Raw genomic sequence first — 67,146 nt, 5'->3', positions numbered from 1 at the left:
TCACTGTAGCCTTGAATTCCTGGGCTCAAGAGATTCTCCTGCCTCAGCCTCCCAAATAGTTGGGACTAGTAGCTGGGACTACAGGTATGTGCCATCATGCCCGGCTAATTTTTCAAAAATTTTTTGAAAAAATGTTTGCAGAGACAGGCTCTCCCTATGTTGCCCAGACTGGTTTCAAACTCCTGGGCTCAAGCAATCTCCCACCTCAGCCTCCCAAAGTGCTGGGACTGCAGGCATGAACCACCATGCCCAGTAGAATTTTTTTTAAAGGCAATATCATGTGTTGGCAAAGATACAGAGCAACTGGAACACTCATACATTGATGGTGGGAATGCAAAATGGTATAGCTACTTTGGCAATTTCTTAAGCACACACCGTACAACAGCAATCCTACTCCTAGTTATTTAACCAGGTGAAATTAAAATTCATATCCACATATAAACTTGTAATGTGAATGTTCATAAAAGTTTTACTTGTAATTGTCAAAAACTGGAAACAACCCAAAGTCAGTGTCTGGTGAGGGCCCACATTCTGTTTGTGCATGGCTGTCTTTTGCTGTACCCCCACATGGTGGAAGGAGAGAGGGAATCTCTCTGGGGTTTCTTTTAATTTATTTATTTTTTATTTTTATTTATGTATTTTTTGAGACAAAGTCTTACTCCGTAGCCCCAGCTAGAGTGCCGTGGCGTCAGCCTAGCTCACAGCAACCTCAAACTCCTGGGCTCAAGCAATCCTGTGCCTCAGCCTCCCGAGTAGCTGGGACTACAGGAACACGCCACTATGCCCGGCTAGTTTTTTCTATTTTTGGTAGAGACTGGGTCTTGCTCTTGCTCAGGCTGGTCTCGAATTCCTGAGCTCAAACAATCCATCTACTTCGTCCTCCCAGAGTGCTAGGATTACAGGCGTGAGCCACCACACCCGGCCAAAAATTAGGTTCTTAATATAGCCTACCTACATTATGCAGCCTCTGATTATCTCAGTAACTTCATCCCTGGAATATACCATGTTGCTTCCCACCTTAGGACCTTGGCATGGTTCTCCTATCCCTGCCTCCCTTTTATCTGGTTAATTTATACTGATTTTTTATACATGATTTACATTAAGTATTTATTTGGTTTTTTGTTTGTTTTTTTGAGTCAGAGTCTCACTTTGTTGCCCAGGCTAGAGTGGTGCTGTGGCGTCAGCCTAGCTCACAGCAACCTCAATCTCTTGGGCTCAAGTGATCCTGCCTCAGCCTCCCAAGTAGCTGGGACTACAGGCATGTGCCACCATATCCGGCTAATTTTTTGTATATATATTTTTAGTTAGTTGATTAATTTCTTTCTATTTTTGGTAGAGACGTGTCTTGCTCAGGCTGGTTTCGAACTCCTGACCTCAAGCCATTCACCCGCCTGGGCCTCCCAGAGTGCTAGGATTACAGGCGTGAGCGACCACGCCCGTCCTACATTAAGTATTTGTTAAACAAATGGAGCTCTCACTCTGTTTTAGTTGCCACCTCATCTAAATTTCTGACATCAAATTTGTTTTCAGACAGATGAGGGCTCCATTAGGTAGCTAGTTCAGAGGTTATGAAAAAGGGAATTGGCATTAACTGATCAACACTTAAGTGCACATATAATGGGGTGTCGGGCAGGTGGGGGGGCATGGTATATTCACACCTAATGGATGAGGTACACACTGTCTGGGGGCTGGACATGCTTGAAGCTCTGACTCAGGCAGGGCAAAGGCAATTTATGTAACTAAACATTTGTACCCCCATAATATGCTGAAATTAAAAAGAAAAGATAAAGGGTATCAGAATCCATGTCATTGCTTTTCCTCATTTCAGCATATGTGCCTGAAAAAGCTGAGGATAAAGGGAAAACCTTCTCATGAAGTATTTCATATTATCTGTACTATAGGTATTTTTAAATTATTTTAATATTATAAATTTTTATTCATATTTTTTCTGAGAAGTATGATTACCAAGGGCTCAGATGTACTATAGGTATTGTATATTTGTCTTACCTCTACCTTCTCCACCTCCAGCACCCCGCTAGATTTCATTTCCTTAAAAGCACAGTCCATATTTCCCACTTACTTCTGTATTGTCTACAGTAACTGCAACCTGTGTCTTGTACATCATAGGTACTTAATAGATATTTGTTTGTGTGAATTAAAATTTCCTCAGGCTTCAAATTCCTGGGAGCAGCAATGTGACATATTACCGTGTTTCCCCAAAAATAAGACCTACCCATAAAATAAGCCCTAGCAGGATTTCTAAGCATTTGCACAATATAAACCCTACCCCCAAAATAAGACCAAGATCTAGTGATGGGCGTGGCTACACAGCGCATCTGCACAACCCATGCATTTCCTCGCGGAGCGGTGAAGAAGATGAGCAGCTCTTCTCATCTGCCCCATCGTGACAGCTACTATTCCAGAGGTGACCGGAAAGGTGCGGGCAGCCCCACCAACAAGGTCAGCTCCCCCTGTGAGGCCCCGGGCATCCTTTGCGTGCTGCAAGCTGAGACTTTGAAGGGAAAATAACACATTCCCTGAAAATAAGCCCTAGGGTGTCTTCTTGAGGAAAAATAAATATAAGACCCTGTCTTATTTTCGGAGAAACACGGTAGATGGAGTTAGACAGATCTGGGTTCATACCCTGGATCTGCATTGACTATCTGTTGAAATCTTAGCCCTGCCATTCCTAGCTATGTGACATTGGGGAAATTTTTCAGCTTTGCCATGCTCAGACCTCTCATCTGCAGAAGAGAGATAATACCTATCTTGAAAGATGAAAAGAACTAGAGGAAATGTATATAAAATGCCAAGTGCATATTGAAATAAAGTCATTATTGTGAAGTAAAATAACCCTGGGGCCAGGCACAACAGCTTATGCCTGTAATGCTCGCACTTTGGGAGGCTGAGGCAGGAGGATCATTTGAGCTCAGGAGTTCAAGACCAGCCTGAGCAACATAGCAAGATCCCGTCTCTACAAAAAATAGAAAAATCAGCCAGGCATGTTGGTGTGCACCTGTAGTCCCAGTTACTCAAAAAGCTGAAGCAATAGGATTGCTTCAGCCAGGAGTTTGAGGTTGCAGTGAGCTAGGATGATGCCACTGCACTCTAGCCTGGGCAACAGAAGAAGACTCTGTCTCAAAAAATAAATAAATAATATAAAGATAAAATAGCTCATCAATAAGTTTTGTTTTTGTTTTTTTGAGACAGAGTCTCTCTTTGTTGCCCAGGCTAGAGTGAGTGCCGTGTCGTCAGCCTAGCTCACACCAACCTCAAACTTCTGGGCTCAAGCAATCCTGCTGCCTCAGCCTCCCTGAGTAGCTGGGATTACAGGCATGTGCCACCATGCCTGGCTAATTTTTTCTATATATATTAGTTGGCCAATTAATTTCTATTTATACTAGAGATGGGGTCTCGCTCTTGCTCAGGCTGGTTTTGAACTCCTGACCTAGAGTAGTCCGCCCACCTTGGCCTCCCAGACTGCTAGGATTACAGGCGTGAGCCACCGCGCCTGGCCATCAATAAGTTTTAATATTGGTTACATGTTGAACCAGCAATATCTGGGACATAATGGGTTAAATAAAATATATTATTCCAATAAAAATATATATTAATGTATCTCCCTGGGTTCCATATAAGGATAGGTCTAGGTCAAATTGCTGAGGTTTCGCATGGTTAAAGTATGGAATCTGGCCAGGCGCTGTGGCTCACGCCTGTAATCCTAGCACTCTGGGAGGCCGAGGTGGGCAGATTGTTTGAGTTCAGGAGTTCAAGACCAGCCTGAGCAAGAGCGAGACCCCGTCTCTACTAAAAATAGAAAGAAATTAACTGGCCAACTAAAAATACATAGAAAAAAAATTAGCCGGGCACAGTGGTGCATGCCTGTGGTCCCAGCTACTCAGGAGGCTGAGGCAGAAGGATTGCTTGAGCCCAAGAGTTTGAGGTTGCTGTGAGCTAGGCTAATGCCACAGCACTCTAGCCCAGGCAACAGAGAGACTCTGTCTCAAAAAAAAAAAAATAGTGGAATCAAAGAGTGGAGTTGTCACAGAGTAGATCTTCCCTACGAGGAAGGAGGAAGAGAATACCTGAGATTGCTCTCGGGGCCCCGGGGCTTATTCTGCTACCACAGGAGTTGCATAAATGATGTTTACTTTACTCTAAACCAACCGTGGAAATCACAATCTCCCTGTATTCCCAGTTTCTGTCCCCCAAAATGCTGAGAATGGTTCCAAACCTCTGGGAACCCATAGACAACCACTGCCCCCCCCCCCCACACACTTTATTTGAATTATAGACCAAAAAGGAGACGGAGATTAGAGCTCAGGAGTAAATAAACCATATTTCCTTGATCAAGTCCTTTTGTCCACCTTTGTTTCACAAAGATGATTGTGCAAGTCTATTCCTTGCCTCACAAGGTAGCATTGTCTGGGCAAGCAACTAAAGACAGTCAAAGAAGGAGTAACATAGGTGCTGTTTTTCTGTTGTCACCTTTGGGCAATAGGAACCCTATGACTGACTCACCCTGCCCCCTTCTCAGGCTGCTGTTTCTTCCTCCCTTTGTGGCTTTCATCTTTAATGGCGTTGCCACAGCAACCATTGTCACCAGAAGAGGGAAGATAGTGTCACCCCTTCTGCTCCAGGCAGCAAGTTAGAACTAACCTTGGAAAGGATAAACTACCTAGATTTCTCCATACTTCTCATCCCACTGGGCTCTTTAAAAGGGGATCCCAGGCTGTTAACAGCAGCAACAAACAGCAACATGGATCCCTTCATCATACCTGGGCCACCTATACCTGCATTTGCATGACATAACTCCGGTGTCGTGCAAATGAAAATACATTATAAACGCATTATAGTACTTATTGCCAGTATCACTTAGTGTGCATGATTAGGCACGAGTATTTAGAATCCTGTCCAGGGCAGGAAAACCTAAAAAGAAACTGAATCCTAAAAATCCTAAATAAGATACTAAAAAAAGCTCTTCTCTTGCCTTTGTATTGACATAAATCCTAGGCTTTATAAGCTCCCTGCTTGCTGTAGAGGTGCAGGAAACGAAGAGGGGGGAGTGAGTGGATCTGCTGAGTGGTGACAAAGAGGCTTTGCTCTCCCACTCCCCAGGGACCCTCCTATCCTTGATGACATATTCTCTCCCCCCGGTGTTAAAAGGAAGGTCACTGCTAAAGGACCTCACAGAGGCCTCTGGGATCCTTTGGTGCTCTTAGAAGCCCCTAGTCTGCTGTTTTTGGAGCACTGTTGGAACTGTTTCAATTCTTCCAGTGCAGCAACCAGCTGCAGTCCTCAAACAGCTTCAGAAAGACTTGCTCAAGGTCACCCTCAAGATAATAACAGAAAAAAGAGCTAGGAATCCTTACTCCAGATTCTACATACACACACTCCTCTCCTAATATATGGAATATTTCCCTGATGCCCTATGTCTCAGAGGTCTCCTAAGACAGGAATAGAACCTAAGCAGCCCTAGCTCCCAAGCCCCCTGGTCTGTCCCTCTTCTCTTAGCCACCCCACCCCTGTTTCCTGGAATAGCAGTACCCCCCACTGGAGTCAGAGGCAGAATTCCTTGGCCATGCCAGCTCATGGTATGCAGTGAGTCAACAGTCCCAGCCCATTCCCCCCAGCATGGGCTGCCACAGTTTAATGAGTGGTTATTTGTGGTACTCTGCACACAGCTTGGAGTTGTGCCTTCACCCCATACTGGGGGTAGGGGGTGGGAGAGAGAGAGTAGTGCCAAAGCATCATTTATTACTATAATCTTCAATGTGCATCCCACCCATGGTGTTAATGTCCCAAAATAAACGTATTAATCCCCCCACAGCCTACAAAGCAAACACTCAGCTGGAGGGCTTTGTGTAGGAGGGAGACAGCACCAAGGACAATAGAACGGTACCTCTTTTCCCTGGATAGGGTGTTGGGAAACCTAGGTGGAAATGCCTTCAGGAGTTAGCCTAGAGGGAAGAAGAAATCAGGCTTCCTCGAGGAGAATGCCACAGGTCTAGGTTTCTAGGTACTTGTTTATAGGCACCTTGCATGGGGATACATATCGCTTGGAAAAAGTGGTTTCAGATCTGCTCTGATTTAGCTTACTCTTGCAGCTAAAATAATTCTAGGGCAAGTCAAGCCAGCTTGAGCAGTAGGTCTAAAATATGGATTTAGAAAATCATGCACTTAGGATCTGGTATTCCAGTAGGCTTTTATCATTTATCTCGCCAGTCTAATACATTCTTCTTTCCCTGTCTTTCTTATCTTTCTCTTCCCAAAGTCTTTGTACTGCTCACTCAGAAGCCAAAAAAGGGATGACTAAATATCCAGAGCCTGTTTGGTCACCAGGTGTACCAATTTTATTTAGACACCTGCTTTCCTGCACTGGGTCCTTCAGGTCAGATAGAGTTAAGAGAACTCTTCTCATACTAGTGTGCTAAATTTTAGAAAGGAATCCTCTCTTTCTGGTCCTTTTTCTTTTTTGAGACAGAGTCTCGCTCTGTCACCTGGGCTGGAGTGCCATGGCAGCAGCCTAGCTCACAGCAACTTCAAACTCCTGGGCTCATGTAATCCTCCTGCCTCAGCCTCCTGAGTAGCTTGGATTATAGGAACGCACCACTATGCCCCGCTAATTTTTCTATTTTTAGTGGAGACAGGGTCTTGCTCTTGCTCAGGCTGGTCTCAAACTCCTGACCTCAAGTGATCCTCCCACCTTGGCCTCCCAGAGCACTAGGATTTATAGGTGTTAGCCACCGTGCACAGCCTCTTTCTGGTCCTTGATGCTCTGTAATTATGGGAATCGATGATGTACGTTGAAACTAAGAACCCATGAAAAGAGGGCCTCCAGGCTTCCCCCTCCCCTCACTCCTCCCAGCTTATCTGCACCACTCCAGCACATTCACCACATCCATTTTTTTTTTTTTTTTTTTTTTTTTTTTTTTTTTTTTGAGACAGAGTCTCCCTTTGTTGCCCAGGCTAGAGTGAGTGCCGTGGCGTCAGCCTAGCTCACAGCAACCTCAAACTCCTGGGCTCGAGTGATCCTTCTGCCTCAGCCTCCCAAGTAGCTGGGACTACAGGCATGTGCCACCATGCCCGGCTAATTTTTTATATATATATATTAGTTGGCCAATTGATTTCTTTCTATTTATGGTAGAGACAGGGTCTCGCTCTTGCTCAGGCTGGTTTTGAACTCCTGACCTTGAGCAATCCGCCCGCCTCGGCCTCCCAAGAGCTAGGATTACAGGCGTGAGCCACAGCGCCCGGCCCACCACATCCATTTTTAAGGTGACTAGGCATCTTGCATAAGGATGGATACTACCTGCCCTACCTAATATTTTACCCAAATGTACCCTGTTGATAAATATTATCCCATGTGAGTCTCTCCTCTCTATATATACTCTTGCTTAGTATTTATTAAATTACACTGCTTTTATTTCTTGCAGAAAGTATCCGTAATATATTCATTAAGAGTCACATACAGATCAAATCATTCTCTACTGGGGCAACATGTTAAAGAAGTCCTACGGAAAGACCTTTTGGGATGAGAAGTCAGCAGTGCCCTAGTCTTGGTTCTAGTACTGTTCAGAAGTTTGAGGTTACAGTGGGCTATGATCATGTCAATTGTGCTCAGGCCTGGGCAAAAGAGCAAGACCTTCTCTCTTAAAAAATAAGAAAAAAGAAAAGAAAAGAAAGAAAAGAAGGAAAGAAAAAGAAAGAATCACCACCTCAAAGAGTTAAGTATTGATCTTTCTTCATCCTCTCCACCCACAATCTTATCTCTATCACTTCCCTCAGTTAAGACCCTCCATAAACAGACAAGATAGATGCATCAGGTTTGCATATCTGGACCCTCAGCCACATTACTTATGTTTGCCTGCCCGTATAGAGACTTGACATTCTGAAAGGTAACTTAGCTGCAGCTTGAAAGAAAGAGTCATCTATATTCCCAGATTACAGGTTGACAAAGTCATCCACTTCTACCAGCCAGAGGCTCCTGCTCAAGCAGCTAAAGCCAACAATCTAAATGGGTCACTAAGAAAGGGATGAGCAAGCTCAGGAACCAAGTTCTGGTTTCCTTTACTTTGGAAAGCAGATATTTCCAGGGTAGAAGACATTGCAATAACAGGTAGCTAGCTCTTCTATTTTGTATGTTCAATATAATCATAGTAATAATGGCACATAATTGAGAGAGAAACTTGGATTTCCTCCAAGTCCCTACCATGTTCCCTAACAACTGGCTCATGGAAGACATAATAGAATGGTATCACTCTGACTGAACTTCCATTATGGGGAAGACTGCAGATGCAGACAGATGTGCACAGGAAAGAGAATGTGATCCCCTAAATGTAATATCCCATTACCATTCGGTAATAAGACAGCAAGCAGAATAATAAAGGGAGCACCAGTTCTAACTGATCACCACTCGGAAATCTCCCTAAATGAGATTTCTAGTTGATGTGTCCCTTGCTCCAGCACCTGCCAGCCAAACACAGATCAGACAACATGAAGATGTAACTCATGACTCCTATTCAGCAGAATGACTGCTGGACCAAGGGATTTCTCCAGCTAAGCTCCTCACCAATGAGGAATGCAACAGGATCATAGAAGAACCTGCAATTCTGATTTAAGCGGTCAGCTACACTATATGAAAAGGATTATAGGAAAGAGCCCTCAGGGACTGAATGTATCTTCCATTCCCATCCTTCACTGAAACTAGGGAAAAGTTATTAAACTAAGGAAACAGACTGTGATCTACAGCAATCAACTCCTGCGTGCAGCTGTGAATGCAGACAAGCTGGAGATGAGTCCCTGCAGCTCCTCTGTGCATGAATGCACACGCACTCACAGGGAATGCTCTGCTGCAGTAATGAGTGACAGCAAAGAGCCACAAAGGCAAAGCAGAGCCACAGATCCTCCCCAGCAACCCCGCCAGAACCTCCACACTGTTGGTTGCTCTAGGTCTGGAGGCTCCTCCCAGTTTTTGTTCTTCAGTTGAAATGGGAATCTCTTAAAGACATTCCAAATCCTCTCATTTCATGCAGTTTCTCTGAAGCAAGAAAATAAGCAGGTGGGGGAGGGGAAACTTACATAAGATTCAGGGTACACAGGGCTTTCCTGGGCTAAGCTCTTCAGCCTGAAAGAGGAGACCCATGGGGCTGGGCTGAGAGAAATGAAGCAGTTTGGAGTCTCCCTAGAGCTCCAGAGCTCTGGGCAACACTTCCACTTTTCATCATAGCTTTTATAAGAGGAAGAAAACAGGTTGAGTCTTGGCCCCTAGGGAAGCAGAGACCCCTTGGTGATCTGCTTCAGAGACAGCTGGTCTCTGTGTACACCCAGGTGGCTGCTTCTGGATTTTATAAATACTCTTCCCTGAAGCCAGGCTCAGCTCCGTATTAGGAGGCAGCTTCGATGGCTAAATTGCTAGTTAGAACCTGTTCTTTCTCACAGCCTAGGAGGCTGGGCAGCCTTGCAAACACTGAAAGTTCTCGTCCAAGGACCCTACCCTTATCCCCTCATCATTCTACTGAGCCCTGCCTGATTAAGGCTAGCCAAGTTCAGCTGCTGAGTCAGGAGGGACCCCAAGACTTGACTTTCCCACCAAACACCAAATTGTTTTCCTTGATGCAAAACAGCATTGTTGCTCTGCCTAATAGCACCCTGAACGCCAGCCTTTGTAGTGTGTCCTACAGAGGGGCCATGCACTTCCCCTCAAAAGCACAGGCTAACCACAAATCTTCATGTTAGCATAGCCTTCAGATCATAAACTCCCAGGGGATGGCTAAGATTACAACTTTCAAATTTAGAAACACTAGGGTGGGAGGAGTGTTTTGAACCCTAGACCTCAGTGAAAAGAGGGCAAAGAAAACCTCTCTTCTCATGTTAGAGCTGAAAGAAGCAAGAGGAGCAAAGGTTGATCCATTTTTTTTTTCTTTCTGAAAGACTACTGTCATGGTCACAGTCACAACCAGCTGAGAGGCTGGAAACCACTTTGGGTCATCTGCAGCCCCCAGACTAGGTGAATTTTCCAGGATAAACTTAGTGGACATGGCAACCAAGACAACAGAGCAGTTGGCACTAATTGGCTCCCTGGGTGACAACTTTTGGTAAGAACCAGCAGGGTTCCTACTAAAGATCTTCATTTTTAGTATCTAAACTGGGACTCAGGCTCCAGGGTCCTATTCCTTCACTAACCTGATGTCTTTGAGAATTCTTATGCTAGGTTTCTGTAATACTCTAAAGGAAAAAAAGAAACAGGGAGATAATAGCTAACACAGATTGAGTGCCTACTCTATGCCAGGTATTGTCTGAAGTACATTGCATATACTATCTCATTTAATCATTAAAACAACCAGTATCATCACCATTTTACAGATAAAAAGCTGAAGCATAGAAAGGTTTTGTAATTTGTCTGAGGCTACAGTGCAGTTAATTAAGTAGCAGAGTTGGGGTCTGGCATATAGCCAAGACGCTGGATTTAACACAAGGACCTGGGTACTAGGAAAGAGGTTGCAGAGGGCAAGCTTGTGATGCCACTGCCCAGACTGACTTCAGCCGGGAAGGGTGATTCTCATATCTGGATATGAGACTGTGCCTACAAATATGGTCAGAACATGAGAGAGGTCTTTCCAAAGTCTCTGCTTTTGCCCCCCACAGTGTTCTCCGAGAAGAGTAAATCAGTTAATGAACTGGGTCTGGCTCCAATGAGCACCACGGAGCCTGCAGGAAGACCTAGGGTGTAACAAGCACTGCAGAGGGAGGTCTACTCTCCAAGGCGACATCTCCCCAGGAGCTGGACATGCCTCTACTACAGGGGCTTCTGAATATTAGAAAGGAGATCCCTTCAACGTTCCTGACTGAATGAATGGGGGCAGGATGCCACCTTCCTAAAAGAGGGAAAGTGGCCATCCTAGGGGCCAGGGACGGAGTTCTCTTTGGATGCTAAATAAGAAGTACAAGAGCAATGGAGCCCTAGGAGAGGGAGGATAGAAGCGAATTGAGGGGGTTAAGGGAAGACAGAATAACCTCAGGGCAGTAAGACAAATGCAGAGGACAGTATCCCCAGGAGACGACTTATCACCTGAGAGCTCAGCGCCTCACCCCGCCCCCGCCACAGCGGATTCCAGTCACCCCCAAAGCACCATCCACGGTAGAGATTCTTAAAACACCCCCTCTTCCAATCGCTTCCCAGTGCCCCGAGGTGGCATCTTCCCCAGAGGGGCAGCAGGGCGCCACTGGAGGGTTCTCCGCTGCTCCCTGGGACCCCGAGCCGCAGCCCCCTCCCCGCCGCAGCCCTGCCCGGAGCGCCGGGGCCAGGCGGCGCGGCTCACCTCGCTCATCGCGGCAGCGGACCGGGCGCGCGGGGCGCGGCACGCGCAGGTGAGGCGAGGAGCCCTCGGGGCTGCGCGGGCGACGGCCGAGAGTTGCCGGGCTCTGAGGCAGGGGCCCCGGCTGACCGCGACAGGAGGGCTAGTGCGGAGAGCAGCTGCTCCGGCGCTCGCAGCCAGCGGTCTCGGCGCCCTGCTCCTGCCAGGGAACCCCTTCCGACCCCGTCCTGTCAGAGCCGCTCAGCGCGCCTCAGCCGGCCCTGCCTTTTATACTCGGCTCGGCACCCGCCTCCAGCCCGACCAATAGGAGCGCCTCCTCCCGCAGAGTGACAGCCCTTCGCACCCAGTGGTGGCAGGCTCAGAGGTCTGCTGCATTTCCAAACTAGGGTAAGACAGATAGCGGGAAGGAGGGGGAGACCGTCCGGGGCTGAGAGGACGGAAAATGAAGTAAGGGGAGCAAAGGAGGAGAGGGAGGAAGGAGCAGTACACGAAGGGAGGAAGGAGAGAGAAGAAAGGAAGGAGTGTGTGAGCTTGAGAAAGAGAAGAAAGAAGAGCTGGAGGGAAATGAAGAGGGTACATGGGAAGCGGCAGTGAACGAGAGGGATAAAACCCAGGAATGTTGCAGATTAAGATTTAGTCATAGGATGGCACCCTGGATAAGAGAACAGCAGAAGACAGGGAGGGAGGAGGAGAGAAACAGAGATGAGAGAAAGAGAGAGACTGCAGCAAACGAACAATGTTTTGTGGTGAAGAACAAGGAAATTGTGAAATGCCCATTTAGAAGATCGTAGATCTTAGGAGTTGGGAAACAGTTTAAGATTCTTCAAATCCCACCTCCCACACAATGTGGGGAGGGGGGGGGAAACACCTGAAAACCGAAACCCAAAACCCTTTCCAGCAAAATGATGGTCCCCCAGTGTCTACTTGGACAGGTAACAAACTCCCTGCAAAAGTTAATTTACAAGCCGGGCGCGGTGGCTCACGCCTGTAATCCTAGCACTCTGGGAGGCTGAGGCGGGCGGATTGCTCGAGGTCAGGAGCTCGAAACCAGCCTGAGCAAGACCAAGACCCCGTCTCTACTATAAAAAAATAGAAATAAATTAATTGGCCAACTAATATATATAGAAAATTAGCCGGGCATGGTGGCACATATCTGTAGTCCCAGCTACTCGAGAGGCTGAGGCAGAAGGATTGCTTGAGCCCAGGAGTTTGAGGTTGCTGTGAGCTAGGCTGACGCCATGGCACTCACTCTAGCCTGGTCAACAAGGAGACTCTGTCTCAAAAAAAAAAAAAAAAAAGTTAATTTACAACTGCTCATTCATTCCATCTCAATCTTACAATGTGCCCTCCACTGTGCCTCCGCTGTGAAGCTATTGTTTTTTTTTCCTTAAAGGCACTCTTATTATGACCTTTGTTGCCAGTATTGTTGCCACCATCACCCATTGTTGCCACTAAAATATGCAAGTCCTATCTCTTAGAGTCTAGCTTTGTTTCTTCCTGCAACCTACCATTTGGTGGTCTATGTTTGAGTACCAAACTACCCAAGTGCATTCTGCCAGGGCGTGGGGAGCAGATGTGAAAGACAAAGGCCACAATCCAATCTAAACAGATTATTTTCCAATAAGATGGAAGTTTACTAATAATTACTATGCTGTATAATTTTAAAGGAAAAAATATGACTACAGTAAGATAAAAAGGTAGGTAAAAGTCATGAACTTTCCTATAACTTCAGCCATTATGCCTGTTTATCTAAATACCTAGCTTTTGTTTCTTCTTTAAGGAAATTCTTTAAATTCTCATGCCTATAACACTTCTAGGCACTGTAAAACCTCAGCCTACTTACTGCTTCAGTCAGCCAAGACCAAACACTTTCAGCTTTAGCAGTTACACCCTTTTGGTGGTTTCTTTCATGGCCTATTATAACTGAGTCATTAATAGCTGAGGTTCTCTCAGCTAGCAACTACTGATCTCCTTTCAAAAACCAGATTCAGGTAAGACTTCAAATAGTCATTTTTCTAGCTAGACCCTATGTGTTTTTACATTTTCTCTGACAGGTCAAGAAAAGAGAAGATAGAAACAAGATCACTTCTTTTCCCTCATCCACCTGAGATCCTCTGACTCTCACCTTCCAATGGGAATCTTGTTGCCTAAGTTACTAAGTGTCTAACTAGGCTAGCTCCTACTCATTCTATGCAGCCTACTCCTCCAGCTTCCTCCATCTTTGTAATGAACAGATAATTAGCATTGAAAAGATTGTCTTTAGTGAAGTAGACCTCTCCCAAGTTCTTCAAAAGGTATAAAAAGATTATAAAGATAATTCAAGACAAGATCAAGATCAGCAAGGTTTCTCTATAACAACTGGATGATAAATATTTTAGGCTGTGCAGGCCATAGGTGGTTTCTGTTGAGACTACTTGAGTCTCCCACTGTACTTGAGAGGGGACATAGACAATATGTACCCAAATAGGTTTGGCTACATTGTAATAAAACTTTATTTGTGGACACTAAATTTCATATAATTTTCATGTGTTAGGAAATATTCTTCTTCTAAAATTTTAATTTAAAACCATTCTTGGCCAGGCGAGGTGGCTCACACCTGTAATCCGAGGTGGGTGGATCATTTGAGCTCAAGAGTTCAAGACCAGCTTGAGCAAGAGCAAGACTCCGTCTCTACTAAAAAAAATATATATATATATAGAAAGAAATTAGCTGGACAACTAAAAATATATAGAAAAAATTAGCCGATCATGGTGGTGCATGCCTGTAGTCCCAGCTACTCAGGAGGCTGAGGCAGAAGGATCGCTTAAGCCCAGGAGTTTGAGGTTGCTGTGAGCTAGGCTGACACCATGGCACTCTAACCCAGGCAACAGAGTGAGACTCTGACTCAAAAAAAGAGAGAGAAATGGAGGTTAGGGAGAAAAAGAGTTTCAAAGAAGAGAAAATGGTTGTCAGGAGATCAAAAGCAATAGGGAAGTTGATTGGGAGAAGCATAAGAGGAAGCCCACTCAATTCAATAGACCACAGGAGATCATTGGTGAATTTAAAGAAAGAAGATTAAAACCAGATTACAAGGTTCAAAGGAAAGGAACATTTCCTGCTCAAAGAAGTATTTGTGCCAGAACCTGGGGTGTCAAACAGGACAGAACAGGCCCATCCTGGAAATTTGGCTCAATGGATATCTGACTGAAGTTGACCAGATATCAAATGCAAACATGGCAGGTAGCAACAGCAGGTAGCAACAGTTCAGAAGTCAGAAAGGAGTCAGGAATCAGACTAGCAGACTAACGGGAATCCCAGAGAATCAGGACAGCGAAGTATAACAGGCTCTGAAAGACAGCAGCTAAAAGGGAAATAGAAAAGTATCCAGATGACACCATGGAACCTACAGTGCTAGCAAAATAGCTGGCATGAAGTAAATACCCATTAAATATTTATTGAATGAATGAATGTATTAACTTACTCACTAATAATAGCATTTGATGCCACGTGGAAAGACGTCAAACGTGATGTCTGTTTGAAATCAGACCTTAATTTGTATCCTAGCCCATTTATTCATTCCACGACATTTATTATATGTGCCTGGAGTACATAATACCCTAAGGATCCCAAAAACAAACATGCAGCCCTTGACTTCATCAAGGTTGGTTGACAGAGTCAGAAAGAAACAGATAATTCTTCCACAGTGTGGTTCATCAAGGTTGGTTAACAGAGTCAGAAGGAAACAGATAATTCTTCCACAATGTGGTAAGTGCGGCAACAAACATGTGCACAGAGGTGAGGCGGTAAACCACAGGCTCCCGGAGGTGAGCTGCTGCACTCAGGCCTGAAGGGCCCAGAGGATCAGGAGGAACAGAGGAGGAAGATTTCGAAGTGAGAGTGTGTGAATCGATTCCAGCCAGACGGAACGACGAGGACAGATGTTCAGAGGTGAGTGAGCACAGCTTGTTCAGGGAACTCTAAATGCTTAAGCACATCTAGAGCCAAAGTGTGATGTGCTAGGTCAGGGGAGGGAAGTGGAGATAGAATAGATGAGGCCAGAGTGATTAAATAGGGGCCAGATCACAAAGGACTTTTTATGACATGCTGAAGAGATTGGATTTTATCCTGAAGGTGATGGAAAGCAAATGAAGAATTTTAAGCAGGGGAGAAACATGATCAAATTTGCATTTTAGAAATAGCAACAGCATAGAGGAGGGGTTGGAAGGAGATGAGGCTGGGAGTGGGGGGAATAATTTAATAGGCTATGCAGCAATAAGTGGAAAATGATGAGGGCCCAAACTCAACTAAGAGGTGGTGGGCATGTAGAGGCCAGAAGATAGGAATGAAAGGTTATGGCATCTGGTCATTTTTAGGGAATGAGGGAGAGAGAGAAAGATAGGTGACACCCCAGTTCCTGGCTTGGCATCTGGAAGAGGGTAGCAGTGGAGGAGAAGGAAAGGAAGAGGGTAAGAGAATGAGCATGTATTGATTTCCTTTCATGTTCCAAGTACTGTGTGAGGAATTTTACATATATTGCTTTATTTAATCTTCACAACAAATCTGGATAATGGGCGTTATTACTCTTTTTTTCCAGGTAAGAAAACTGAAATTCAGAGAGCTTAACTGACCAGGTCACAACCAACATAGTTGTTTTTCAGACCCTAGCTTGAAAGAGGAATGTTGGAAGAGGGTGAGGACATCAGTTAACCCTGGAAGCCTGTTCACCATGGATGCCAGGAGAATCCTGCGTCAGATTCCAGTCTCAGTCTGCTTTAGGGGAGAGCACCTGAAACTGAGGAGCATTATTTTTTTTTTTTGAGACAGAGTCTTGCTTTGTTGCCCAAGCTAGCTCAGAGTGTCAGCCTAGCTCACAGCAACCTCAAACTCCTGGGCTCAAGCAATCCTTCTGCCTCAGCCTCCCAAGTAGCTGGGACTACAGGCATGCGCCACCATGCCCGGCTAATTTTTTCTATATATATTAGTTGGCCAATTAATTTCTTTCTATTTATAGTAGAGATGGGGTCTCACTCTTGCTCAGGCTGGTTTTGAACTCTTGACCTTGAGCAATCCGCCCACCTCGGCTTCCCAGAGTGCTAGGATTACAGGTGTGAGCCACTGCGCCCGGCCTGCGGAGCATTTCTGGACATAGAAGAACAAGCTCAGGGAGGTCTGCCCCAAGTCAACCCCATCTCCAAGAACTTCAAGTTGGACTTCTCCAAGAAGAACAAGGCTGGGGGTAATCCCCGGACGCCAAGTGAAGGGGAAGCCCTGGACCAGAATATCGTTCTGTGTCTAGCCTCTCTCTAAGGATTCAGTGCTGTTCTCAGAAGAAGAGGTATGCCTCCCTTCCCTGGTTTGGGTTTGGCCTGATTCCCAGGCCCCCCTGGAGCTGAGTCTCAGTCATGGCAAACAATTAGGGAAGTAGCAAAAAAAAAGTAACTCAGCTAGCAAAAGCGAGAGTCAGAATTTGAACCCAAGTCTATGTGGCTCCAAAGCCCACATTCTTTCCATGTTCACATTTTGGGGTAGTCAGCAAGTTATGCGATATAGGAGAGGTTAGTTTGTGAGGGAGGTTAGCAATGAGCTCCATTTAGACATATTGAATTTGAGATGTCTATGTGACATGCAAGTGAAGTCATGTACTAAACTGCTGGCTATATTGGTCTTTATACAAGTTATTTAAACTCCCCAAGCCTCGGGTTTCTCATCTGTAAAATGGTGATGATACTCCCTGTCTTATAGAGTTAATACATAGGACTCTGCTCATATTGGGAGCTCAATAAGAATAAATGAAGCAGTTAATACCTATAATATCATACATAATCTTCTCCACACAATTTAGAGCTTGAATATATATTTCCTTTAAGATCTAGGAGTTCGGCCTGGCGCGGTGGCTCACACCAGTAATCCTAGCACTCTGGGAGGCCGAGGCAGGTGGATTGCTCGAGGTCAGGAGTTTGAAACCAGCCTGAGCAAGAGTGAGACCCCATCTCTACTATAAATAGAAATAAATTAATTGGCCAACTAATATATATAGAAAAAATTAGCCGGGCATGGTGGCACATGCCTGTAGTCCCAGCTACTTGGGAGGCTGAGGCAGTAGGATTGCTTGAGCCCAGGAGTTTGAGGTTGCTGTGAGCTAGGCTGACGCCACAGCACTCTAGCCGGGACAACAAGAGTGAGACTCTGTCTCAAAAAAATAAATAAAAATAATAAAATAAAATATTTTTGAGAGACTCAAACTGCTTAACTGAAACATGGGGTCTTCTGTGATCTGGCCCTGCCTACATTTCAGCCTCATGTCACATCTCTCTAGCCTCATCTCTGCTCACTCCCAAACTGAAATGTTATGCATCATTTGTGGTTCCATCATATGTAACTTTTTGGGGGGTTTTTTGGTCTTTTTGAGACAGAGTCTTACTCTGTTGCCTGGGTTAATAGTGCAATGGCATCATCATAGCTCGTGGTAACCTCAAACCCCTGGGCTCAGGTAACCCGAAAGTAGCTGGCACTATCCCACCATGCCTGGCTAATTTGTAATATATTCTGTAGAGATGGGGTCTTTTTTTGTTTTTGTTTTTATTTTTTTAATTTACTTTTATTTTTTGAGACAGAGTCTCGCTTTTGTTGCCCAGGCTAGAGTGAGTGCCCTGGTGTCAGCCTAGCTCACAGCAACCTCAAACTCCTGGGCTCAAGTGATCCTCCTGCCTCGGCCTCCTGAGTAGCTGGGACTACAGGCATGTGCCACCATGCCCGGCTAATTTTTTCTATATATATTAGTTGGCCAATTAATTTCTATTTATAGTAGAGACGGGGTCTCGCTCTTTCTCAGGCTGGTCTCAAACTCCTGAGCTCAAACGAGCCGCCCGCCTCAGACTCCCAGAGAGCTAGGATTACAGGCGTGAGCCACCGGGCCAGGCCTGTTTTTGTTTTTTTTGAGACAGAGTCTCACTGTGTTGCCCAGGCTAGAGTGAGTGCCATGGCATCAGCCCAACTCACAGCAACCTCAAACTCCTGGGCTCAAGCAATCTTCCTGCCTCAGCCTCCCGAGTAGCTGGGACTACAGGCATGCACCACCATGCCCGGCTAATTTTTTCTCTATATATATATATTAGTTGGCCAATTAATTCTTTCTATTTATAGTAGAGACTGGCCAGGTGCGGTGGTTCATGTCTGTAATCCTAGCACTCTGGGAGGCCGAGGAGGGCGGATCGCTCAAGGTCAGGAGTTCTAAACCACCCTGAGCAAGAGTGAGGCCCGTCTCTACTATAAATAGAAAGAAATTAATTGGCCATCTGATATATATATAGAAAAACTTAGCCTGGCATGGTGGCACATGCCTGTAGTCCCAGCTACTGGGGAGGCTGAGGCAGGAGGATTGCTTGAGCCCAGGAGTTTGAGGTTGCTGTGAGCGAGGCTGACGCCACGGCACTCACTCTAGCCTGGGCAATTAAGCGAGACTCTGTCTCAAAAAAATAAATTAAAAAAAAATATATATATAGTAGAGACGGAGTCTCCCCTTTGCTCAGGCTGGTTTTGAACTCCTGACCTCGAGCAATCCTCCTGCCTCGGCCTCCCAGAGTGCTAGGATTACAGGCGTGAGCCACCGTGCCCAGCCTGGAGTCTTGTTATATTGCTCAGGCTGATCCTCCTGCCTTGGCCTACCAAAGTGCTAGGATTACAGGCGTTAGCCACCAAGCTCTGCCAACTTTTTGTATCTGGCTTCTTTTTTTTTTTTTTTTTTTTTGAGACAGTCTCATTCTGTTGCCCAGGCTAGAGTGTCATGGCATCAACCTAGCTGACAGCAACCTCAAACTCCTGGTCTTAAGCGATCCTCCTGCCTCAGCCTCCTGAGTAGCTGGGACTACAGGTATGCACCACCATGCCCGGTTAATTTTTTCTATATATTTTTAATTGGCCAATTAATTTCTTTCTATTTTTAGTAGAGATGAGGTCTTGCTCAGGCTGTTCTCAAACTCCTGAGCTCAAAGGATCCTCCTGTCTCGGCCTCCTAGAGTGCCAGGATTATAGGCGTGAGCCACCACGGCCCGGTCTATCTGGCTTCTTGAATTTCTCAGATTGCAACCTCTGCCTGGACTGCCCTTTATTTTCCCCTGGCTAACTCTTCATTATCATTTAAAAATCAATTCAGTTGTCACTCCTCCAGAAAGCCTTTCCTGCCTCTTTCTCAAAATCCTTTTGCCAAAGCAGGATTATTTGCCCCTCTTCTGTGGTCCCATAATGCTCTATGCATAGCTCCATCCTTGATCTGTCTATATTTCTTTATATCTGTTTAAAGATCTTTCTATCCCACTAGCATTTAAACTCCATGAGCACAGGAGACCATCTTATTCATCTTTTTATCCGTAGTATCTAACATATATTAGGTAGGTTATCAGTCAATATTTGATTTAATAAATTGGTATGAATTCTCAGAGTCACCAAGACACCAACCAAATATATAAACATAAATATTCTTACCATCTCCCAAAGACCAGATCCAAGCATCTGTGCTCTCTGGAATTCAGCTTATTTCAAAATGCAAAGTTATACATAGTTTGATGCTATACCACTTGAGATTAAGGGTTCTACCAATTCATTCTGGGAACCTAAACAAGTCTCTTTGTGACTCAGTCTCCTCTCTCTCTGTGTGTATGTGTGTGTTTATGTCTCTAGCCTGCACTTGGGATTTTTAACTCATCTTTAGAGAAACATTAATTATAATGTAACTCTTAACTGAAACAGAAGACATGATAGCAAAATAAAAAGGAAAAAGAAATGCTTATTTCTAATAGGAAAAGACAATAATATAGAAACAGCAAACAGCCTGAAAGATCTTCTGTGAGAAGAATCTTTTTTTATTTTTTTAAGAGACAGGATCTTGGCTGGGCATGGTGGCTCACGCCTGTAACCCTAGCACTTTGGGAGGCCGAGGCGGGCGGATTGCTCAAGGTCAGGAGTTTGAAACCAGCCTGAGCAAGAGCCAGATCCCGTCTGTACTAAAAATAGAAAGAAATTAATTGGCCAACTAATATATGTTGAAAAAATTAGCTGGGCATGGTGGCGCATGCCTGTAGTCCCAGCTATTCGGGAGGCTGAGGCAGGAGGATTGCTTGAACCTAGGATTTTGAGGTTACTGTGAGCTAGGCTGACGCCACGGCACTCTAGCCCGGGCAACACAGTGAGACTCTGTCTCAAAAAAAAAGAAAAATAAAGAGAGAGAGAGACAGGATCTTAAAAAACAGGCTCTGTCGCCCATGCTGGAGTGTGGTGTTTTGATCATAGCTAACTGCAGCCTCAAACTTCTTGCTCAAGTGATCCTCCTGCCTCAGCCCCCACAGTAACTGGGACTACAGGCACACACCGTCACACCTGGCTAATTTTTCTTATTTTTTAAAGGGCTGGCGGCCTCACTATGTTGCCCAAGCTGGTCTCAAAATTCTGGCTTCAAGCGATCCTCCCACCTTGGCCTCCCAAAGTGCTGGGATTACAGGTATGACCCTCTGAACCCTGCTGAAACTTTCTAATTGGAAGACTGAGAATTAAGACTTTATTCCAGTTTATATGGGGCCAGGTTTATCTAACATGGATTTATCCAACATATTGCCCATCCCCAAAACATCCAAATATTTGAAATGACTTTCTCTGTTCATAGATGTTGGGGAAACAGATAGATAGACGGATGTAGACACAAGCGCACTTACAAAAATATTCTTCGGCTCTCCTTTCTGCCCTCTGCTTGTGCAGGCAGGCTTGAGGGGAGGGGAATAAAAAAAAAAAAAAAAAAAAAAGGAAAAAAAAAAAATATTCTTCGGTGATAATGAAGCACTAGACAACTCCAGTGAAGACTTCTACTTTTGAGTCTTAAATTTATTCAGCTTATTAGTTAGAAGTTCTTTAAATTGACTCCAGACAGAACTGGGTACATAATTTGGGGGGCCCAACTTAAAATAAAAAAGTAGGGCCCTTTGTTCAAAAATCATTATGTATTTCAATACAGCAACAGTAGAGCACTAAACCAAGCATGAGATTCCTCTGAATGCAGTGTCTTATGCAACTGCACACAAAAAGCCAGCTCTGATGCAAGAGTTCCCAAATCAACCCTAACTTCCTCTAATGAGAGTTTACTCTGGTTTGTTTATTTATCTTAAATATTCCTGTTTATTTTTTTTTCTAGAAATGGGCTCTTGCTATGTTGCCCAACCTGGCCTTGAACTCCTGGGCTCAAGTGATCCACAGTTTGCTGAGGTCATTCTGATTTCATTCTCAGTACTCTGTAGTCAAGAAGTGGCTCTTTTTTTTTAGACAAGGTCTTGCTCTGTTGCCCTGAAGTCCTGGGCTTAAGAGATCCTCCTGTCTCAGCCTACTAAGTAGCTGGGACTACAGGCATGTGCCAGCACACACCTAGCTAGTTTTTTCACTTCTGTAGAGATGGGGTCTTACTGTGTTGCCCAGGCTAGTCTCAAACTCCTGGCCTCAAGCAGTCTTCCTGCCTTAGCCTCCCAGAGTGCTAGGATTACAGACATGAGCCACCTCGCCCAGTCTGCATAGGCTCTTATTTAGACCTCAGTCTCTTTTTAAGAACTTTCCTTTTGGGAGCTTTGTGCAACTGTTATACCTATTCTATTACTTCTGACACACTGCATGTGAAAAAGCTTGCTGGGCCTCTCCATCTCTCTCTCTCTCTCTCTCTTCCCATCTTGTCTGGTATCCATGTACAAAGGAGGCTGCAGATCAAAGCCTCTAATGAGTCATGAGGTCCCTGCCCACAAAAGTCCCTCCCATGTGCCATCAACCAGCCTCTTGGGCATGCTGGGAAAACCTCCTACCCAGCCTTTGCCCCGAGTCCAGGGTCTGCACTCGAACTCCATAGGCACCGAGAGCAACTGGAAGCCACATAACACAGACTCTTGTCTTCCAGGTAGGTACTGAGGGCCATAATCCCTAACTCCATTCACTGCATTTGCTGACATCAAAGGGAAAGTACGGTCCGTGTGGGAGTTTGGGGGGGCATTCCACACCAGATTCTGTGGCCTGTGGGTGACATGCTGCCTGAGAGAAGCAGGTAGGAAATCTGGGGGGGGGGAGGGGGTTTGTCAGAGACTAAATGCAATGAACTACAGGTAATGCTGGGGATCAGGTCCAGGGCGGGTTTGGGAAGGGACTCCACAAAAGGGAGAGAAGAAGGTTGGTGGGAAGAGGGTCAAGTGTTAACCCCTCCCACATTCAGGGATCTGTGACGGCCACCTGAACACCTGAAGCCATGGCCACTGGGGAAGATGAGCCAAAGAACTGTGTGGTGTGTGGAGACCGAGCCACAGGCTATCACTTCCATGCCCTGACCTGTGAGGGTTGCAAAGGTTTCTTCAGGTGAGAGCCGACTCCTCAATAGAAACCACCCCACAAACTGCCTGTTACTTAGCCTCTAAACCCTGGCACATGCCCAAGCTTGTCCAGCTACATTAATCCTCTATCTTACAATCTAAGTGCCCTTCAAAAAGTAAACTACAGGACACAAAGAAAAAGAAAAAAATATAAATATATAAAAATAAAAAAGTTAAAAAATTTAAAAAAAAGAAAAATAGAGTCTAAGTGCCCTGTAGCTAGCACCCTACATCTTGCTAACCACGACTCTGTATAAACTGGTGGCATAATACCAGAGAGAAGACCAAACGTTTGTCTGATAGACACAGCCCATTAGTCAAGAGTACTCGTGCACTCACTATCTGCAAAGCACCAAGCTAGTACGACATCAACTAGGCTTTCTTGTGTGATCTTGCGTCCCAGTGGAAATCTTTGAGATGTGTAGGACCCTACCCACCCCTGGGGACCTTTTGGGCACTGCGCAGATTAGCCCATGTTGCCAGATTCCCAAGTCTTTTAGACCATGTCATCTCAGCCCCTCACATACCCACCCGCCTGTTCACTGCCATCCCAGACCCTAATGACATCTCTGTCTCTCACAGACGAACAGTTAGCAAAAGCACTGGTCCTACCTGCCCCTTTGCTGGAAGCTGTGAGGTCAGCAAGGCCCAGAGGCGCCACTGCCCTGCCTGCAGGTTGCAGAAGTGCCTAGATGCTGGCATGAGGAAAGACAGTGAGTTGGCCCCCCACCATCCCACACATCCACTGACTATGCCTCTCTGCTTTGTCCTGATTCCCTGCAGTGCATACTGCACATAGCGGGCAGAGCAAGCATTTTTAAACTAATCGGATTAAACTCCTTGTTCTCCTACTTTCCCCCTTCTCACTACTGCACTTGACTGGTCAAAAAAAAAAAAAAAAAGCAACTAATCAGATCATGTCATGATTCTGCTCAAAACCTCCAATGGTTCTCCATCTCAAAGGACATGAACTCATGGTCTAGCTCCATGAGACTAGACCTTATTCAGACTTTATTTCCTACTCTTTCTCCCTTGCTCAATCCATTCCAGTAGCACTGACTTTAATGCCATCCTAGAACACACCAAGCATACTCTTTTTTCCACGACTTACATACTTGACATTCCCTCTACCTGAACTTCTCTTCTCCTACATGTTCACATGGCTAGTTATATCTTTTCTGTCTCTTAAGTATAGTGCCTGTCACCTAGTAGGTACTTAACAATTGAATTTAATGCTTTCTCTGTGCCAGATGCTATGCTAACAGACAATGTAAGTGGAGTTCACAGAAGTCAATTTGCCCAAGTCCATTCAGCTAAAAAGTTGTACAGCCAGTATTTAAAATCAAGTCTGTCTGACTCCCAAATTCTTGCTTATCCCATGCTATCATACTACTTTTCACTGGAAGGGTGGAAAGGAAACTGTAGAAGTCAAAAGATCTTGGTTAGAATTCAATCTACTTTACTTATTTTGTGGACCTGTTATTGGAATCTAAGCCTGTTTATGTTTCTGAAAAATATGAATAACACTTGCCCTGTCTACCACAGGGCTGTTTCAGCCAGTGAGATTTAACCTCAGAACCTTTCATATTATAGTGCTATGCAAACATAAGATGATATTTTAAATATCAAGACCCCTTTCCCTTCAATGTTCCCCTAGAAGCCAAAAATGTCTCCTCACACCTTTGCCACTTTACTCTCCACCCTCCCCTTCCTTCCCTCTGTGCAGTTTTCTGCTACAGCGTCTCACAGGCCTGTGAAAGTGTGCAGGAATCCCTGCCTCCTGGTGGCGCTAGGACTTCAGCCAAGCCCAAGGAAGCCCCAGGAACTCTCCTCCCTCCCCCACCCTTCAGGGCGGCTGAGGGGCCCCAGATCAGGAACTGGCAGAGAGAGGTGCTGTCAGCTGCTCTCAATAGCTTTGTCCCATCTCTTGCTGGGCACAGTGATATTGTCAGCAGAAGCCCTGGCGTTGCGGCGAGTGAAGCAGGCCCAGCGGCGGGCACAGCAGGCACGTATGCAGCTGAGTAAGGAGCAGGAAGAGCTGATCCGGACACTCCTAGGGGCCCACACTCGCCACGTGGGCACCATGTTTGAACAGTTTGTGCATTTCAGGGTGAGCATTTACAGGACTTGGGCTGGAATATGAGCAAAAGGGTGTCCAAGGAGGCTGGCCTGAGGGAGAGGGCAGTGTGCCATGCACCAGTGCAGAGGACAGGGCTTCTCCAAAAACCCATGTCCCGGCAGGCTCTTCAGCAAGGAACCCTCTTAAGACAAGGCAGGCCAGACCTAAAGGAGGGCCTTGGGCCAAGACCCCTCATTCATGTTCTGATCTTTGCAGCCTCCAGCTTATCTATTCATCCGTCACCAGCCCTCGCCCGCCCTGGCCCCTGTACTGCCTCTGCTCATGCACTTTGCAGACATCAACACTTTCATGGTACAGCAAATCATCAAGTTCTCCAAGGAACTGCCCCTCTTCCGGTGAGTGACTTCTGCTCATCTTTTAGGAAGCTCATCTTCACTTCCTAAGATGAAGTTGACACTTCAGTCAACTATACACCCACCCACCCACAAAAGTCACTGACCAAAAATTAACACATCCCTCAGCCTTTCCAAGCACCAGGTCTCAAATTCCCAGCTTTGTCTTTATTTTTTTATTTTTATTTATTTTTTTTTGAGACAGAGTCTCACTCTGTTGCCTGGGCTAGAGTGCCATGATGTCAGCCTAGCTCACAGCAACCTCAGACTCCTGGGCTCAAGCAATCCTCCTGCCTCAGCCTCCAGAGTAGCTGGGACTACAGGCATGCGCCACCATGTCCAGCTAATTTTTTTCTGTGTATTTTTAGTTGGCCAATTAATTTCTCTCTATTTTTTAGTAGAGACGGGGTCTCGCTCTTGCTCAGGATGGTTTTGAACTCCCGACATTGAGCAATCCTCCTGCCTCGGCCTCCCAGAGTGCTAGGATTACAGGCATGAGCCACTAAGCCCAGCCCCAGCTTTGTCTTTAATTGTGTCAGTCAGGATTAGGAGTTCCTCTCCCTCTCTGAAGTTGGGGCTTGAGTCTAAAGTGCCCTTGTTCCCTGCTCCCCACAGGTCCCTGCCCATGGAGGACCAGATCTCCCTTCTCAAGGGAGCAGCTGTGGAAATCTGTCACATTGCACTCAATTCCACTTTCTGTCCCCAAACGCGGAACTTCCTCTGTGGGCCTCTTCGCTACACGATGGAAGACGGAACCCATGGTGAGATGGTGCTAGAGCAGGAGAAGGCATGTGTCCTTGTGGTATGGCATGTGGTTGGGTGACCTGGACACTCCTAAACCTAGTGTCTCCCACAGTGGGGTTCCAGGTAGAGTTTTTAGAGTTGGTCTTTCGTTTCCATGGGACACTGCGACAACTGCAGCTTCAGGAGCCTGAGTATGTGCTCTTGGCTGCCATGGCCCTCTTCTCTCCTGGTGAGTGTCTCCCAAAGCCTAGAAACTTTTCTCCACCACCTCCGCCCAAACTCTCAGCTCCTCAAATCCATCCATCTCAGGCCTTGTAGCCTTCAAACCTGCAGAGTAGGTCTATACCTGCCTCAGCCTCCAGGGCACTGTGCAGGCCTTCCCCTTTCCCCCACCTTGTCTTTCCCAGCTCCCTGTCTTACAGACCGCCCTGGAGTTACCCAGAGAGAGGAGATTGATCAGCTACAAGAGGAGGTGGCACTGACTCTGCAAAGCTACATCAAAGGCCAGCAGCCAAAACCCCGGAATCGGTAAGTTGGGAGACTGGGAGCTTCGAGCTTCAAGCCACACTGGGGCAGGAAGGGGTTAAAAAAAACATGAGCTTGAGAGGAATGTTGTTTACTGTCCTTTCCTTTGGGAAACCAGGTCTCTTTTGGTCTATCCCTTCCCTCTAGCCATCCCTGTCTCACATAGTTCCAGCATCCAAAGTGCTCTTACTGCTGTTTCATCTCACTTTTTCCAGATTTTTTTTTATTCAGTAGAGATGCAAAGTAGTAGCTCACAGGCTCTGTATAATAGCACTCCTGAGATTGATGACATCCATCACCTCACTAGTCCAACCTCTCCAGACTAAAGCAGATTTTTAAGAGTCTTGTTCATTCTTTCCCCCTGGCCCTTCCTCTCCTCTCCATTGAATCAATTCCTTCAATTTTTCATTTCCTTTGAAGTTGTGGTCATTCATAGTTTCATGGTCAAAGCCAGTTCCTGGTTCAATAGTCCATGATCTTTCCAGGCTTTGAGGTATGCACCACTTCCTCCATGAGGCAGTTTGGCCAGAAAGGGAACACTTTATACCATAGAACACACCCACCTTCTAGAATCTGCTCTAGAAGGCTAGACCCTCAGATCCCATACAGTTGGATTTCTAGCTAAGTCCAGGGCTTTCTTCACACTTGGCCCTCAGAGCTCTGGGTTCAGGAAAAATGGGGCATGATAAAAGATGATAGTGTTGGAGAGGGCCCCCTGGGGGACTTTTGGGACCTTTGATAAATTTGTCATACCAGAGCATGATTTTCTCTAATGTTCAGACCTAGTTTCACTGAGGGACAGTTCAGGGGATCAGGGCCTCAAGACAAGACTCCCAGCTACCTTTTTTCCCTCCTATTTTTCTGGTGACCTCACTACTCCCTCCAAAGGTTTCTATATGCGAAGCTGCTAGGCCTGTTAGTTGAGCTTCGGAGCATTAATGACGGATACGGGTACCAAATCCAGCGCATCCAGGGATTGCCTGCCATGATGCCCCTGCTCCAGGAGATCTGCAGCTGAGGCCCAGGCTCACCCCCTTCCCCAGCTCACCTGGGGCACACCAGACTGGAAAGAGAAAAATGCTGTGACCAGAGATTGGGCCCAGTGGAAAGGGAGCCCAGTGGTTGCAATGAAAGTCTAAAGCAATAACTGCCTCTTCATGCGGTCATGGGGGTACTGGGAGGTGACTGTGGGAATAAAGTTGTTCTCTGGAAGCACAGAAGATGGGGAAGGAGGAAGCCTCAGGGCTAAGAGGTAATGAAGCTCCTTCTGGGAATGGGTGGGCCCCACTTTCTGAGGCCAGAGATTTGGCCCTTCAGCCCTACTTTTCCAGCCGTGGGAGGCTCTGGGATGGAAAACAGGGTGGTAAGCTAATCCCATGCAGGATTAACCAAAGGGAAATGAAGAAAGAAGTGGGATAGGGGAGAAATTCAGCCAGACATACCCCTTAATCCTCTTCCCTTAGTCCAGAGCCACAAGAGCATGGGGAAGATGATAGTGGGGCTCGTAGTAGTGGTTGGAGCCTCAAACCACTGCCTCATCAGCTGCCCCTGTGGCAGCTCCAGTTCTGAGGAGGGCATGGTCCTGTCCCCAACTCTGTTCCTGGGACCTAGAGGTCACCCAGCAAGGTGGGCTCTGGAGAGGGGCCTAGTCTCTGGCCCTGGGGCACCTGACTCAGAGGTTCCAGCTGCTGTGGGGACTGGCTGTGAGACAACCTCAGCCCACAGTGATGCTGAAGCCACAGTGGAATCTGTTGCGCCAGTGATTGAGGAAGGCTCCAAGGGCTAGGGTGACAGGCAGGGGGGGCATCTTCTTCTCCAGCACAGCACCTACACACCAGTTACTATCCACCAAGCCTGTCGGGGGAGAGAATATCAACTGGGTTATTTAACAGGGCCTGAAGAAAGGAGTTGGCAGAAGTGAGGTAGAGCTTCTCTCCCTCTGCATCCCCCGTTTCTCAGCAATAACCCTCACCTCTAAACACCATGTTGGCCTGGGGCAGAGTCAGGTGGTAACCAAAGGAGAAGGTTGTGTCTTGTAGCCTTGTGTTTGCCTCAAACTCCACTCCAACCTGAACCTGAGAACCATGCACAAGGATCAGAGGGATCAGTGTCAGTGAAGACTAGAGGGGTCCTGACAGGGGATGAGCAGAATGAGGGCATGCATTGCAATGTAAATGCAGCACGGGTAGGAAGAATACTAAGTCAGCAGGGCCTGTGGGGGTCCAGAGGTGCAGAAGTTCATAACCGGCTTGCTGGGTTGGGGGATAAGATCAGTGGTCTCACCTGTTCATTTGCCCTGTGGTAATAACTGGCGTGGGCCCCGCCTGATCCCACATTCAATGTAGCTACCCAGTGTACAGCTGTAAAAAACAAAGTCCAAGGGGAAAGGAGTGTTACTGTAGTAGGACACAGGCCAGGAACCCCAGCAGAGTCCAGAATTGCCTCCCTGCCCCCACTACTCCACTTCACCCCATACCCGAGTACTTCCCGGCCAGTGTCAAGATGGCCCCCTCTTCGCCTGGCCGCCGGTGATAAACTAGCTCTCCTCCCAGCACCAGCCGATGAGTGAGACTCTGTAGGAAGTGAGCGACCATGATCACTGTGGGGTAATGGGGAGACATGGAGTCAGTCACAGAAACAACACCTGAGTCTGCTCCCTCACCTCCAGTAACCAGTCTACCCAAGAAGTTCCTTTTCTTTCTTTTTTTTTTTTTTTGAGCAGAGTCTCACTTTGTTGCCCAGGCTAGAGTGAGTGCCCTGGCGTCAGCCTAGCTCACAGCAACCTCAATCTCCTGGGCTCAAGCGATCCTACTGCCTCAGCCTCCAGAGTAGCTGGGACTACAGGCATGCGCCACCATGCCCGGCTAATTTTTTGTATATATATTTTTAGTTGGTCAATTAATTTCTTTCTATTTTTAGTAGAGACGGGGTCTCGCTCAGGCTGGTTTGGAACTCCTGACCCCGAGCAATCCACCCGCCTCGGCCTCCCAGAGTGCTAGGATTACAGGCGTGAGCCACCACACCCGGCCAAGAAGTTCCTTTTCTAACCTCGAAATGTACAGAAGATGAAGAGGCATAGCCAAAATTAGCAAACGGGCAGCCAAGATAAAAAGAACTCTGACCCAATTCCTCACCTGATTCCCCAATCAGGTCAGGATTTCCTAGGGTCAGAGTGGCTGTGTAGTCATCTCCCCGATACTCTCCATCAAACTGCCATGTCAGGAACTTGGCTTGCTGCGTCTGGATGGGGAGAGCAAGAAGTAAAATCTTCCTCCCTCTTTCTGATCACTATTGCCTCTGCTCCCTGCCCCCATCTGCCAGAGCAGGAAACTCAAGGGGGAGAAAGAGGAAGCGCTTCAATGGATGGAGGCAGGAACTGTAGGTCACCTGGAAGACAGCCTTGGCTCGGAGCCGCTCTGCCAAGAGAAGCAGGACCTGGGCGTTGAGGCTGCCACTGCTGTCCATATCCCCTACCACAGTGGGGAACACCTGTAAAAGAGTAGACAATAATAAGGCTGAGCTGGATGGCACCACTCATCCTAAACCCAAATAATGGATTTCATTAACGGCCCGCTGCGCCCCCTGGTGGAGGCACAAAGACAAACAGGGTTCTTCGTACAACTGTTCTCTCTTGCCCATTCAGAAGAGACACAGAGAAAATCAGGTTACTGACCATTTTTCTCCATAACACACATTTCCTCCTCCACCAGACCTGGATCCCTGGTGGGCTTTTAGGGAGATGCCCGGGTGTGTGGAGTCCTCACCTCAGTGGGGCTAAGCTGCCAGTCCCCTGCATAGGCCGCGTGGAGGTGATAGCCTGGCAAGCCCAGGGCACTCATGTGTACCGTGTGAGCCACCTGAGGAAAGAGGCATCAGTGGAGAAGAGAGCATTGCATTCCTGCTTCATTTCAATCCCATCCCACCCTTCATCTTCTCCCCATCCAGAAGGCCTCTTAAGAATCCCAAATATTCCAACGCATACAGAGGGTCCCCAGAATGAAAGCAACAAGTCTCACAGGCAAGGGAGGTAAAGAGAGTCCCACATCCTCCCTTATTTGTCCCACATAGCCTGGCTAAGGCTGGAGTACAAAGGAAAGGAGAAGAGGACCCAGGAACAGGCAAGGAGGAATAGTAAAGAGGGGCCAGAGAAGTAGGAGCACCTGGAAATGGCTGCTCAGAACCTTGTTGACAACGAGCTTCACTCCCTCCATCTGTGCAGGGAATACATCTGAAGAGGGTGAGGGGAAGGGAAGGAATAAGCACAGACAAGGAACCCCTACCCCAAGCGGAAGTCTCCCCTCTCAATCCCTTAGGAAGCACCTTGGAGGAATTGACCTCCTTTCCAGTCCTGCAGCGAGATGCTCCACTTCACTCGGGCACCTGATCCTCCCTGCCGCTGGATACCCAGCTGTGATCTCCCCTTTCCTGCTTCCATCCCTAGACACTTCAAGACCCTCCCCTTGTCTGCCCCTTCATCCTGAGACACCCAAATGCCAAGTTCTCACCTTTGCATAGCCGATGCAGCTCATCGAAGCTCCCAGGGTTGGGCAAAGGTTCCTCTCTCCGGGGGCTCCGGCGGAGCAAAGTCCCCATCGGTGCCAGGCCCAGTGTATTCCCCATTTTAGTCCAGAGGACCGGGAGGGGCAGAGGTTAGCCTGGGCAAGAACGCTATTGCTCCCTCTACCCTCCACGGGCCCCAGCCCCCATCATCCAGCTCCCCAGTCCTAGAAACTTCCACATGGTCCGACGCTAGACCTGGAACAGGAAGAGTTGGAGAGAGCACTGATGGGGAGACTGAACCCCAGGCACACTCCCGCCCCGTCTTTGATCCTTCACCCCCACCTGTCACCCCTGTCATCTCTCCCATTCTCTAATCCTAGCCCCTACCACAGACCTCACCTAGCTTCCTATTCCCTCTACTCTTCATTCCCAGGCCCCAAGGCCAGGCTCGCAATGGAGCAGTGTCCCTTACCATGTCAGACCATCATGCTGCCCCTTTCCCTCCGGCACACCCCGGTCATCTTGATGGGGGCAGCCATCTTGGGTGATGGCAGAATTACGGCTTCACGCTGCATTACCAGCGTGGTCGTGATCGCCATCTTGGAATAGGGCAAAGAATGATATCAAAGACCCAACCCTCCCCTAATTGGGCCCCGCCCAATCTATGAGAAAAAAGCCTCCTCTATCTCCCAGGAGCCAATGGGAGAGGTGAAAGCAAAGGAGTGGCAGGCCTGACGGCCAGAGAGCTTCGGCCCCGGCACTGCAGAGCTGGGCGGATCTTAGTTGGTGGCTCCTTAGACTTAAACAGAAGGCCTTAGATCGCCAAGCGAAGCCTCTCCAAGGTCGGGGAAGACCTGTGAGCTTGCAAAACACTAGAGGGAGCATCTTGTAGCTTGGGCCACTGACGCTCCTTCCACGACCCGACCCGTGAGAAAAGTGAAACTACAGCCTGAAGGCTTGGGTTTTGTGAAGGGTGACAGGGGAACGAGTCTGAAGACTTATTTCGAACCTTGGTTCATTAATATCGCTCCCTCCTTCCCGTAGAGCCGGTGGGGAATCCTCACAGCCCTCCACAGTACACCTCCAAATGAGTGCTGCTCATAAGCACCGCTCTTCTCAGGACGTGGACCCACACTTCCCTTCTGGCGGTCCACATCTCTCAACGTTCCCTCTTCTTGCCCTCTCTGTGGAATGGGAATGGGCGGCAGAGTTTGGGGCAGTGGGGTAGGTTCTAGCAGAACTATTCCCTGACACAGCTGCCCTGTGCAGTTAACTCTTTCTTCCCTGAGTACCCAGGCTGAGTTGGCCAATAAGATCTAGGAATATGGACTCCAGCCCCCAAATGGGCCCCACCCCAGGCCCAGGGATAAGCCAAGGGGGTGACCATCAAGCACTAAGAGCTCACAGGGGAATAATTGAAGATGGAGCAAGACTTCTTGGTGTTTGGTCACTACCTCCCTTACTAGCTCTACTCCTCCACCCACACCTTTCAGGAAAGTTCTACATACACAGAAAGTAAGCTCTGGGGTCAAAAGGGTGAAAGATACAAATGCTTCTGGTATCTATCTGGCTGATTTCACCCAAATGGTTTGTACCTGGGAAATGTACTTCTTCCCCCCCCCCCCCCAATCAGGGCTGGGACAAGGACCAGGGCCTTGGCCAGAGGGATGTTATAGTGCTATAGCCCCTCCTGACTCAATATTGGCTAACTACTGCCTGGAACCGACAATGTGATCGAATGGCCAGTCACCTTCAACCTTTATCCTGGCAGAAGCCTCTTATTTACCTCTTTTCCTGCCAGAGCCCTCCAGTGGGGAGCAGGAGGGCATATGCATTTTCTGAATTCGTTTTATTGGGGGTAGGATATGCTTATTGATCAGCACCTGGGTCATTCTGGGCTCTCGTGTTTTCTTCCCCTATCTCATTACACATTAACTCAAAAAGGGACAAAGTCAATCACATCTGCCCTCTGCCCCTGACTTTCATTCCCCTAACCCCCATTCCCCTCATCCCTGCCCCTGATTTCAACTCCTTTCTCCTCTCTTCTGTTCCCCCAATACTTCCCTGCCAAGTTGCAATGAAGCAGGCTAGGGTTGGGGAAATGAAATCTACCCATAATGGGATAAAGATACCAAGAACTGAGGGCTTGATATATCAGAGCTTTCCAGAGAAATAACTAGGACTCCTGCTTCTCTCTGCATTCAAATCTAAGGATTGCTCATCCCAGACCCCAAGAGAATGGATCTTCCATAGACCTGAAGTACACCAGCTTGGCCTCCAGTAAGGCCTGTATCCCTTGTCTCTCACTCCATCATGGAACCCCCCTTTTATTTGTTCTCTCCTCCCCCATTCCTCCAATTTGTTTATTCCAACATGGCCCCTGCCCCAATGAACCCACACAGTCCCTGTCACCTGACTAGGGGTGGGTAAGAAAACAAGTATATAGCCTCTACCTCTCCAGCCAGGCCAGGACAGACACCAAGGACAGAGACGCTGATGAGGTAGGATAAGGGAGTAAGAGGTGTGGGCAGCATCCAAAGAGGACTCAACTTTAATCATGGAAAGGGAGGGAACCAGGTTGGAGAAGGCACCTACTTGGGGAGATCCCTGGGGAGAGGCTGAAGCCCATTTAGCTTCAGTGTCCCCCCTACTGCCACCAGCTTTGTTCCTAGGCCACCTTCCCTACTGTCACCACCATGAAGCTACTTGCAATGACTGTGTTGCTGCTGACCATCTATAGACTGGAAGGTGGGTATGATATGGAGAAAGGGGCCAATAGGGGAGAAGGTGCTGGGGGTCATAGCTACCCTTTCGTCTGAGCTCCTGTGCCCAGGTCTGGCAACCTGAGGGCTCAAAAGGAAGATCATTTCCTCTCTAAAGCCCAGAAAGCCTATCCAAAGACCTACCTGGATATCTTTTTAGGGAGGGAGGCTGAGAGCTGGGGTAAGGTACTGGCAGAGGTGTAGCTGGAGGCCAGGACTCATTGCTGTGGACCCAGCTGAAAAAAGTCTCTGTGTGTGTGTGTGTGTGTGCGCGCGTGTGTGTGTGTGTGTGTGTGGATGCAGGAGCTCTGGTTCGGAGAGAGGCAGAGGAGCCGGGTCTGCAGGGCCTGCTCTCTCAGTATGTCCAGAAACTCACCACATATGGGACGTACCTGATAGAGAAGGTCAAGGCCCCGGAGCTTCAGGCCCAAGCCAGGTAAGTCTCAGGGAAAGGAGTTCTGAGGCTGTGGGACTGTGGCAGGAAAGAATGAAAGATGGAAGGTCCCACAGAAGACTGAACTCAGGGGTGGGGATTAGGGAGGATTAGGCTTAAATTGGAGAGAAATATTCCTTCATCACCCAAAAGTCCCACACACTTCTTAGATAGGAGCACTGGGAACTGGGCCTTGAATCTCAATCTCTAGGGTCTGTTCCTCTGCCCAGTGGAAGACTTGCCTCTCCTCCTGCCTAGGGGCTTTGCCATGCTGGGATGGACCAGGCACTAGAGTTTGAGGACCTGGGTTAGTCTGCTCTGACCTCCCACCACCACCATGGTCCCTGCCAGTGCCTAGGGTCTCTCACACTGACCTCTAATTCCTCACCTACCCAGGGATTACCTTGAAAAGTCAAAGGAGGAGCTGACACCCTTGGTCAAGAAGGCTGGAAACGATCTGGTTAACCTGTTGGGCCATTTTGTGCACTTTGAAACACAACCTTCCACCTAGTGAGTTGTCCAGACCATTGTCTTCCGGCCCCAGCTGGCCTCTAGAACATCCACTGGCCAGGCCTAGAGCCCCTACCTCTACCAACTCCCTGTTTGCTACAATAAATGCTGCAGGAGTCAAGCTGTGAGCCTCGTGTGTCTGGGGGGACTGGGAAAAGTAGGGAAGTGGGAGAGTAGCAGGAGGAAGGAAAAAGAGAAATCTGCTTCTAAAAGGAGGGGGATATGGGTGTGGAGGGGTAGAGAAAGGTTGAAGAGACAAATGATGGAAATGACAGGGTGATTCTTTTCCAAGTGCAAGGAATCTCCTACAGGCCTGGGAATGGCTCTGAAGTGGAGAACTAAAGAGCCTTTGCATTGAACATGGAATTATGAAAGGCATGGAGGATTCACAAATGGAATTCCTAGATTTGTGGAGGTCTCAGGAAATGCCGGCACCCCTTAGAATTTCCTCCTAATCATTCTATAAAGAAGGGAAAGCTTCCAAAAAAATGAAACCAGAAGTGTCACCCAAGACACTTCCCTTCTGAGCTAGGGCAATATTTCCCCCAATCCCACAATAAAAGACCTTGGTTTACTCCTCTCCTGAAAGGGCTCTGATTCCTGCATTCAAAACCTCTCATCTGGGCCAGGCATGGTGGCTCACATCTGTAATCCTAGAACTCTGGGAGGCTGAGGCAGGAGGATCGCGCAAGGTCAGGAGTTCGAAATCAGCCTGAGCAAGAGCGAGACCCCTGTCTCTACTAAAAATAGAAAGAAATTAATTGGCCAACTAAAAATATATAGAAAAAAATTAGCCAGGCATGGTAGCACATGCCTGTAATCCTAGTTACTTGGGAGGCTGAGGCAGGAGGATTGCCTGAGCCCAGGAGTTTGAGGTTGCTGTGAGCTAGCCTGATGCCATGGCACTCACTCTAGCCTGGGCAACAGAATGAGACTCTGTCTCAGAAAAAAAAAAACAACCTCTCATCTGGACACTCTCTGGCGAAGACCCATTCAAAGCCCCTCCCCCACTGCTACCCAGGTGCTATTTCTAGAACTGGCCTGGTAGGCATCTTAGAGCCTGGCACTAGTATCCCTGGGAGCCACTTAAAGGCCTGACAGGTATCAAACTTGGTGGACACGTGGGACTAGAGAAACTCTGGGAGCTGTGATACCTAGATTAAATCAAAATGGAATAAAAATCAACCTAGGCTGATTGGAGAGATTCACAATCCCATAATGTAGGGCAAGGGAAAATGAGGCATTTTCCAATCAAAGTTTATCCCCACTTTATCTTTAAAAGAGTTACTTCCCAGGCCGGAAATGGTGGCTTACACCTGTAATCCTAGCACTCTGGAAGGGAAGCCAAGGCGGGAGAATTGCTCAAGGTCAGGAGTTCAAAACTAGCTTGAGCAAGAGCGAGACCCCATCTCTACTAAAGATAGAAAGAAATTAATTGGCCAACTAAAAATATATAGAAACAATTAGCCAGGAATGGTGCTGCATGCCTGTGGTCCCAGCTACTTGAGAGGCTGAGGCAGGAGGATCACTTGAGCCCAGGAGTTTGAGGTTGCTGTGAGCTAGGCTGATGCCACGGCACTCACTCTAGCCCAGGCAACAGAGTGAGACTCTGTCTCAAAAAAAAAAAGAGTTACTTACCTAAACCAGACAAGTGGCACCAACTGTAATCCCAGCTACTTGGGAGGCCAAGGTGGGAGGATCACTTGAGCACAGGAGTTTGAGACCAGCCTGGGCCATATAGTGAGACCTCATCTCAAAGAAAGGGCAACTTTCCGACTGTGGTGGCTCACGCCTGTAATCCTAGCACTCTGGGAGGCCGAGGCGGGCGGATCGCTCAAGGTAGGAGTTCGAAACCAGCCTGAGCAATACCCCGTCTCTACCAAATTAGAAATAAATTAATCGACCAACTAAAATATATATATACAAAAAATTAGCCGGATATGGTAACACATGCCTGTAGTCCCAGCTACTGGGGAGGCTGAGGCAGGAGGATTGCTTGAGCCCAGGAGATTGAGGTTGCTGTGAGCTAGGCTGACGCCACGGCACTCACTCTAGCCTAGGCACCAAAGTGAGACTCTGTCTCAAAAAAAAAGAAAAAGAAAAAAAAAAAAAGAAAGAGCAACTTTCCTACTCTGGCTCATTTCTCATATCTCATCTGAAATCACCCATCCCCTGAGACACTGGAGATGGACCCAATTTCTTCTATATATTGATCAACCTCCTTCATCCGGCCTTCTAGACCCTCACCATTCATGATCACTCACCTCCCCTTCTCTTTCCCAATATCTGTTTTTTTCTCATTTGGCAAAATGTGCAGGACAAAGAGATTTCAGTCACTTGCAAGGTGACCTTGGACAAGTTAATTAACTTCAAAGAGCTTGAATTTCTTCACAGGGTTAATAAGTGGATCAAATGATAAGAGCTGGAAAACACTTTGAGAAGTATAAGTGACTATGCAGTGCAAAGTATTGTCCAGAATGAGGGGTTTCCAAGGGTAAGCTTGGGGACTCTAGACCCATTCTGAAAGGACTGCTGGGGCAGAGGTAGGACTAGCAGCATCTGATGAGGTTTAAATACTTGCAGGCAGAGCTTCCTGGCAGCTCTGGAAACAGGACAGGCACTGACAGGGGGATTCCTTGGCCACCACCTATGCACTAGGGAGAGATGACCTCCCATCTGGACCCAATTTGTTCCCCCTTGTCCTACCCACCACTAACCCTATCTGGCTCTCTAAGGTCCCTCTTGCCCCAAACCCCACTGAAAACTCACTGTTCCACTGAAACCTTCCATTAGGGGCTTCACACAGCCTTAGTCACACCATCCCTTCTGCATGTTTGGCTTTTTGACTATGCTAATTCCTATATGCATGTGGATTGGTACTGTCTAGATTGGCAACTATTTGGAGTTGGACAGCCAAGCTCATCCACAACCTGACCTTGGTTCAATTGTCAGACAGAGAAAGCCATGCTGGGTACAGAAGCCATTTCTTAGCTTCTAATGCCTTGGAATATACCTAGGGTCTCAACACATTACTCCTTGCTCCAGCTCCAGCCCAGAGCACCTGGGGCTCACAGGTCTCATCCCTCCTCCAGACACCGTCAACATTCATCCTTCAGTTGAGCAAAATAGCCCTGAAGTCCATTAGACTGTGAGTTCTGTGAGGTCAGGAACTGAGAAACTATATCCAGCCTAATGCTTAGCAGAGGTTGAATAAATACATGATAAATGAATGAATGGAGTCCAGTCTGTGGTAGCTTTATTGAGAGCATTGCCTTCCTACTGTTTAGTGGGAGATGGGCATGAGGAAGAGAAGAAGAGTAGGACAAGGAAGTGAGACTAGAATATAAACATCCACAAATGGCATCTGAGCATTAGTCTCTGACAGGGAGGAGGAACCACTGGTGTATATTAATCTGGGGTGTAGCATAATTATAGGAGTAGAGTCAGCTGGCATTAACAGCATGGAGGCATATGTGATGTCTACCATAAGGGCTGGGAGGAGAACTAGAAGCCGAAGGAAGATGTGACCACATCTGTCCTAAAGCTATTGTGGCGGTTTCTCATGCTTCAGAGTCTCATAAGTCTCCTGGTTCCGGGTGCTCAGGCCCTGGAGGTGGCAACCAAAGGATGATCAGGAGCTTGAGCCCATCACTGGCCCCCTCCCACCTCCACAGACTGCGCCCCTTCCAAAGGTCACTCAAAATCCCACCTTCTTCTGCTGACTTCCTGGGTGGGGGCAGCAGGTTCACTTACCGTGTAAACGCCGTCTGATTTCTGCAGAGATGAAAGGAGCAAGGTATTAGAGACCCACACCTCCTTCCGGCCCCTCAGCATCTCCCCACCCAGGGAGGTCTCTGGCCAGGGGTGCACCCTGGGCTAGAGGGCGCTCACAAGGATGCCCTGGGACATGAATACACATTTGCCCACGTGGCTACGAACACATATACACATACAACACACAACACACAGTCTCTCACATATTCATTGTCACCCTATGCTTGATTCCGCCCTGTCACCAGCTGAATATTTTACTTGTGGCTTGGCTAGTTGGCAGAGTGGGTAGGATGAGGTGGGGGGTCCTCTGAGGTGTACACAGATGAGCACCTGAGAAGTATGCCCTCCCAGAGGCTTTGAACCCAGCCTAGGGCCCCAGAAGGGCTGAGTCTATAAAGGTGTCAACGCGCAGGCATGGGAGGGTCCATACCTCATAGCTGGCTATAGCTGCCTTTCGCACTTGGATCTGGAGTGGGAGAAATGTTATCAGTAAAGGGGAAGTTAGTGGCCCATCCCCCTTCCCTCCAAACTTTGTGGGGGTTCCCCTTTTATTCCCGCTCCTCGAATCCATGCTGCTGCCACCCTCCCACTTCTTCTCCCAGCCCTGACCTCCCCCTGCCTGGCCTTACCTTCAGTCGACAGTAGAGCAGGGTGAGGACAATACCGTACAAGAACAGGATGGCATCCAGGATATAGCAGAGCTGAGGCTCTCCCAGAGCCGCTGAGGGGACAGAGGGTGCCCATGGGGTCAGGGGATAAGGGAGGATCCGGTGCTCGGCAGAGAGAAGGGAAGGGGCTCTGGGAGGCAGGGCAGAGCCTCAAAGGGAAGAAACTCTACTTTTCTCCCTGGACTCTTATTTCTCTTATCTCTCTTTTTTCTCCCCCACCCTAAGGTAGGGTAAGATAGGAAGAGTGAACGGTTCTGTCGTGATAGGACTTACATGGACTAACAGTTGAGGACTTCCCCCTCAGCCCCTAAACTGTCCCTTTTTTTTTTTTTTTTTTTGAGACAGAGTCTCACTGTGTTGCCCAGGCTAGAGTGAGTGCCGTGGCGTCAGCCTAGCTCACAGCAACCTCAAACTCCTGGGCTCAAGCAATCCTCCTGCCTCAGCCTCCCGAGTAGCTGGGACTACAGGCATGTGCCACCATGCCCGGCTAATTTTTTCTATATATGTTTTTCTATATATTTTTTCTATATATGTTTAGTTGGCCAATTAATTTCTTTCTAATTTTAGTAGAGCAAGAGACAGGGTCTCGCTCTTGCTCAGGCTGGTTTCGAACTCCTGACCTTGAGCGATCCTCCTGCCTCAGCCTCCCAGAGTGCTAGGATTACAGGCATGAGCCACTGTGCCCGGCCCAACCTGTTCTTTTAGCACTGTGGGTTTCTCAGGCACCATTGAGCATTTCATTCACCTCAAGGGGCCCATCTCAGTCCACTGGGCTGAGACAAAAACCTCAGCCCAGGGCAGGAAGGGGAGGGAGAGGTAGTGCAAATTTCAGTGAAAAAACCACAGAAGTGCCTCTACTAAGTCCTGTGACCTGTGGCTGAGGGCTGGACAGGAAGGATGTGAGCTGGGGAAGAGGAGGAAGGCAATTACTCTATCATTGGTCATCTCCTAGACTCAGTCTCATTGCTTTCTGTCCTACCACAAGACACTTAAATATATATTCATTTTTAAAAAAGCGTCTGCTGTCCTAGCCCTTATAGATTTCATTGGTCTTGCATACAAAGCCAGGGAATGACCATAGGCTCAAGGGAATGACCACAAGCTGTATGGATTCCATCTCCTGCTACTTTGCCTGTTACTTACTCTGGGTCTCTAAGAGGGGAAGTTTTACACAATTTCAAAAATCAGATAGCCAGGCGCAGTGACTCATGCCTATAATCCTAGCACTCTAGGAGGCCAAGGCTGAAGGATCACTAGAGCTCAGGAGTTTAAGACCAGCCTGAACAAAAGTGAGACCCAGTCTGTACTAAAAATAGAAAAATTAGCCAGGTGTCGTGGCACTTGCCTGTAGTCCCAGCTACTTGGGAGGCTGAGGCAGGAGGATCGCTTGAGCCTAGGAGTTTGAAGTTGCAGTCAGCTGTGATAACACCACTGCACTCTACCCCGGGGTGACAGAGTGAGACTCTGTCTCAAAGAAATAAACAATCAGATAGAGTCTGGGCTCCAGAGATTGCTCCTGGCCCCTAACAGAAGGACTGACAGGGTACTGTCATTGGTAAAGTACTTTCCATTCTACAATGCTCTTTCACACACACGCTGTTGCATAAATCTTAAAACTACCTTGTGAGGGAAACGTCATCGCCATTTTATGGATGATGAAACCAAGGCTCAGAAAAGCTAAGTAACTCATTCAGGGCCGCAGAGTTTAAGTGACAGAGCTGGAACTTACATCCAGGCCTTCTGCTTCCAAAGCCTGTGCTTTCCTTTAAGCCTCAGTGGCCTGCTCACTTCTTATGCCATCACAGCAGACTAGTGAGTGGCCAACTTAATCCTTCCCCACCTTCTCTGCTAGCCTGGTGGAACTCTTCCCCAGTCGTTCTCTTTCAAGTACCCCAATTTCCCTGAAGCTTACTAACCTCCTCCTCTCCCAAACCCAGCTGCCACTGACTCTCTTCAAAACACACACACACACACACACACACACACACACACACACACACACACACACACACAGGGCCAGACACAGTGGCTCACGCCTATAATCCTAGCACTCTGGGAGGCCAAGGAAGGAGGATCGCTCAAGGTCAGGAGTTTGAGACCAGCTTGAGCAAGGGCAAGACCCCACCTCTACTAAAAAAAAAAATAGAAATAAATTAGCTGAACAACTAAAAATATATAGAAAAAAATTAGCTGGGCATGGTGGCGCATGCCTGTAGTCCCAGCTACTTGGGAAGCTGAAACAGAAGGATCGTTTGAGCCCAGGAGTTTGAGGTTGCTGTGAGCTAGACTGATGCCACGGCACTCTAGCCTGGGCAACAAAGCGAGACTCTGTCTCAAAAAAAGAAATACAGGCTGGGCGCGGTGGCACATGCCTGTAATCCTAGCACTCTGGGAGGCCGAGGCGGGTGGATTGCTTGAGGTCAGGAGTTCGAAACCAGCCTGAGCAAGAGCGAGACCCCGTCTCTACTATAAATAGAAAGAAATTAATTGGCTAACTAATATATATAGAAAAAAAAATTAGCCAGGCATGGTGGCACATGCCTGTAGTCCCAGCTACTCGGGAGGCTGAGGCAGGAGGATCGCTCGAGCCCAGGAGTTTGAGGTTGCTGTGAGCTAGGCTGATGCCATGGCACTCACTCTAGCCTAGGCAACAGAGTGAGACTGTCTCAAAAATAAATAAATAAATAAATAAAAATAACTGGAGTCTTAGAACTGCTGGAATCTTTCTACTTCTGCCTCTATTTCTCAGCTGATGCTCAGGTCTCTAGAACTAGGCAGCTCATGCTGCCCACCCCCATCAACCGTTGACAGAGCGGTTCATTGGTGATGACCCACATAAACGGCAATCACGTCTGTTTATCTTGACTACCTTGGCCTTACTCCCAAGCACCAGGACAGATCCCTGCCTTCCTACATGGGTTACACATACATTTGTATGTGTAACCAGCTAGACATTGGCTCCCAGCAGACAAGACCAAAGGCACCCACGGGAAATGCTGATCATGGGAAACGGGGCTTTTCCTCAGGCCAGCTCTTCATGCCATATAGCCATCTCTTTCCCCTGCCACACTCTCTTCCAGTCAATCCTGAGAAGTGAATGAGATATGAAGGCAACAAGGAGGGAGCTGCCTCTAGTGCCCTGGGTGTGGGCTGGATAGGACGAGCCTCCGGATCTCTTGTCTGTCACAGCCCCATGTCCACCTGCCCGCTGTCAGCCTTCGGAGGTCTGTCCGACTCGGCCCCTTGATACACGCCCTTGATTTCAGCCCCGGATCCCAGCTCACTCTCCCTCACCTTCTCACCTGCTTGTTGAACCAAAAGGAGTAAGAGCAAGACCACTGCTGGAATCATCTTGGGCTGGGTATCGGACGCTCTGACAGCACTGCGCAGCTGTGCTCGGCAAGCAGCTCCCTGACCACAGAGTTCCCCCCTTCCTGCCACGCCTTCCCCCACGCTTTGGCCCCTTCCCCTTCCTGCACTAGAGCAGGCGGCTCCCGGAAGGGCCAACTAAGGAAGCTGGGAGATCTGGGCCCTTAAGCCTCAGCCCGTCAATGGCCAACCCCTAACCCACGGAATGGGACTCTCATGCCTGGGAAAGGCTGTCTATATCTGCTTTCACTTTACCCTGTTCAAAGATACATCTATTACAAACTGCCCCTCGAGTTTCTCTTAGACACCACTATGGCCCTTTCCCTCCCACCAGGAACTTCATTTGAGCACTTTACCAATTTGTATAGGCATTCAGAAAGTTTGGGCAGGGGGAAGCTGAGGAGAAAAGAGGGTATGGGGAATGCAGAAGTGGAAAGGGCAAGAGTCAAGAGAAGGCGGTGTGGTGGCTCACGCCTATAATCCTAGCACTTTTTGAGGCTTAGGCAGGAAGATAGCTTGGGCCAGGAGTTTGAGACCAGCATAAGGAAGACCCTATCTCTATTAAAAATAGAAAAAATTAGCCAGGCATGGTGGCACAAACCTGTAGTCCCAGCTACTTGGGAGGCTGAGGCAGGAGGATGGCTTGAACCCAGGAGTTTGAGGGTACAGTGAGCTATGCTGACACCACTATACTCTAGCCTGGGCAACAAAGTAAGACCCTGTCTTGAAGAAAAAAAAAAAAAAAAATCAAAATTTGCTAAGACCTGAGTCTAATGAAGAAGTGGAGGGTTACCCATCACAGTGAAAGACAGAAAGATACCAAGAAAGACATACCAGAAGTTTGGGCCTAGGGGCCGCAAGGCGGCTAATTTATTGTAATTTCTCCTTTTCTAGTACATGCACAGAAAGCTCGACAGCTAAGTGTACATATACATGTACACACACACACACACACACACACACACAGAGCTCCATATCCAATGAGGGACAGGGTCCACAGAAGAAGGTGACAGGCAAAGGAGATCAAATGCTGTTTGTTCATCGATCTACTTCTCCAAACACAATATCCTGGGTACCTAGGAGGTCAGAGGGTGGAGAAAAAAATGTCATGTTATCAAAGATCAGAACTTATTACTGTCCTCAGCTCAGGTGACTTGAGGACTTGACTACATGCCCATAAGCTATATGCTGAACAGGAAGTGTTCAGTTTCCATCCCTCATGGGAGTCCCAAACCCCCTTGTCTAGGACACTGTTACTACACAGTAGGCCTCATACCTATGATGGCAACAACGTCCGCCAACATGTGTCCCTGAGACATCTTGTCCAAACCAGCCTGAGGAGATTGAGATAGCAATAGTATTAGATAAGATTAGTAGGGTAGAAGGAGAAGGAAAGAGAGTTCATAAAAATCTCAACCAAGATCAATAAATTATTACATCAATTTACTGGCATTAGAATTATTGATATTGGTTCTTACCAGGTGGGCAAAACCAGGAGCCTTGATCTTGCATCGATAAGGGCGGCTGCTACCATCAGACACCAGGTATACCCCAAACTCTCCCTGTCCAAGGAAGGTTAGGTGCCTTCAGTAATAGGAAGAACATTTTTCTCTGCCAACAAAACCTCTCTACTCATGCCCTCATTCTCATTGATGAATGAGGATTTTGTTAAACATCCCTCTCTAGTTACTTACTCCAGGTATAGTCTTTTCCTTCCCCTCCTCTCCTCACCTTAGGAGCCTCAATGGCAGTATACGTGGCTCCCGGGGGAACTTGGTAGCCCTCAGTATACAACTTAAAGTGATGGATCAGAGACTCCATGGAAGTCTGCAGAGAGGAAACAGGGAGCATCAACAAACCGAATCCAAACTCTGTTTCCTAGGCCTTCCCCCAGCACAGAAAATAATTTCAACCCTCAGAACGACTGAACATACATGTAAGTCAGTAAGCAGAGAGGAGACAGAATAAAAGAGGAGAGCTATGGGAAGTTAAGAATCTTACACAGTGAATTCTTTGAAAAAGGAAAACTGAAAGGTAGGATTCAAACCCCTCCCCGGCCACTAGCTCCTTTCCAATTCCCCACTTTCGCTCTCCCTGCAGCCAACCTTCATCTCTGCTCGCTTAGGTGGAGACACTTTGGCATCATCAACCTTGATCTCCCCGGGAGGCATCTTGTTCAGACACTGTAAGATGATTCGAAGGGACTGGCGCATCTCCTCCACTCGGCACAGGTACCTGAAATGGACGAGGCAGGCTCAGAGTGAAGAGAACGGCCAGAGGAGCAGGTGTGGGGCTGAGAAGGATGCCCTTCGGCTGATCTCAAAAGAGTTAGATCCTTCCCCAAACCCTCTCCTGAATTTTTCAGACTATGGCCTGTAGTATTTCCCTCTTTAATTATCCTCTTAGACACTTTCTGGACCACAGAATGGATGAGAGTCAAATGGACTAAAAACAAACAAACAAACAAAAAACATAGTAGCAATTCTGACTCAGGGTCAGTAAACAGGAATGGAATTTGAAGCTCAGAATCTAGTAGAAAGAACACTAGATCAGGAAGATTCTAGTCTCAACCACTGCTGACAGAATAATCTCAGGCTAATCCCTAACTCACATGTCTCAGCTTTCTCAGCTATAAAATGAAGCCAGAACTAGTTCTATCTAAGACAGGGTTAACAGAAGGTAAAATAAGATGCCATATATGTGAAAGTACTTTGAAAATCAACCCAAGAGCTCCCTTAGGGCTGGGCGCAGTGGCTCACGCCTGTAATCCTAGCACTCTGGGAGGCTGAGGCAGGAGGATCGCTCAAGGTCAGAAGTTCAAAACCAGCCTGAGCAAGAGCAAGACCCCGTCTCTACTAAAAACAGATAGAAATTAATTGGCCAACTAAAAATATACAGAAAAAATTAGCCGGGCATGGTGGCGCATGCCTGTAGTCCCAGCTACTCAGGAGGCCGAGGCAGGAGGATCACTTGAGCCCAGGAGTTTGAGGTTGCTGTGAGCTAGGCTGACGCCATGGCATTCTAGCCCAGGCAACAGAGTGAGACTCTTGTCTCAAAAAAAAATTTTAAAAAAAAGAGCTCCCTTAGATCTTGGGAAGCAGGATAAAGAAAGTGACAAAGAGAAAAGTGAGGCGGGGAAACTGGCTGGACAGTGAGCTGAGAAAAGACCAGGCCTTACCTATCATAGCAGTCCCCTTGAGAGCCAATAGGAACATCAAACTCGACCTGGTCATAAACGTCATAGGGCTGGGTCTTCCGCAGGTCCCACTGGATGCCTGAGCCCCGGAGCATCACTCCACTAGGGAGAGTATTATGGGAATAAGGGCCACTCTCCACAAACCAAATGAGGAGGCACATTCCTCCTTCTTCTCCCCCAGACTTGGGGTATGGCTAGGAGGGTGCCAAACATTCTTAAAAGCAAAGGTATTAGGCTGGAACTCCCCCACTCCCACTCCTGAGAACAGAAGTTGTATTCTGTATAAGAACAGAAGTTGTATTCCTCCCACCTAAAACCTGGAACTCCCCCACTCCCACTCCTAAGAACAGAAGTTGTATTCCTCCCACCTAAAACCATAGTTGAGTGCATCTTCTGCTGATATAACTCCAATGCCGACAGTCCGATTTCGCCAGATCCTATTGTTGGTCAGCATCTGTTGATCAAGAAAACTGCCATGTTAATATTCTTCATAACACTCTTCAAATACCTCTGTATTTCTTTACAAAACCCCACAAAGCCTTTTTGGGGGAAAAGAGAAATTTTTCTCCTAACTTACCTCCTCTACCTCATCAATACGAAGAGAGAAGTTCTTAGAAAACTCATATATGTCATCCATAAGCCCAAGGGGTAGGTCCTAGAAGCCAAACGGAGGTGATATTGTGCTCAGCATAGCGTTCACCAGACAGAGCTAGCTCAGTGCACGTCCCCCAGGGCTACCAGGTTTGTTTTCACCAGCCAGCACTGCCCTCCAGTGGCCACAGAGGAAACAGGCCTGGACTGGAGGTTTGGGGAAACGGGCCGCTCACCTGGTGCACGCCTCCTGGCCGGACATAAGCAGCATGCATCCGAGCTCCAGACACTCTCTCGTAGAACTCAAACATCTTGATAGGACACATTGGGAATTAGTGACAAAGTCCCAGGACCAACAACACTCCCTTGCCATATTGTGCCCAACCAACCCCTCATGACAGAGTTCCTTCGAATATAACCCAAGTTAAATACACCTTCTTCCCCTAAATGTTCTCCCCATGGTCTCTCTTTTTAATCCCTTGTCTCCTCATACCTTGTCTACTTCCTGTGCTTCCTTCCCTATTCCTATCCCTTCCTCCCTATCTTACCTTCTCCCTTTCTTCAAACATCCAGAAGAAAGGGGTCATGGCCCCAATGTCCAGGGCATGTGTGGTCACAGCCATGATGTGGTTCAAAAGCCGTGTGATTTCTCCAAACAGCACTGTCGAGAGGTGAAGACAGGGCGAAAAAAAGGATAGAGAAGCTGATAGAGCAGCCTGGGCAGAGCCTGGAGTATGAATACAAAGCCTGGGTTCAATGCTTCTAAGACAGGGAAGGGGTGGGGAAGGCACTGTGCTCTGCTCACGGCATGCTGTAGGAAGAAGGGCTGGTGCGTACCTCGGATCCACTGTGCCCGGGGAGGAGGCTGGATGTTTAGCAGCTTCTCCACAGCCAGTGAATAGGCCTGTTCGTTACACATCATGGACACGTAGTCTAGCCGATCAAAGTATGGAAGGGCCTGGGAAGAAGGAGGAATCTGAGTCACACCTACGGAGGCCCAGGAGCCCATAGTCTGGCTGCTGAAAGCTTTGCTCTCAGTGGGCATCAGAAGTTGGTGCTGGGCCGGGCATAGTGACTCACACCTGTAATCCTAGCACTTTGGGAGGCTGAGGGGAGCGGATTGCTCGAGGTCAGGAGTTCGAAACCAGCCTGAACAAGAGCGAGACCCCGTCTCTACTATAAATAGAAAAAAATTAATTGGCCAACTAATATATATAGAAAATATCAGCTGGGCATGGTGGCACATGCCTACAGTCCAAGCTACTTGGGAGGCTGAGGCAGCAGGATTGCTTGAGCCCAGGAGTTTGAAGTTGCTGTGAGCTAGGCTGATGCCACGGCACTCAATCTAGCCTGGGCAACAAAGCGAGACTCTTTCTCAAAAAAAAAAAAGAAGTTGGTGCTGCTTAAGCCTTTCCAGTCTCAGGAGCCCAAGCAAGGCAGAATGAAATATTCTAAGAACCAGTGGTATGCTGGTAAATGTTTAAAAACTGGCTCTCCAAAGTTGGGGAAAGACCCTGACTTGACATGTTTATCAATTTTCATGTGACTCCTGCTACAGCCAATTTTTTTTTTTTAAGATACAGTCTCACTCTGTTGCCCTAGGTAGAGTGCAGTGGTATAATCATAATTCACTGCAACCTCAAACTCCTGTGCTCAAGCCATCCTCCTGCTTTAGCCTCCCAAGTAACTGGAACTATAGGCACGCATTGTGATGCCTGGCTAATTTTTCTAGTTTTAGTAGAGAGGTGGTTTTGCTCTTGCTTAGGTTGGTCTCCAACTTCTGAGCTCAAGCAATCCTCCTGCCTTGGCCTCCCGGAGTGCTAGGATTACATGCGTGAGCCACCGCGCTCAGCCGCCATGGCCAATTTTTTTTTTTTTTTTTTTTTTTTTTTGAGACAGAGTCTCGCTTTGTTGCCCAGGCTAGAGTGAGTGCCATGGCGTCAGCCTAGCTCATAGCAACCTCAAACTCCTGGCTCAAGCAATCCTCCTGCCTCAGCCTCCCGAGTAGCTGGGACTACAGGCATTCGCCACCATGCCCGGCTAATTTTTTGTATATATATTAGTTGGCCAATTAATTTCTTTCTATTTTATAGTAGAGACGGGGTCTCGCTCTTGCTCAGGCTGGTTTCGAACTCCTGACCTCGAGCAATCCGCCCGCCTCGGCCTCCCAGAGAGCTAGGATTACAGGCGTGAGCCACCGCGCCCGGCCCGCCATGGCCAATTTTAAGTTACCAATATTATATAAACAGGCCTGGCACAGTGGCTGATGCTTGTAATCCCAGCACTTTGAGAAGCCAAGGAGTTCAAGACCAGCCTAGACAACAAAGCAAGACCCTGTCTCTAAAAAATATAAAAAAATTAGCTGGGCATGATGGTACAAGCCTATAGTCCTAACTACTCAAGAGGCTGAGGCAGGAGAATCACTTGAGACTAGCAGTTCAAGTTTATAGTGAGCTATGATTGCACCACTGTACTCCAGTCTAGGCAACAGAGCAAGACTGTGTCTCTTAAAAAAAAAAAAAAATTATGCGGGAAGCTGAGGCAGGAGGATCGCTTGAGCCCAGGAGTTTGAGGTTGCTGTGAGCTAGGCTGACGCCAGGGCACTCACTCTAGCCTGGGCAACAAAGTGAGACTCTGGCTCAAAAAAAAAAAATTATGTAATTGAATGCAGCACTGGGAAGAATAGCACACCATTATACAATATTTCCATTATACAGATACAGTAAAAGTAAATACTTCAAAGCATAGCATAGTAAAATGTAGTAAAATAAGTGATGAGTTCTGAGTATTTCTTGCCTTTGTTTTTAATATATATTAAATCATAAGCTCATACAGTTTAATTCTTAATAATGGCTGTGTTCAACAACTGGCTCATAAAATTCCTGAAAATTTAACAATCAAGATCTTACAAGCCAGCCGGGCATGGTGGCTCATGACTATAATCCTAGCACTCTGGGAGGCCGTGGCGGGCAGATTGCTCGAGGTCAGGAGTTCAAAACCAGCCTGAGCAAGAGTGAGACCCATCTCTACTATAAATAGAAAGAAATTAATTGGTCAACTAAAATATATAGAAAAAGTGCATGGTGGTGCATGCCTGCAGTCCCAGCTACTCAGGAGGCTGAGGCACCAGGATTGCTTGAGCCCAGGAGTTTGAGGGTGCTGTGAGCTAGGCTGACGCCACGGCACTCACTATAGCCTGGGCAGCAAAGTGAGACTGTGTCTCAAAAAAAAAAAGATCTTACAAGCCAGTATGAGCTGGCTCTGGCACAGCACTGTCAATAGTCCTCTGTTCGAGTGACACCTCTGTCAAAGAAGAGCACTTCAGACTTCTAAATTCCCCTTGTCTCTTTTTTTTATATATATCTTTTTTCTTTTTTTTTGCCCCACTGTTTGCTGGAAAGCATTTTTACCCATTGTCTCTTAAAATTGATATACTGAAAGAGAAAGGTAATCAGCCTTAAGAGCATCTGGGAATGAGGCATTTAAAGAAGAAAGAGCATTGGGTAGAAATGATCCTTCCTCCAGAACGCCACAAAAGCTAAGTTCTAGCTGTCTGCTGAACCGGTTCAGCTTCCAGGAAGAAGGCGGAACTAAGATGCCCCTCTTTGGGACAGCCTGTTCTTGTCCTGATGTCATTGTGACGCAGAATATGCTACAGGAGTTAACCCATGGACTCTGGGACCAGAAACCATCACTGCCTGGACTCCCTAGGGGAATCTAGTCACATTCTAATCACTGTTCACTCCCACACCAGGCTGGGTCTAAATCCTAACCCAGGATCCTAACCCATGAATCTTTCTTCATGACAGTAAGAAAAAAACTTGAGACTCCTATACCAGATCCAACTCCTTCAAATCTGACCCTCGCCACTTGGTTCACACAGTTCTAAAAACGACAAACTTTGTCACAAATCCCCGCTCGGCTGCTCTGACTCACTGAGTGTTTTGAAAACAAACTCAGACAGTTGGAAGATATAAGAATCAGCTGTTAATCCTAGAGAGCTGCCGTCTCTCTCTTCTTCCCTGCCCCCAGGGACACAGGCTTTGACGCACTATGTCAAGAGCAAGGAAACTGAGGCACGAGAGTACTGGTAAAGGGGCCAGCCAAAAGTCAGCCAGAGAAGCTGGGAATGTAGCTCCAGCTCCAAAGCATGGCTGGTGAATAAACCAAATCCAAATGACTCAAGCATCCCTTGTCACGTCCCTCCATTCTCACAACCAAGACTGTCGTATTTACGTCAATGAGTTACTCCTCTCAACACCTTCCTCCCCTGAGGTTTCAGAGACAGCAAAGTCCCAGGTTCTAGCCTCCCCAGATACCGTCAAAAAGCCCCCATTCACCCACCACACCTGCAGATAGGTCTTGTATTCAATGAGCTTCTCAGTGCCTCGGTGCAGGAGCCCGATGTGAGGGTCACACTTCCGCACCATCTCCCCACTCAATTCCAGCACTAGTCGCAGGACTCCATGGGCTGCTGGGTGCTGGGGCCCAAAGTTCAGGGTCAGGTTTGACACCACTTTGTCCACTGGAGGGTCCACATCTAAGAAGTGGGAAATAGTTTAGAGCGAAATGGTAATTCCCTTGGGAACCCCCAAGAGAAAGCAAGGAGTTAACCTCTCCCTATAGATCTTCCATCTCACCATCAGGGGTCCTCAAACTACGCCCACCAAGGACATTTATCTTGCCTGCTGCCCACCAAGGACATTTATCCTGCCTGCCGGGTGTTTTTGCCTCTGCTGCCTGTCCTGCTTAGCAGCCGACTCATCCTGGGCCCACAGTGCACATGTGTGGAACATGTGCCGCACTCTCCAACGGCCCTCCAACGGTCTGAGGGACAGTGAACTGGCCCCCTGTTTAAAAAGTTTGAGGACCCCTAAACCTTATTAATTTGCTAATTGCCAACATAACCAGAAGACCATTAGATGGGGAAAAGGGGAGATCTAAACTATTGGATAAGAGGAACCATGAATCTCACTCTTTCCATGTCTCTTAGAATACCTTTTTAATAATAGTAACAACATGGGGTACAGAGGCACATGCCTGTAATCCTAGCTACTCGGGAGGCTGAAGCAGAAGGATCACCTGAGCCCAGGAGTTGTGGGCTGGAGTGCGCTATGCCAACTGGGTGTCTGCACTAAGTTTGGCAACAGCATGGTGACCTCCTGGGAGCTGGGGACCACCAGGTTGCCTTACAAGAAATGAACCAGCCCAGGTTGAAAATGGAGGTCAAAACTCCTGCACTGGCTGGGCGAGGTGGCTCACGCCTGTAATCCTAGCACTCTGGGAGGCCGAGGTGGGCGGATTGCTCGAGGTCAGGAGTTCGAAACCAACCTGAGCAAGAGCAAGACCCCGCCTCTACTATAAATAGAAAGAAATTAATTGGCCAACTAATATATATATATATAGGAAAAAAAAATTGGCTGGGCATGGTGGCGCATGCCTATAGTCCCAGCTACTCGGGAGCCTGAGGCAGCAGGATCGCTTGAGCCCAGGAGATTGAGGTTGCTGTGAGCTAGGCTGATGCCGCCACGGCGCTCACTCTAGTCTGGGCAACAAAGCGAGACTCTGTCTCAAAACAAAAAAACAAAAAAAACCTCCTGCACTGACCAGTAGTGGCATCACACTTGTGAAGAGCCACTGTACTCCAGCCTGGCCAGATAGTAAAACACTGTCTCAATAAATAAATAAAATTAAATAATAAATATTTATATAGCCTTATTATATGTCAAGCACTACTCTAAGCACTTTACTTATTTTAACTGATTTAATTCTTATAACAACCGTATGAGTAGTAAGTACTGTTGTCATCTCCATTTTACTGAAGCAACTGAAGCCACATGCTTTTTGACTTCTCCAGGATCACAAAGCTAGTAAGTGGTAGAACCAGGATTTATATTCAACCTGTTCAGCTCCAGGGTCCATACAATCTTTTTGTTTGTTTGTTTCTGAGACAGAGTCTCATTCTGTTGTCTGGGCTAGAAAGCCATGGCATCAGCCTAGCTCACAGCAACCTCAAATTCCTGGCTCAAGCGATTCTCCTGCCTTGGCCTCCCAAGTAGCTGGGACTACAGGCATGCACCACCATGCCCAGCTAATTTTTTCTATTTTTAGATGCCTGGCTAATTTATTTCTATTTTCAGTAGAGACGGGGTCCTGCTCTTGCTGAGGCTGGTCTCCTGACCTCAAGCGATCCTCTCGCCTCAGCCTCCCAGAGTGCTAGGATTACAGGCATGGGCCACCACACCCGGCCCAGGGTCCATACACTCTTAACTACTAAGATATACTGCCCTCCAAATGTATCTGATGAGGGGCCAGCCAATCAGGAAGCATATACTTAATGCTTACTTCTACTAAATGACAGTTTTTACCCTCAAGAAGCTTACACTTTAACTTGGGAAATAAGTACACGTGAAAAACCAGTATCACAAGTCAGATTTATAAGTTACAAAGTTAAGTGCTCAGCCACACATATTTAAAGGCAGGAAAAAACACTGTGAAGACTTCATGTAGGTAGGATCTAAGCTGGTTATTAAATATAGGAAATTATTTAGATAGGTATAGAGAAGAGTCATTCCAGGCAATGGAATTAACATTGGACAAATCTTAGAAACAAAGAAGTAAATATCTATGGAACTCTTATCAGGAATTCCCAAGAGGCAGAATATTAGTGTTGGGAGGTAGTAGGGAGTAGTGGTTCAATTATCCGTACATATCATTAATAACAACACTTATGGAGGACTTACATGTGTCAGGCACTACATGTTATTACTAAATCATTTAATCCCTACAATAATGCTATGAAATAGGTACCGTATTCATTGATAAATGGAGACTTGAAATTTTTCAAAAATTCTTCACCATAGGCTTTAGAGTCAGACAGACCTGAATATAAATCTACCTGTGTGTTCCTGATTGAGTTTTAGTCTGCCTGCACCATAATTTCCTCAAAATTGGAATAATACACTCACACGGTTTTTTTTTTTTTTTTTTTTTTTTTTTTTTGAGACAGAGTCTCGCTTTGTTGCCCAGGCTAGAGTGAGTGCCGTGGCGTCAGCCTAGCTCACAGCAACCTCAAACTCCTGGGCTCGAGTGATCCTTCTGCCTCAGCCTCCCGGGTAGCTGGGACTACAGGCATGCGCCACTATGCCCGGCTAATTTTTTATATATATATCAGTTGGCCAATTAATTTCTTTCTATTTATAGTAGAGACGGGGTCTCGCTCTTGCTCAGGCTGGTTTCGAACTCCTGACCTTGAGCAATCCGCCCGCCTCAGCCTCCCAAGAGCTAGGATTACAGGCGTGAGCCACAGCGCCCGGCCAACTCACACGGTTTTTTTAAGAATTAAGTAAAATAATGCATACAAAAATGGTAAGCAAATGGTAAGCATTCAGCTATTGTTACTGTAACTTTTTGAAATGTAATTGGAAGTGTCTTTGAAGGTTTTTGAGCATGGTAAAATAATGTTTTGGGGAAGACGAGGGTGATGACATTGTATAAGAGAGGTGAAAAGGGAACTAGATTAGTGGCAGAAACCCAAAAATACCGCAGACTCCTAAAATAATCAAGGTCTAATACAAAAGAAGTCTGAACAAGAGTGATGGCAATGAAATTAAAAGGGAAAGATGACCAGATGTAAAACATTATGAAAGAATCTACATGGTTTGGTGACTTCTTGGACATAGACATAGAGGGCAAGAGATAGAAAAGAGCCAAAGATGACTAAAAAGGATGCCACTGATCAAAATCAGAAAGTTCTGGGAGGCCAAGGTGGGCGGATTGCTTGAGGTCAGGAGTTTGAAACCAGCCTGAGCAAGAGCAAGACCCCATCTCTACTATAAATAGAAAGAAATTAATTGGCCAACTAATATATATATAGAAAAAATTAGCCAGGCATGGTGGCGCATGCCTGTAGTCCCAGCTACTCGGGAGGCTGAGGCAGAAGGATTGCTTGAGCCAGGAGTGTGAGGTTGCTACGAGCTAGGCTGATGCCACGGCACTCACTCTAGCCTGGGTAACAAAGCGAGACTCTGCTCAAAAATAAATAAATAAATAAATAAAATAAAGATTTAAGTTGGATATTGACTGGGACCTACTCTTCCTTTCCTTCTGGAATGTCCTTCACCATCTAACAAACACTGGTTATTATCACTATTATTATGTTTGTTGAATTGCATGGAGAAAGAAATAAACAGGGTAGGAGCTAAAATTTGCCTAAGACAGAGAGCTCAAGAGCACTTAGAAGTGCTGGGGGCAGGGCTGGGTGTGGACTGGGACAGCAACTCTGGGCACTCACCATTCCAAGGTGGAGGCTTCCAGTGGGCTGTTTCCTTGGTTGGGTACATGACAGCTCCCCCAAACTGCTCCGCATATTCCACATCTGGCTGCCATTGTCGAGCACCTCTGGGGAGTTAAAGACAGACCCTAGACCAAGGGCCTGAACAGTAGTGCCTGGTTCCTCTGTTCCCATTCACTCTCACATGGGACCAGGTAAAAGTGTCCTAGATTCTTCAATGCCAAGCCACTGGCACACAGTATAGCTCTGGCAAAATAAGCTGGAACTCTAGAGATTCCATTCCTACTAACAACTTACTTCTGGAATCACTTCACCCATCACCATTGTGCATGCAAGGTTGGAGATCCTAGCTCCTTCGTATTTTCATCATATTCATATTCCCATCCAGGTAAATATGAACACGAGAAAAGTTTTTATCCAAGGTCAATCTAAGACTAAGGAGAGAGAGAGAGAGGAGAGAGATGATATTCTAGTTCCTTGCCTGAGCTCTACTCAGGTACGACATGAGAGGTGCACTCAAATCACTAAAGTTGAGAGGCAGGGTCTCCCACTTCGCTGATATCACCTCTGGCAGAATGAGCTCAAAACCCTCTTTCGTCCTTCGGCCAGAGTGGGCGCCACTGCATCCTGGAGCCGGATAAATCAGGCCTGGGCGAGAGGGTCACAGGCCTGGGTCATTCTTTCCTGGTGAGGGGGTTCACGGGGCCTATGGAGTGTCCCCAGGCTTGAGAAACCCTAGCCTTGAGGAAAGTGCGTCGAGGGCTGCCCTCAGTCTCACCTGCTGGGCTGAATCGGCAGTCGGACCCCAGCCCCGGGCCGCAGCACCTGGGCCGCTGCGCCCCGGAGGCTGCACAGAGCCCTCAGCGCCGCCATCTTACCCGCTGCAGACTGCAGGAAGGAGAACCGGGCGGAAGTGACTCCTGCGCGCCTCCGTGTGGGCTTCTCACCTATCGACACAACGAAACCGCCCTCTTGGAAGCTGGCGAGGTTGTCAAACGTGAGCCTGATAACATCCGGGTTCCCTGCCTTGCCTTCACTTGCGCTTAGATAACGGTGACTGCCGTCATCTTTACTGAGGGCGGCTCCTCCCACTGCTCCTGACTGGCTTTTCTAGGAGCCTGCAAGCGAAAGTTGCACGCTCCTGCCAAAGGCGACAACGCAGGTCTTTGCGCTGTGTCGCCGAGCCCGCCTGCGTGAACCTTGGAAACTCGCGCGGGGGTTCCTTCCTTACTCATTTCCGCCTTGGCTGCCTTCCTATTGTAGTGCTGCTCTCCGATTGTGTCTGAGCCCTGCCCTTCTGGGGTAGTCCCAGGCTTTGCTAATTACCTTCCCATCACTGAATCCAAAAGATTCAGAGCCGGGAAAGCCAGCTAATTTCCAGATGTCCAGAATTGGGATAGTGAAAAGGGGCCCATGTGGGGCTGGGCGGGTCTGAGAGTTCCCGCCAAACCAAAACAAAAAAGAGTAGGAAGCCAAGGCCACCAGCATTGGTGGTGCTGAGGGGGTTGCCCCGGATTGTGTAGGAGCTATCTCCTCCCAGGTGGGGGAGGGGAGGCCCTCTGTGGGAGACCCTGATATCCGTCAGGCTTCCTGGACCTACAGAATCACAGACCCAGGAAGTGCCCTTGGAGATGTCTCACATCCCACTTCCGTCCTGCGTCAGTCTCTTTCCCCTCATGTCTTTCTGACCCTGACACAGCCCTCATAGTGGCCAACAGCATGGAAATGTAGCACCGGGCGTCTGATCCCAATTCTGTATGGACAGAGTTTTCTAGCTTTGGAGGCTAGTTCCTGTTCTCTCCTGCCTTCAAGCACAGTTCCAGCTGGGCCACCCACCCTTAGAGTTTGTACAACTCTCCCACCCTGAGACTGGAAAGAGGCCTTCCCCAGATCTCCCCTAGACAGGGGCCCTGGGACACGGCCCACCAGCAGTGCAGCAAGGCTGAGCAGACAGACCACGGGAGTGGCAGAGACAGGGAATTCTTAGCTGCAGAGAAAGAGAAAGCCAGACTTCTAGCCTGGGAATGGACCTAATGGGAACTGTACCAAAGGGTGGGGCCAGATCCCTGGCTGTGGGAACTGACCAGGATTTGAGGTAGACAAGGCAACCCCCACAGAGCCAGGCCAGAGGTTTGGTCCCCCTACACTCATTCTCCATTCTTTCCCTGGACCTTCTCTCCTATAGTTGAAACACGGCAAATGTAATGGTGGTGAGGGATGGCAGGGACTGCATTTATTTGCCTTGATCCAGCCCAGGAGAAGTCAGGATAGACTCTGGGCTGCTTGGCCCTGGGGGCAGCTTGAACTGGGACTAGGGTGGGGGCTCCTGGGGAGCTGCCTAGGACACTGCAGCTTTTGTGCCTTCTCCCTGATGCCAACACCCCCACACACACTGCTGCTGCCACTCTAAGGCCCTTTGTCTTTCACTGCTTAGTCACCCCCTTTGTCCTCATCTCAGATGGGGGAGTGGAAAGGGGCATTAGAGTCCTCTGGCGATAGCTCCTCTTGCCCCTGCCCCTGCTGGTCTCCTATCCCTTGTCTAACTCCTCCAGCCCCAGCCCCCTCCACTTAGGGTATGTTGGGGGGTCAAGAGGTGGGTCAGGCAGTCATAAGGGGGTGGGTAATACAGGAAGTGATGGGCACCAGAACAGGTATTAGTGCCCTGAGCAGGAAGGGAGTGGGAGAGGAAGTATTCAGGTGGAGGATGTGATGTTGGGGACAGGAGGTGACAAAGCAGAGAGTGAATAGGGGAATGGGGGCAGGAGGAGGTGGTCCACCTCAAGGAAAGGGAAGAGACTGCTGACTGTACTCTCCTTCCTGGGGATTTCCTGGGAGTGGCCATGGGATGGGGTAGCAGAAATTGCCCCCACTTCTGAACCTTTTACTTCCTTGCCTTGAGAGTCCACCCACAAGCCCTCTTTTCTGAGTTCCCGCCAATCCAGAACCAAAAGAATCATTTCCTTCCTTTCCCTAATACTACCTCTTCCTCCCCCACCATTCTCCCCACCCCAGGTTCTGGGTTCCTGTTTCTCCCAGTACCCTAATTTCCCTATGTGCACAATGTTGCATCCATCCTCGCCCTGCCCCACAGAGAATGAGAAATAAGATTACTAGATATTCCAGGAACCATTGTGTTCTCAGGGCAAAGTGGGGCCAGAGAAGGGAGCCAGGTGGGGATTCCCCCCAGATCCACACTTAGTAAATCTGGGCTCCTGAGAGAGAAAGTCTTGCCTGTGCTAGGTAGGGACTGGCTGACTTGAGGCTGGGGGAGGGTTTAGGGTAATTGGAAGTGGGTAGGAAGAGGGCCAAGAGCCTGGGGGAAGCTACTGGGAGCTGTTCCAGAGAAATGGGGAGTCAGGAAGCGGGGAGGGGGAACCCTGGGGGGAAATGGAGGTGGAATGGCTGTTCCAGGGGTTTGGAGGGGGTGGGTAGTGGTAACTCAGGAAAGGGGAGCCTGAGGGAGAGAAGGGACCTGGGAGAAGAGGAGGTGCCACCCTGGGCCCTCCTTCTGTAAAAGGAAAAGTCATTAACCCCTCCTGCCTTGTCATCTGCCTCCTTCATATGTTCATTCTAAGCAGAATCATCCTACCTTTGGGCAGTAAACTTCTGATCATTGCCTCTTTGCTTCCCCCATCTCTCTGCCTACTCTGTTCTCTCCAGCCTAGTTCCATCCTGAGGCTCCATCTACCTTCTTTTTTTCTTTTTCCCTCTTGATGTTTCCTTATCTGTTCCCCACCTCTTTCCCCAGGGAGCTCACTCAATCCCCTCAGTCCTGGAAACCAGACTTTAGGGCCAAAGGGCAGCATGAGGGAGCCTTGAGAAGGGGGAGGCCATGCCAGCGTAGACTGTAAGAGCAGGAATTCTCCTAGGACCATGATCCTGTCTGTGCGTGTTAGCCAGGCCCTTTCCCTGACTCTCTGCCTCTCCTGGGGCTTTGTCCCACCAAAAAGGGAAAGAGCGCTTAGGGCTGATTGTGGGGTTTGGGAAAAGGCTATGTCATCGCTGGCCCAGTGCCTATAATCCATCCGGCTGCTAGAGATTCCCCTCCCCTGGGCAAGTCCCACTTTTTTTTTAAAAGGAAAACAAAAACTAGGATTTTAGGAAGCAATGATACACCCATCTGAGTCCTACCGACAGAGCTCTGGCTGAGTGGCTTAGAGAGCAGCCAATCGCAGAGGCTCGGGATGCTTGCTTAAAAGAGCTGGCACTGAGAGAGGCTGGGGAGAACCCACAGGGAGACCCACAGACACATAGACACAAGAGAGACAGAGGAAGGAAGAGACAGAGACAAAGGCTCAGTGGAAGAAGGCAGAGACAGGACAGGCACAGAAGCAGCCAAGACAGAGTTGTACAGAGGGAGAGGCAGAGAAGCTGCGGAAGATACAGACAGAGACAAAGATCCAGGAAAGGAAGGCGCAGGAGGAGAGTTTGGAGAAGCCAGACCCTTGGGCACCTCTCCCAAGGGTTAAGTTTTTTCCATCTCCTCTGAAGGTCCCCAGCCCCTCTGAAAACTCTGCCTCTGACCTTGGCAGGAGTCCGAGCCCCCAGGCTACAGAGAGGAACTTTCCAAAGCTAGGGTGTGGAGGACTTGGTGCCCCAGATGGCCTCAGCCCCTTCCAGCTGCAGCACCAGTGCCATGTCCCGGACAGGCTTGCATCGCGGGAGGGGCTTGGCGGGGCGCTGGCTGTGGGGAGTCCAACCCCGCCTGCTGCTCCCCACTGTGCCCCTCTCCAGGCTGGTTCAACTGCTCCTGCTGCTGCTGTCCTCCCTCCTGCCCTCAGCCTGGCCAGCCAGCCCCCTCCCCCGGGAGGAGGAGATCGTGTTTCCAGAGAAGCTTAACAGCAGCGTCCTGCCTGGCTCAGGCACCCCTGCCAGGCTGTTGTACCGCTTGCCGGCCTTTGGGGAGACTCTGTTACTAGAGTTGGAGCAGGACCCCGGCGTGCAGGTGGAGGGGCTGACAGTGCAGTACCTGGGCCAGGCGCCCGAACTGCTGGATGGGGCAGAGCCGGGCACCTACCTGACCGGCACCATCAATGGAGATCCGGAGTCGGTGGCGTCTCTGCACTGGGACGGGGGAGCCCTGTTAGGGGTGTTGCAGTATCGAGGGGCCGAACTCCACCTCCAGCCCCTGGAGGGGGGCACCCCTAACTCTGCTGGGGGACCTGGGGCTCACATCCTACGCCGGAAGAGTCCTGCCAGCGGCCAGGGTCCCATGTGCAACGTCAAGGCTCCTCCTGGGAGCCCCAGCCCCAGTCCCCGAAGAGCCAAGGTAGGCAGCCCTGGAGTCTGTGTCCTGCAGCGTCCTCCCGCCATGTCTGCCCTACTGACCCCTATTCACCCTCTCTCCACCCACTTCCACTTCTGGCCATTCTGCTTCCCTCCCGTCTGCCTGCCTTTCCTCTCCCCACTAGCCTGCTTTCTTGGGAAAGCTCTGGTCTCTCCCTGCTCCTAGCCAGACCGCTGATCCACTGATCCGCACCGAGGGTTCTCAGAGGTGGGTCAGAGACTTTCGGCTGGGAATGACTGCTCCCTGTTCCCACTCTGCCCCTGCCTGGCCATGGCATCCTCTACTGGCACAGTCCCCAGCAATAAAACTCTCCTAACAGCCCCTTTTGCCTTGGCTCTTTTCTCTGCCACAAGTTTGATTTTCACTCCCACCCTCAGCTAAAGGAGTGAGGTCTCAGGCCCAAAGGATTGGCCTCTGGCTCCTGATGCTGCCTTTACAATTGCTATGGCAAACTGCAAACTAGGGCAGGGGTGGGCAAGGGAGGAAAGGCATGTCATACCTCCTTCTGGTCAATCCCTTTCCCACACTGTGGACTGACTGCATGGCTGCCTGAGGCTCCATCCTTTCCTCCCTCCCACTCCTGGTCTCCCCCCTTCTCCCCTTCCTTCCACCCCCCTCCCTCTTGAGCTTTAATCCAGACCAGACGCTCCCTCCACACCCGCCACGCTGAGCTCTGGCCCTGGCCCTAGCTGCTGACTGAATCGTTCCTCCAACCACACAGAGCAGACACGTAGCAGCCCAGCCCTCCGGCCTTACTCCCACAGGCCCCAGCCGCACGCAGGCCTGGGGAACCCCAAAGCCCTTCCCCAAAGGCAGTCCTGGCTTCTTTCGCCTCTGGGGCCCAGGCAGCCCTGACACCTGGAGTCCGCTTCTCCCCCCGTTCTCGGAACCAGCGCTGATTCCTGAGTCACCACAGAAGCCCTGGGATTCAGGGTTGGAGGGAGGAATCCCGTGGGGTATGTGGGGCCCAGCTGACTCTGCTGAGTTCCAGACCCAGGAAGTGGGGGAGGGGAGAAGTGACCCAGAGTTCTGAGAGGCTATTTCAGGATCCTCCTCTCCCTTTTTCTCTCCAGCGCTTTGCTTCACTGAGCAGATTCGTGGAGACCCTGGTGGTGGCAGATGACAAGATGGCAGCATTTCATGGAGCAGGGCTAAAGCGCTACCTGCTGACAGTTATGGCGGCAGCAGCCAAGGCCTTCAAGCACCCAAGCATCCGCAACCCTGTCAGCTTGGTGGTGACTCGGCTAGTGATCCTGGGGTCAGGCGAGGAGGGGCCCCAAGTGGGGCCCAGTGCTGCCCAGACTCTGCGCAGCTTCTGTGCCTGGCAGCGGGGCCTGAACACCCCTGAGGACTCGGACCCTGACCACTTTGACACAGCTATTCTGTTTACCCGTCAGGTGAGTCCCCAGTCAACACCACAGGCCATGTGCTGCACGATTCCAAGAAGCACCACTACATAGATTGTGATGTAAATGGTGCCCCTGCAGCTGTGTGACCTGGTGCCTGGCCCTAGCCACATTGCCTTGCATGGCCATCTGGGCCCTGCCAGTGCTGGGTACTCAGTGCCTAGCCCCCCCCCCAATCTGGATCTCATCCCAATGGACCCAGGTGTCTTGGCTCCCTGTGCATCTTCTATGATCCCTCTCCATAGGACCTGTGTGGGGTCTCCACCTGTGACACTCTGGGTATGGCTGATGTGGGCACCGTGTGTGACCCGGCCCGAAGCTGTGCCGTTGTGGAGGATGATGGGCTCCAGTCGGCATTCACTGCTGCTCATGAACTGGGTAGGTGGGGGTGGGGGTACAGGGTACCTGGGGAGGATGACAGAGGGATCAGGGATGAGGGGAGGGAATAGTGAGGTCACCGGGGTGTTAATGGGGGGCCCCAAGGTGTTTCTTCCTCCTCCCTAGGCTTACCTACAGGACCATTATCATTCTCTGCTCTGGGTATAGACAAAAAAAAAAAATTAGATTCTCCTGTTAAATATGAGTGTGTGGAAACTTGTGAACTTGTGTGTGTGTGTGTGTGTATGTGTTTGGAGGGGGAGTCAGTGAGGGAAGGGATCCTGAGTGTATTTTGGGAGGAGAAGGGACAAAGCAATGGGGGCTACATATTGGGGAGCCCCAGAGCACTATTAAGGGGTTGGGGGCAGGGTGGGAGGGAGAATGGATCTGGACCATCCACAGCTGCAACCAGGTTTATGAGGAAGCCCCCTGAGGGCAACAGGGATGGGACCACTGGACTCTAGCAGGGCCTCTGCTCTCACAGGCCATGTCTTCAACATGCTCCATGACAACTCCAAGCCATGTGTCAGTTTGAATGGGCCCGGGAGCACCTCCCGCCACGTCATGGCCCCTGTAATGGCTCACGTGGATCCTGAGGAGCCCTGGTCCCCCTGCAGTGCCCGCTTCATCACTGACTTCCTGGACAATGGCTATGGTAAGCAGATGGGACTCACCTTTCCCTGTGTGGGACTCACTCCCTGCCCCCAGTGTACTCTCACTTCCACTGCATTCCACGTGGGCCAGTTCACCTCCTCAGGTGTGCTTCCCCTGCAGTGTGGGATGGAGTGAGCAATGCTGCTGTCCCTGGGTGGTCCCCATTTCCTCTCAGAATAAATATAATAGCATAGCTAGGGGAGTCAAATGTTAGCTCAATAGAGCTGACCTTCTAAGGACCAGAACTGTCCACCACTGGAATGGGCTGGCTGTCACTTGATGAGGTGACCAAGAACAGCAGGATGACTTCCACTGCGCAGAGATGTTGATGAGAAGCAGACTCCAGCATGCTGTAGTTGGCTAGAATAGTCAAGAGCACTTGGTGCTTTGGGTTCCAATCCTCATTCTGTTCTTTAAGTGTACAGAGATGTGTGACTGTAAGTTACTTGAGCTCACTGTGTTTGTAGCTGATATATCAGATATGTATAATGTGGTAACCACCTGATAGATGTTTGCCATGATTGAGATGTGCTGGTCAAGCATTTAGCCAATGCTCATCACATAATAAGCATCCAATAAATTGTAGCTGCTATTTAAAGCCTCTTAGAGCCCTAGGATTTTCTAGGATCCATCAGGCCCCAGGGAGCCTAAGCTTTCAGCTGGCAATCCGGAATGCCCTCCTCAGTCCCTTGCTGACTTTGTGCCCCAACCTCCTTTCCAGGGCACTGTCTCTTAGACAAGCCAGAGGCTCCCCTGCATCTGCCTGCGACTTTCCCTGGCAAGGACTATGATGCTGACCGCCAGTGCCAGCTGACCTTTGGGCCCGACTCACACCATTGTCCGCAGCTGCCGCCGCCCTGTGCTGCCCTCTGGTGCTCTGGCCACCTCAATGGCCATGCCATGTGCCAGACCAAGCACTCACCCTGGGCCGATGGCACCCCCTGTGGGCCCACACAGGCCTGCATGGGTGGCCGCTGCCTCCACGTGGACCAGCTCCAAGACTTCAATGTGAGATCTCAGGGCAGACGTGGGGGAAAAGGCCCGAGGCGCGGGGACTGGTGCCAAGCCCTGCGGAGAGTGTGCTCATCCCACTCTTCCGTTCTGTGCCTCTGCAGATTCCACAGGCTGGTGGCTGGGGTCCCTGGGGACCATGGGGCGACTGCTCTCGGACCTGTGGGGGTGGTGTCCAATTCTCCTCCCGGGACTGTACGAGGCCCGTCCCCCGAAATGGTGGCAAGTACTGTGAGGGCCGCCGCACCCGCTTCCGCTCCTGCAACACTGAGGGCTGCCCAACTGGCTCAGGTGAGGGGAAGGAGGGGAGCCCTTGGGAAGAGATGGTAGAGCAGAAAGGACTATCCCTTGGATGCAGGACCAAGAAGGCGTTGATTGCCCCAGCTGTTGGGGGAAGTGACCCTACCCTTTGGGGACTGTCCCTGGCAATCTGTAGGGGAGAACAGCTCCGTGCATTCTAGAGTTCTGAGGGGGCTAAATGGGGGGGGGTTGTGGGCAATGTGAGGAGAGAGGGACTCTGACTGTCCATTTTACCCCTACAGCACTGACCTTCCGTGAGGAGCAGTGTGCTGCCTACAACCACCGCACTGACCTCTTCAAGAGCTTCCCAGGGCCCATGGACTGGGTCCCTCGCTACACAGGTGTGGCCCCCCGGGACCAGTGCAAACTCACCTGCCAAGCCCGGGCACTGGGCTACTACTACGTGCTGGAGCCACGGGTGAGGGCCAGGACACCTATCCATGTTCACACGCTCCCCAGTAGTCCCTCTGCTTTCTGATGGCAAAGATCCTCCCAAATAGCACCATTCCTGTTATTTCCACTCCAAGCCAGGCCAACCCAGGGGGCTACTCAAACTTATCTGTCCATGGGTATTAGGTAAGCAAGCCCCAGATTCTGGATAAGTGGCAGTAGGCTGCTCTAGCCTGGCCCATTTGCACCCATTTTTTTTTTCCTCTTTCTCCAATCTTCAAGTGCTGCATTTGGTGAAAAATTCGTGGCCTTTGGGGCAAGTCCTTGGCCCACCCTTTCCATGTGCTCCTCTGTCACATTACAGTGGTGGCCTCATTTGGTCCATGGGGACAGCCAGTCCCTCAAAGGACAGACCTCTTGGGGGTGACTGACGTCCCCACACTTCCTCTGTGTGATAGGGTAGTGGGTTGAAGGCTAAAGAAAGGAAAACAAGCTCTGGCATCATTTTGCTCCCTTTGCCCTTAACCCAAAGAGAATTCTTACAGGTTGGCTGCCCTCTAGTGTCCATCCAGGGACAGTATCATCAGGTTTAGGGCTTGGTGTCAGGACCCAGACCTGCAGTTCCCATCTCTGCTCTTCTGCTTGTCATCTGTGTATCCTTTCGGGCAAGTTCCTTAATCTATCTAACCTTAGTGTTCCATCCCTAGAAACCTCAAACAGTGGTTGTGAGATTTATGTTCATATTTATAAAGCACTCAGCACACTGCCTAATTCAAAGTCGGTGCTCTGAAAATGGTGGCTTTTATAATTATTATTGTCATTATGATTATCATCCCATGTGGTGGCCAGTGCTCACTCTGCACACCATCTCTGCATCCCCTACCTCACCCAGCTTTCCTGACATCCCTCTCTAGTAGGACATGAGTCTTTTTTTTTTGAGACAGAGTCTTGCTTTGTTGCCCAGGCTAGAGTGAGTGCCGTGGCGTCAGCGTAGCTCAGAGCAACCTCAAACTCCTGGGCTTAAGCAATCCTCCTGCCTCAGCCTCCCAAGTAGCTGGGACTACAGGCATGCACCACCATGCCCGGCTAATTTTTTCTATATATATTAGCTGGCCAATTAATTTCTTTCTATTTATAGTAGAGACAGGGTCTCGCTCTTGCTCAGGCTGGTTGTGAACTCCTGACCTTGAGTAATTCGCCTGCCTCGGCCTCCCAGAATGCTAGGATTATAGGTGTGAGCTGCCGCTCCTGGCCGGGACATGAGTCTTGCCTTACTTACCAAGCCCTCTTGACTTAGGAAGAATGCATGACATTGTTCTTTCTCTTCTCCGCAGGTGGTGGATGGGACCCCCTGTTCCCCAGACAGCTCCTCAGTCTGTGTCCAGGGCCGCTGCATCCATGCTGGCTGTGACCGCGTCATTGGCTCCAAAAAGAAGTTTGACAAGTGCATGGTGTGTGGTGGGGATGGCTCTAGCTGCAGCAAGCAGTCAGGCACCTTCAAAAAATTCAGGTTATTTCACCACTTATTTCCTCCTTCTACCTTCCTGGACATTATGCTGGGTTCTGGGGATACAGATGAACTCGGCATTGCTTCCACACTCGAAGAGCTTACAGTCTAGTGGGGGGATAGATGAGTAGGCAGTTACGGTGCCGTGTCCCACGCGTTCACCAGGGACCCACCCCGCTTGCTGTGCGTGCCTTTATGGGCATCAGGGGAGACTTCCTCAGGGGTGACCTCTGTGCTGAGTCTTGGAGGGAGAGCAGGGATTGGGCAGGTACCATGCGGGTGGGGCTTAGAAGGGCACCTCAGCAAGGGGGAAGCAGGTGTAAATGTTCAGCGATAAAAGAGAGGAGGGCTCGTTTGCATGTAGCTCTGATCTAAACTGAACAGCTCACGTAGGTTTGGGGAGACAGCCCTCTGCACACACGTACGCACACATACAGACAAACGCAGCTCAGAGAGCTGAGGGGATTCAAGAGACGCTGAGCTCCCTGTCTACTCGTTCCACACAGGTATGGATACAACAATGTGGTCACTATCCCTGCGGGGGCCACCCACATTCTTATCCGGCAGCAGGGGCCCCCTGGCCCCCGGAGCATCTACCTGGCCCTGAAGCTTCCAGATGATTCCTATGCCCTCAATGGTGAATACACGCTGATGCCCTCCGCCACAGACGTGGTCCTGCCTGGGGCAGTCAGCTTGCGCTACAGTGGGGCCACTGCAGCCTCCGAGACACTATCAGGCCATGGGCCGCTAGCCCAGCCTTTGACGCTTCAAGTCCTGGTGGCCGGCAACCCCCAGAATGCACGGCTACGGTACAGCTTCTTCGTGCCCCGGCCAGCCCCTTCAACACCGCGCTCCACTCCCCAGGACTGGCTGCACCGAAGGGCACAGATTCTGGAGATCCTCCGGCGGCGCCCCTGGGCAGGCAGGAAATAACCTCACCATCCCGGCTGCCCTGTCTGGGCACCGGGGCCTTGGACTTAGCTGGGAGAAAGAGGGAGCTTCTGCAGCTGCCTCGTGCTAAGACACAGTGGGGAGGGGTTGTGGGCATGATGCCTGTCCCTCCTCTCTGCCCAAATGCGCAGGCTGGCCCTGCCCCGGCTTTCTGCCCTGGGAGGCAGTGATGGGTCGGTGGATGGAAGGGCTGAGAGACAGTGTCCTATCTAAACTGCCCCCTCTGCCCTGCAGGTCACAGGTGGGAGGGGGAAAGCAGCGTGGGCCCAGGCCCCAGTTGTATTTATTTAGTATTTATTCACTTTTATTTAGCACCAGGGAAGGGGACAAGGACTAAAGTCCTGGGAAACATGACCCCCCACCCCTCATAGCCCTCACCCTGGCTAGGAAATCCAGGGTGGTGGTGTCAGGCATAAGTGATCTGTGTGCGTTTGTGTGTGAGAAAATGTGTGTGTGCTTATGTATGAGGTACAACCTGCCCTGGATTTCCTCTTCCTGAATTTCATTTTCTAGGAAAAGAAAAGTCAAGGGTAGGATGGACCTTCAGGGAGTGAGGAATTATCATATTTTTAAAATATAAATTGAATTCTGCTATTTATGTGCTCCTTTTGGAGTCAGACAGATGTGGGTTGCATCCTGCCTCCATATCTCTGAGCATTGGTTTTCTCATTTGCCAATAATAATACCTCCCTTTGAAGTTTGTTGTGAGGATTAAATAATGTAAATAAAGAACTAGCATAATGC

General features: G+C 48.8%; 7 protein-coding genes across 14 annotated transcripts in view; 3 read left to right on the top strand and 4 right to left on the bottom strand.

Moving 5' to 3' along the window:
• PCP4L1 (Purkinje cell protein 4 like 1) overlaps positions 1 to 11,455 on the bottom strand; it is a 26,789-nt gene extending 15,334 nt beyond the window's left edge. Inside the window, exon 1 of one of the 2 annotated variants that reach the window (XM_012768586.3) lies at positions 11,322 to 11,455. In XM_012768586.3, the coding sequence (XP_012624040.1) occupies positions 11,322 to 11,330 (9 nt within the window). In that variant the 5' untranslated portion in view covers positions 11,331 to 11,455. The remainder of the gene's footprint in view (positions 1 to 11,321) is intronic. The other variant, XM_076000320.1, reaches the window with a different exon arrangement.
• A 10,645-nt stretch (positions 11,456 to 22,100) lies between these two features.
• On the top strand, positions 22,101 to 31,238 carry NR1I3 (nuclear receptor subfamily 1 group I member 3). Of its 5 annotated transcripts, none has more exons than XM_076000316.1 (9): positions 22,101 to 22,218; positions 22,528 to 22,667; positions 23,264 to 23,394; positions 24,622 to 24,791; positions 25,017 to 25,156; positions 25,769 to 25,914; positions 26,010 to 26,126; positions 26,305 to 26,425; positions 29,342 to 31,238. In XM_076000316.1, the coding sequence occupies exons 2-9, from the start codon at positions 22,561 to 22,563 to the stop codon at positions 29,379 to 29,381; spliced, it is 972 nt and encodes a 323-aa protein (XP_075856431.1). In that variant the 5' UTR covers positions 22,101 to 22,218; positions 22,528 to 22,560; the 3' UTR covers positions 29,382 to 31,238. The 5 variants fall into 5 exon arrangements, with proteins under 5 accessions (XP_075856431.1, XP_012624031.1, XP_012624030.1 ...); XM_012768577.3 differs by lacking the exon at positions 29,342 to 31,238 and adding an exon at positions 27,311 to 27,569 and having other exon boundaries at positions 26,320 to 26,425; XM_012768576.3 differs by lacking the exon at positions 29,342 to 31,238 and adding an exon at positions 27,311 to 27,569.
• TOMM40L (translocase of outer mitochondrial membrane 40 like) lies at positions 23,261 to 31,060 on the bottom strand. Of its 2 annotated transcripts, XM_076000318.1 has the most exons (9): positions 30,928 to 31,060; positions 30,583 to 30,650; positions 30,187 to 30,279; positions 29,810 to 29,911; positions 29,557 to 29,662; positions 28,899 to 29,021; positions 28,706 to 28,782; positions 28,395 to 28,497; positions 23,261 to 28,276 (listed from the first exon to the last, which is right to left on the bottom strand). In XM_076000318.1, exons 1-9 carry the CDS (start codon positions 31,040 to 31,042, stop codon positions 28,137 to 28,139), a joined length of 927 nt encoding a protein of 308 aa, XP_075856433.1. In that variant the 5' UTR covers positions 31,043 to 31,060; the 3' UTR covers positions 23,261 to 28,136. The 2 variants fall into 2 exon arrangements, with proteins under 2 accessions (XP_075856433.1, XP_075856434.1); XM_076000319.1 differs by lacking the exon at positions 30,583 to 30,650 and having other exon boundaries at positions 30,928 to 31,010.
• Positions 31,239 to 33,327: 2,089 nt separating the features above from the next.
• On the top strand, positions 33,328 to 34,748 carry APOA2 (apolipoprotein A2). Of its 2 annotated transcripts, none has more exons than XM_012768582.2 (4): positions 33,328 to 33,423; positions 33,583 to 33,670; positions 33,988 to 34,120; positions 34,514 to 34,748. In XM_012768582.2, the coding sequence occupies exons 2-4, from the start codon at positions 33,619 to 33,621 to the stop codon at positions 34,626 to 34,628; spliced, it is 300 nt and encodes a 99-aa protein (XP_012624036.1). In that variant the 5' UTR covers positions 33,328 to 33,423; positions 33,583 to 33,618; the 3' UTR covers positions 34,629 to 34,748. The 2 variants fall into 2 exon arrangements, with proteins under 2 accessions (XP_012624036.1, XP_012624037.1); XM_012768583.2 differs by having other exon boundaries at positions 33,344 to 33,423; positions 33,595 to 33,670.
• Positions 34,749 to 37,861: 3,113 nt separating this feature from the next.
• On the bottom strand, positions 37,862 to 42,520 carry FCER1G (Fc epsilon receptor Ig). The gene is made up of 5 exons (XM_012768574.3): positions 42,372 to 42,520; positions 39,031 to 39,122; positions 38,832 to 38,867; positions 38,381 to 38,401; positions 37,862 to 38,234 (listed from the first exon to the last, which is right to left on the bottom strand). The coding sequence occupies exons 1-5, from the start codon at positions 42,418 to 42,420 to the stop codon at positions 38,172 to 38,174; spliced, it is 261 nt and encodes an 86-aa protein (XP_012624028.1). The 5' UTR covers positions 42,421 to 42,520; the 3' UTR covers positions 37,862 to 38,171.
• Positions 42,521 to 43,278: 758 nt separating this feature from the next.
• NDUFS2 (NADH:ubiquinone oxidoreductase core subunit S2) lies at positions 43,279 to 55,629 on the bottom strand. Its single transcript, XM_012768573.3, has 14 exons — positions 55,297 to 55,629; positions 54,519 to 54,625; positions 50,575 to 50,765; positions 47,063 to 47,183; positions 46,774 to 46,886; positions 46,462 to 46,536; positions 46,212 to 46,289; positions 46,003 to 46,088; positions 45,617 to 45,736; positions 44,544 to 44,673; positions 44,170 to 44,265; positions 43,917 to 44,000; positions 43,715 to 43,772; positions 43,279 to 43,514 (listed from the first exon to the last, which is right to left on the bottom strand). Exons 1-14 carry the CDS (start codon positions 55,389 to 55,391, stop codon positions 43,477 to 43,479), a joined length of 1,392 nt encoding a protein of 463 aa, XP_012624027.1. The 5' UTR covers positions 55,392 to 55,629; the 3' UTR covers positions 43,279 to 43,476.
• Positions 55,630 to 58,677: 3,048 nt separating this feature from the next.
• On the top strand, positions 58,678 to 66,501 carry ADAMTS4 (ADAM metallopeptidase with thrombospondin type 1 motif 4). The gene is made up of 9 exons (XM_012768572.3): positions 58,678 to 59,787; positions 60,879 to 61,202; positions 61,457 to 61,589; positions 62,074 to 62,244; positions 62,965 to 63,251; positions 63,359 to 63,545; positions 63,797 to 63,972; positions 65,279 to 65,454; positions 65,958 to 66,501. Exons 1-9 carry the CDS (start codon positions 59,119 to 59,121, stop codon positions 66,382 to 66,384), a joined length of 2,550 nt encoding a protein of 849 aa, XP_012624026.1. The 5' UTR covers positions 58,678 to 59,118; the 3' UTR covers positions 66,385 to 66,501.
• Positions 66,502 to 67,146: the final 645 nt, after the last annotated feature.

Source organism: Microcebus murinus, chromosome 2 (genome assembly GCF_040939455.1).
Source record: "Microcebus murinus isolate Inina chromosome 2, M.murinus_Inina_mat1.0, whole genome shotgun sequence".
In the NCBI taxonomy this organism is placed as follows: domain Eukaryota; kingdom Metazoa; phylum Chordata; class Mammalia; order Primates; family Cheirogaleidae; genus Microcebus; species Microcebus murinus.
This window is presented reverse-complemented; position numbering and strand designations above follow the sequence as displayed.

Coding starts and splice junctions, on each gene's coding strand:
- ADAMTS4 (XM_012768572.3), top strand. CDS start 59,119: ATGGCCTCAGCCCCTTCCAGCTGCAGCACCAGTGCCATGTCCCGGACA. Junction 61,590..62,073: donor CACTGCTGCTCATGAACTGG/GTAGGTGGGGGT, acceptor CTGCTCTCACAG/GCCATGTCTTCAACATGCTC. Junction 65,455..65,957: donor GGCACCTTCAAAAAATTCAG/GTTATTTCACCA, acceptor CGTTCCACACAG/GTATGGATACAACAATGTGG.
- TOMM40L (XM_076000318.1), bottom strand. CDS start 31,042: ATGGGGAATACACTGGGCCTGGCACCGATGGGGACTTTGCTCCGCCGG. Junction 30,651..30,927: donor GCTGCATCGGCTATGCAAAG/GTGAGAACTTGG, acceptor CACCCTCTTCAG/ATGTATTCCCTGCACAGATG. Junction 29,663..29,809: donor GAGCCAAGGCTGTCTTCCAG/GTGACCTACAGT, acceptor CTCCCCATCCAG/ACGCAGCAAGCCAAGTTCCT.
- NR1I3 (XM_012768576.3), top strand. CDS start 22,561: ATGGCCACTGGGGAAGATGAGCCAAAGAACTGTGTGGTGTGTGGAGAC. Junction 25,915..26,009: donor GATGGAAGACGGAACCCATG/GTGAGATGGTGC, acceptor TGTCTCCCACAG/TGGGGTTCCAGGTAGAGTTT. Junction 26,426..27,310: donor CAGCCAAAACCCCGGAATCG/GTAAGTTGGGAG, acceptor CTCCCTCCAAAG/GTTTCTATATGCGAAGCTGC.
- NDUFS2 (XM_012768573.3), bottom strand. CDS start 55,391: ATGGCGGCGCTGAGGGCTCTGTGCAGCCTCCGGGGCGCAGCGGCCCAG. Junction 47,184..50,574: donor AATACAAGACCTATCTGCAG/GTGTGGTGGGTG, acceptor CCTTCTTCCCAG/GCCCTTCCATACTTTGATCG. Junction 44,001..44,169: donor CTGCCATTGAGGCTCCTAAG/GTGAGGAGAGGA, acceptor TTCCTTGGACAG/GGAGAGTTTGGGGTATACCT.
- APOA2 (XM_012768582.2), top strand. CDS start 33,619: ATGAAGCTACTTGCAATGACTGTGTTGCTGCTGACCATCTATAGACTG. Junction 33,671..33,987: donor GACCATCTATAGACTGGAAG/GTGGGTATGATA, acceptor GTGTGGATGCAG/GAGCTCTGGTTCGGAGAGAG. Junction 34,121..34,513: donor GAGCTTCAGGCCCAAGCCAG/GTAAGTCTCAGG, acceptor TCACCTACCCAG/GGATTACCTTGAAAAGTCAA.
- FCER1G (XM_012768574.3), bottom strand. CDS start 42,420: ATGATTCCAGCAGTGGTCTTGCTCTTACTCCTTTTGGTTCAACAAGCA. Junction 38,868..39,030: donor TGCTCTACTGTCGACTGAAG/GTAAGGCCAGGC, acceptor CTCCCACTCCAG/ATCCAAGTGCGAAAGGCAGC. Junction 38,402..38,831: donor CAGCTATAGCCAGCTATGAG/GTATGGACCCTC, acceptor TCATCTCTGCAG/AAATCAGACGGCGTTTACAC.